We start from the raw sequence: 69225 nt of genomic DNA on the forward strand, positions 1-69225 counted from the left end.
AGGTTCTAAGGGCTCAGGGGACCTCCTGGGCCCTCAGGCTCCTTATCTGAGAATAAGGGCCCTGAGGGAACTACCTGCCCCTCCTCACATCCCCGGGCTCTAACCATCTGCTGTGTGCCCCTGACCACGCCCCACCCCACTCCACCAGGCCTGATGCCAAGGGCTATAAACCACTGACCTAGCAGAAGCTTGGTTCCCAGAGAACTTGTCCCTACCTGGGACACGGTCCTTGCTACGGCCCCTGGTGGGAGCTCAGAGGGCATGGCTGCTACCCCAACGGTCCGTCACCCAGTAGTTCTGTCTCTCTCTGGCAGGAAGCAATGAGGCTGCCCAAGAACACACCTGAGGAAAAGGACAGGTGAGCCTGGAGGGCTAGCCGCACTGGGGGCCTCTGTGTCTGGGGAGTTGGCAGCCAGGAACCTGGGTACCTGGGTGCTGTGACGGGGCGTGGTCGGCCTGGGCGTGCTGGGTACCTGGGCGCTGTGACGGGGCGTGGTCGGCCTGGGCGTGCTGGGTACCTGGGCGCTGTGACGGGGCGTGGTCGGCCTGGGCGTGCTGGGTACCTGGGTGCTGTGATGGGGTGTGGTCGGCCTGGGCATGCTGGGTACCTGGGCGCCGTGATGGGGCGAGGTCAGCCTGGGTGTGCTAGGTGTTTGGGAGTGACTTTCCGTTCCCCGCTTCTGCGCCTGCTCAGCCCTGTTGGGGTGCAGTGTGACTACTGCCTGCCCGTGTGTGCCCCTGTGCCCAGGCTCTCCTCTTGCTCCTTCCAGGCGCACGGCAGCCCTGCAGGAGGGGCTGAGGCGGGCAGTCTCTGTGCCGCTGACGCTGGCGGAGACGGTGGCCTCGTTATGGCCGGCGCTGCAGGAACTGGCCCGGTGTGGGAACCTGGCCTGCCGGTCAGACCTCCAGGTAGGGGGGTGCCTGGGGGACCCTAGGTCTGCTGCAGAGCAGGAAGCAGCTGTTGGGGCTCAGTGGCTGGAGAGCACGGTGCTTTGCTGGCTGAGCCAGACGGGGAGATCTCACTTCATGGGCAGTTCCTGGGGCTTTGGCCTCTTCCAGCAGGGCCGGGGTATCCACTGCCTTCTAAGATCTCACCCACGGTCGCACCACAGACAGGCAGAGACCCAAATGTGTCTGCAGAGCCCATCCTGACCACTGTATACACTGCTCCACCTCCCCCAGGGGCCGCTGTACCACCCACCCTCTTGTTCTAGAAAACACCTACGTCAGGCCAGGCACAACGGCTCACGCCTGTGGTCCCAGCACTTTGGGAGGCTGAGGCGGGAGGATCACTTGAGTAGAGGAGGTTGAGACCAGCCTGGGCAGCATAGTGGGGTATGTGTGTACAATAGACAAGTATGAGCCGGGCGCGGTGGTGCCTGTGGTCGCAGTTACTTGGAAGGCTGAGGCAGGAGAATTGCTTGAGCACAGGAGGTCGAGGCTGCAGTGAGCTGTGATCACACCACTGCACTCCAGCCTCGGTGACAGAGCAAGACCCTGTGTCAACAACAACAAACAAAACTCAAGAAAGCACGCAAGGCAGCTCCTGGAAGTAGACGCATCACACTGACGGGCCACAGCCGGGCAGAGGCTCCCGGACAAGGAACATCTATCTCATGGGCTCGGCACTTTCTGCAGCTGCCCTAAGACCTCATGGTCTTCGGGGTCTTTACAGGAAAGACACCAGTTTCCAGCGTCTGGTCCCAGAGAAGTGTCCCCTCAATCCCTGGGAAGTGGCCCAGGGCAGTTAGCCTGAAGCTGTCTCCGGGGGCCCTCCAGGGGATGACTTTGCCTCTAGAACTGTGGTCCCGGCTCCTAGAGTGGCGGACAGCCTCCAGCACGGCTGCTCCCGGGCCTCCTGCGGGGCTGAGCCCTGCTTGGATAAGAGGAAGTTTCGTTTTCTAAGCTCAGTGGTGGAAGAAACCAGGAGCTGAGCTTGTCGCCCCGGAGGCGGCTCCCGCTGTGGGGTGAGAGTGGGGGCTGTGCTGGGCTCCTTGTGGTGAGGAGGAGCCCCTCAGGCAGAGACAGTCTGAGAAGTTTGCTCAGCCTTGATCCATGGAGGGGCTCCCTGGGGTCCTTGCAGGTGGCGGCCAAAGCCCTGGAGACGGGTGTGTTTGGCGCGTATTTCAACGTGCTCATCAACCTGAGGGACATCACAGACGAGGCATTTAAGGACCAGGTGAGCAGGAGGCAGGTGTGGTGCCCGGACCCCACGTGGGGCCTGGATTCGCAACCTCAGGGTGATTGTGACTGTCCATGGGCAGCGGGGGTGGGAGCCTGCTGCCTAGCAAGCCAGGCTGAGACTGGAACTCCTGGGCCCTCTTCCCCCGTGTGTCTGTCAGATCCACCATCGCATCTCCAGCCTCCTGCAGGAAGCCAAGACCCAGGCTGCACTGGTGCTGGACTGCCTGGAGACCCGGCAGGAGTGATGGTGCCGGAGGCCTCTCCGGGCTCTGTGGTCCCTCCTCGCCCATCCCCAGAGGGCAGAGCTGTGACCTGGGTCGGGACGCAGTTTGTTCATGTGGGGCCCGGAGGATAGGTGGGTGGGCAGGGGGGCATCTCCCGGGAATGGAGGTGCTGGTAGGAACAGGAGACCCCTTAGTCCCATGTGACCTCCAGTAAAGTCTTAGCACCAAACCTGTGTTGTGTGTGTGCGGTTTTGGGTGCAGGGCTGAGAGCTGAGCTGCGGGTCTTGGGGCAGGAGCAGGACACATGGTCAGTGGGCCACGGGAGCTGGGGTTGGAGGGGATGGGGCTGCAGTGTGAGGAGACAGACCTCAGCACCAGGGTCCCCAGAAGCCCAGTGCAGCCCACAGTGGGCAGGGTCACAGGTATTTGGAGCACCTGGGGTTCAGTGCAGGTCCCTGGGCCGCGAGGCCCCTTATCTGAGGGAAAGGGGCCCTGGTTGTGCATGGGACAGAAACCCTGGGGACGGCAGGACTTTCGACGCTGGAAGGAGAGCCTCGCTTCCCAGGTGCAGCTGCCAGCGGGTCCGGACAGTCCCACGGAGCACGGTACTGGCCCCGTCCTCAGTTCCTGTTCACCCTTCAACCGGCAGCTCCCTGGGGGACTTTTCCTCCCTGCCTCAGCTCCCTGCTGGGCCAGCCTCCTGCCTCCAGAGAAGTTATTCGTTAAAAAATAATTTAAAAAATCACTATACCCTCAAATTACTTCCAGATGGACTATTACATGTGATAGACAAAGTATGAATGTATTCGTTAGACAGCAATGCAGGATATTAAAAAGATTACTATGTCCTTGAGTGAGGCAGAAAACTCAAATGCCTTATTGGAGAGATTTCCCATTCTGAAAATAGAACACAATTGTTCCTGGAAAAAGATGTCACCCAAGACAAACGACAAGAATCCTACAGGGAGAAAAACACCCAAGGTGTGTGTGGGCACAGGGTCACCATCACGCAGCATGAAAAGTTCCTACACATCCGGCAGGCAGGGGGCGCCAGGGAGGGGACACTGGTGAGACAGTGGTGTTGGGCTGGTGAGGGGACATTTGTGAGGGGATATTGGTGTTGGGCTGGTGAGGGGACATTGGTGAGGGGACATTTGTGAGGGGATATTAGTGTTGGGCTGCTGAGGGGACATTGGTGAGGGGACATTGGTGAGGGGACATTTGTGAGGGGATATTGGTGTTGGGCTGGTGAGGGGACATTGGTGAGGGGACATTTGTGAGGGGATATTGGTGTTGGGCTGGTGAAGGGACATTGGTGAGGGGACATTGGTAAGGAGACATTTGTGAGGGGATATTAGTGTTGGGCTGGTGAGGGGACATAGGTGGGACATTGGTGAGACAGTGGTGGGCTGGTGAGGGGACAGTTGTGAGGGGATATTGGTGTTGGGCTGGTGAAGGGACATTGGTGAGGGGACATTGGTAAGGAGACATTTGTGAGGGGATATTAGTGTTGGGCTGGTGAGGGGACATAGGTGGGACATTGGTGAGACAGTGGTGGGCTGGTGAGGGGACAGTTGTGAGGGGATATTGGTGTTGGGCTGGTGAAGGGACATTGGTGAGGGGACATTGGTGTTGGGATGTGAGGGGGCATTGGTGAGGGGATGTTGGTGAGGGGACATTGGTGAGGGGACATTTGTGTGGGGGCATTGGTGAGGGGACATTTGTGTGGGGGCATTGGTGAGGGGACATTGGTGAGGGGGCATTTGTGTGGGGACATTGGTGTTGGGTTGGTGAGGAGACATTTGTGATGGACGCTGGTGGGGGATGCTGGTATGGTATAATTGGTGAAGGGCCAGTGGTGAGGGGCAGTTGCTGGGTGGAGCCTGTGGGTAGCTGGAAGTCCTTTCTAGTGGGACTGATGTTCCTGCCCTGCAGGGTCCAAGGCTGCATACACAGGAGCTGGCACCAAGGAGGGGAACATCCTCTCCCTGCAGAGGCCCTGGGTGGCTCCTGTGGGCAGAGCTTGTGCACCTGCAGAGGCCTCTGCCTCCCTCCGCCTGAGGGACCTGCAATGTTCACCCGGAGCACAGAGATCTGAGGACTGACACTCAGGGCACAGGGGCTTAGCGAAACAGGCAGGCCTCAACTGCGTCTGTTGCAGGCATTTGAATAGATTTTTGTGGGATGGGAAGAGGAGAGGAAGAGAAAATAACTGATGTCCTGTCCTGGAGCTGTAGGCTGTGTGGTCAGATGACGGAGAGGTGGAGTATGAAGAAAAGAGTGAGTCTTCTCAAAGAACAACAAAGTTTTGGGTTATCTGGAGTGAACTGCATTCCCCCAGTTTCACATGTTGACTCCTAACCCTAACCCTAATCCTAAACTCTAACCCTAACCCTAACCCTAACCCTAACCCTAATCCTAAACTCTAACCCTAACCCTAACCCTAACCCCAGACCTCTGGATGTGACCTTGTTTGGAAATGGGGTCCTTGCAGATTCAGTGAGCTCAGGTGAGCTCATCCCAGAGCAGGCTGAGCCTGGTCCAGTGTGACTCAGGTGAGCTTGTCCTAGAATATGCTGAGCCTGGTCCAGTGTGACTCGGGTGAGCTCATCCTAGAATAGGCTGAGCCTGGTCCAGTGTGACTCGGGTGAGCTCATCCTAGAATAGGCTGAGCCTGGTCCAGTGTGACTCGGGTGAGCTCATCCTAGAATAGGCTGAGCCCTGGTCCAGTGTGACTCGGGTGAGCTCATCCTAGAATAGGCTGAGCCCTGGTCCAGTGTGACTCGGGTGAGCTCATCCTAGAATAGGCTGAGCCCTGGTCCAGTGTGATTCGGGTGAGCTCATCCTAGAATAGGCTGAGCCTGGTCCAGTGTGACTCAAGTGAGATCATACTAGAATGGGCTGAGCCTTGGTCCAGTGTGACTCGGGTGAGTTCATCTTGGAACAGGCTGTGCCGTGGTCCAGTGTGACTCAGGTGAGCTCATCCTAGAATAGGCTGAGCCCTGGTCCAGTGTGACTCAAGTGAGCTCATATTAGAATGGGTTGAGCCTTGGTCCAGTGTGACTTGGGTGAGCTCATTTTAGAGCAGGCTGAGCCCTGGTCCAGTGTGACTCAAGTGAGCTCATACTAGAATAGGCTGAGCCTTGGTCCAGTGTGACTTGGTGAGCTCATTTTAGAGTAGGCTGAGCCCTGGTCCAGTGTGACTTGGGTGAGCTCATCTTAGAACAGGCTGAGCCCTGGTCCAGTGTTACTGGGGTGAGCTTATCTTAGAACAGGCTGAGCCCCAGTCCACTGTGACTCAAGTGAGGTCATCTTAGAGCAGGCTGAGCCCTGGTCCAGTGTGACTCGGGTGAGCTCCTCTTAGAACAGGCTGAGCCCTGGTCCAGTGTGACTTGGGTGAGCTCCTCTTAGAACAGGCTGAGCCCTGGTCCAGTGTGACTCAGGTGAGCTTATCCTAGAATAGGCTGAGCCTGGTCCAGTGTGACTTGGGTGAGCTCATCTTGGAACAGGCTGTGCCCTGGTCCAGTGTGACTCGGGTGAGCTCATCCTAGAATAGGCTGAGCCCTGGTCCAGTGTGACTCGGGTGAGCTCATCCTAGAATAGGCTGAGCCCTGGTCCAGTGTGACTCGGGTGAGCTCATCCTAGAATAGGCTGAGCCCTGGTCCAGTGTGACTCGGGTGAGCTCATCCTAGAATAGGCTGAGCCCTGGTCCAGTGTGACTCGGGTGAGCTCATCCTAGAATAGGCTGAGCCCTGGTCCAGTGTGACTCGGGTGAGCTCATCCTAGAATAGGCTGAGCCCTGGTCCAGTGTGACTCGGGTGAGCTCATCCTAGAATAGGCTGAACCCTGGTCCAGTGTGACTCGGGTGAGCTCATCCTAGAATAGGCTGAGCCCTGGTCCAGTGTGACTCGGGTGAGCTCATCCTAGAATAGGCTGAGCCCTGGTCCAGTGTGACTCGGGTGAGCTCATCCTAGAATAGGCTGAGCCCTGGTCCAGTGTGATTCTGGTGAGCTCATCCTAGAATAGGCTGAGCCTGGTCCAGTGTGACTCAAGTGAGCTCATACTAGAATGGGCTGAGCCTTGGTCCAGTGTGACTCGGGTGAGTTCATCTTGGAACAGGCTGTGCCGTGGTCCAGTGTGACTCAGGTGAGCTCATCCTAGAATAGGCTGAGCCCTGGTCCAGTGTGACTCAAGTGAGCTCATATTAGAATGGGCTGAGCCTTGGTCCAGTGTGACTTGGGTGAGCTCATTTTAGAGCAGGCTGAGCCCTGGTCCAGTGTGACTCAAGTGAGCTCATACTAGAATGGGCTGAGCCTTGGTCCAGTGTGACTTGGGTGAGCTCATTTTAGAGTAGGCTGAGCCCTGGTCCAGTGTTACTGGGGTGAGCTCATCTTAGAACAGGCTGAGCCCCAGTCCACTGTGACTCAAGTGAGGTCATCTTAGAGCAGGCTGAGCCCTGGTCCAGTGTGACTCGGGTGAGCTCCTCTTAGAACAGGCTGAGCCCTGGTCCAGTGTGACTTGGGTGAGCTCCTCTTAGAACAGGCTGAGCCCTGGTCCAGTGTGACTCAGGTGAGCTTATCCTAGAATAGGCTGAGCCTGGTCCAGTGTGACTTGGGTGAGCTCATCTTGGAACAGGCTGTGCCCTGGTCCAGTGTGACTCAGGTGAGCTCATCCTAGAATAGGCTGAGCCCTGGTCCAGTGTGACTCAAGTGAGCTCATTTTAGAGTAGGCTGAGCCCTGGTCCAGTGTGACTTGGGTGAGCTCATCTTAGAACAGGCTGAGCCCTGGTCCAGTGTTACTGGGGTGAGCTTATCTTAGAACAGGCTGAGCCCCAGTCCACTGTGACTCAAGTGAGGTCATCTTAGAGCAGGCTGAGCCCTGGTCCAGTGTGACTCGGGTGAGCTCATCCTAGAATAGGCTGAGCCCTGGTCCAGTGTGACTCGGGTGAGCTCATCCTAGAATAGGCTGAGCCCTGGTCCAGTGTGACTCGGGTGAGCTCCTCTTAGAACAGGCTGAGCCCTGGTCCAGTGTGACTTGGGTGAGCTCCTCTTAGAACAGGCTGAGCCCTGGTCCAGTGTGACTCAGGTGAGCTTATCCTAGAATAGGCTGAGCCTGGTCCAGTGTGACTTGGGTGAGCTCATCTTGGAACAAGCTGTGCCCTGGTCCAGTGTGACTCAGGTGAGCTCATCCTAGAATAGGCTGAGCCCTGGTCCAGTGTGACTCAAGTGAGCTCATTTTAGAGTAGGCTGAGCCCTGGTCCAGTGTGACTTGGGTGAGCTCATCTTAGAGCAGGCTGAGCCCTGGTCCAGTGTGACTCGGGTGAGCTCATCTTAGAATAGGCTGAGCCTGCTCCAGTGTGACTCAGGTGAACTCATCTTAGAGTAGGCTGAGCCCTAGTCCAGTGGGACTCAGGTGAGCTCACCTTAGAGCAGACTGAGCCCTGGTGCAGTGTGACTTGGGTGAGGTCATTCTAGAGCAGGCTGAGCCCTAGTCCAGTGTGGTGACTTGTGCCCTTATCTAGGAGCTCAGGAACCCTGGGATGCTGGGGAGAGACTGGGGCAGACCCTTCTCTAGGCCTCCAGAGGGAGCTTGGCCTGGCTGACACCTCCAGAGCTGTGGCTGATAATGGTAGTTGTTCAAGCTGTGTCTGTGGTGCCCCGTGATGGCCGCCAAGCCCACTCCTGCCAGGCCAGCACCTGCCCATGGAGCCTGTGGTTCACCGTGGGGCTCCCAAGCTAAGCCTGAAGGACCCTGGGGGTCTGAACAGCAAAAACTCACCGAGATTGCCCCAATGAACAAAACAAGCTCAGAACCTGCTGTCTCTCCCCATCTAGTGTCAATCATGCATCCGCCCACAGAAGACCCTCACAGCCATCGTGACACTTCTTAGAGCACTTTGGACCTGGCTGGGGCTGGAGGGAAAGTTTGCTGATCAAGCCCGTGGGGTCTGCACAGGTGGGGTCAGCCAGTGCCTGCAGGTGATGTCCTAGGAGGGCAGGGCTGGGCCAAGGGGAGCCATTGATCCTGGTGGGCAAGTGACAGCTGCAGTGTTTTCCTCCTGACCACAAGACAGCTTTGGGGTCTCTCCTGAGCACAGATGCTGGCAAGCGGGCACGCAGTGGGTTCAAAGCCTTTATTGGGTCAGGGCTTGCTCCCGAGCTCAGGGGCCAGGCAGATCAGGAGCCTGGGAGGGCTGCAGGGGGAGGGAGGCCAGGCAGCCTGCCTGGGGCCTGGGGACACCTGGGGCTGGGTGGGGTCTGGGGCTACGGGGATCCCGTGGGAGGAGCTGGAGGGGTGCGGGCCCGGGGAGTCCTCCGAGTGAGCAGCGGTGCTGGCTGTGCGGGACCCGGGCCCGCTTAGCACCATGGACGGGGTGGGCTCACGACCCTCGACTGCGGGGCCGGGTCGCGGTGCTAGCAGATCCAGCGGATGAAGCGGTCAAAGAAGCCGGGTTGCGCCAGGCTGTCGTAGTCCTTCTCGCGGAACACGGCGGCGCGGTCGCCCAAGCTGAGCGTGGTGAGCACATCCATGTCCACGTCGCCGCCCACGGCCACCACGGTGGGCACCACGTTCTGCTTGCGCATGGAGTGTGCGGACTCGTGCAGGCTGTCGTTGCCCGTGACGCCGTCGGTGAGGAACACGAAGGACAGCTCCGCGTTCCTCCGGGCCCCACCACGCGCATTGCGCACGATGGCGTTGATGGCGTGCACCACGCCTGCGCCCACGTGCGAGAAGGAGTTCAGGTATTGTGCGGCCTCCAGCGCCTCGTGGATGGCTGTGAGGTTGTGGCTCAGCGGGAAGGCCACCTGCTGCTCGCCAGGGCCGCCGAACTGCAGCAGCGCCACGCGCGCGTTGAGGGGGTCGTCGTCCCGCCGGGCCAGCGTCAGCCGCCGTGCCACCTGCTCCACGAAGCGCCGGGCCTTGTGGAAGTTCTGCTCACCCAGCCGCTCGGAGCCGTCCAGCAGGAAGACGATGTCCACGGGCCGCTGCGTGCACTGTGCCACGGACAGCTCTGCGGGGAGACGCGGGTGGGGGCTGGGCGGAGGGGAGGCTGGCAGGGCCGGGCAGGCGCCAGCCCCGCACCTGCGCCCCTCCACTCGCACCCCACCTGCTGACCCCACAGACCGCTGGGCTCTGCGCGGGCATTTCTGCAGGGCAGCCCTGGGTGTGGGCCCTCAGCCCAAGCCCCTTTGAATTGGTACTGGCGGGAGCCACTGTCTCTTCTGGTGCTCCCAAGCCTGAGACCCTGAGGCAGGCCCCAGGCCCTGTCTGCCTGCTGAGTGCCATCCCCACCCGGGCTGCCCTCCTGGTGGCGGCCTGTATCTGCATCTTTTTGTGGCTCAAGAATTTGCTGCCCACAAAAAGGCCACTATCTGTGTGGTGTGGGAGGGACTTCAGGAGGACCCCCGCCCTGACACCCCCAGCCTGAGCCCTCGCTGGCTGGGTCCTAGAGCTGCTCAGAACCCCTAGAGCTGGCCGGGCCACGTCCCTCCCAGAAAGACCAGGAGCCCCTGACCTTTCTGATTGGCCATGGTGGGGGGCAGTGGATACAGGGGCAGCCAGACCTTCTGCGGCCGCCCAGGTGGGCTCTGCCCTGACTCCTGTTACCAAGAGGGGCCCCCACCTGCCTGGGTGGTCACCAGCCCTGGGCATCCTGGACAGCTTGGGGGCCTAGCCATAGCCCAGGCCACCCACCACACGTGGGTGTCACGTGGGGTCAGGGACCACAGGATGGGACACGGACAGTCCACATGCTTGGACCCGGCCCTGCGGCCTCGCCAGGACCTCAGCTCCTGTGACGGGGGAGGGGAGGGACACAGCCAGTTTCCCCAAGGGTGTCTGCTCCTTGGCCCAACCCCTGGATGTTGTTACAGCTGGTACATGAACCCCCAGGAATCCCTCAGGAGCAGGGTCCTGACCCCAGGAATGCACACGGACACTGACCCGAAACTCAGCTGCCGGGGGCCCTGGAGGTGCAAAGGTCCAGCCCCGCAGGCAGTGGGCAAAGCCCTGAACACAGCAGTGTGACCTCATACTGCACTGCAGCCGTTATAGAATGCTTGAGACACGGACCTCGTCTGAGCACACACGAGCTGGCAGACGGGGTTCCCTCAGTGAGCTTATGAGTGATGCAGCTTATTCAGTGAAAGGAAGGGCAGCCTCCACATTTAAGGCCACACCCAGGAACCGGCTTAAATGTCCAGAAACTTCTCAGGTACCACTGGGCTTCCCAAACCCCCTCCAAACTAATATTGTCACTGCTGTCAGCACACACACGGAGACAGACATGCAGGGGGAAGCTGGTGTTGGGGGTCTCTCCATGTATCAGTGTCTGTGGGGCCTGGAGGAGACGGGGAAGCCGTGGGGGCTGGCCAGGCACAGGGAGGCTGAGGCTGTCAGGATGTCTGTGGACTCTGCTCTCCTTCTGTGGGGGATCCTTCATCCCCACAGTGGGAAGCCCAGCCTGGCCTGCCCTGTGCAGCGAGTGTGGGGACGAGAACCTGGCCCCATGAGAAATGGTCACAGCCCTGCCCAGCAGGAGCCCAGCCTGGATGAAGCCTCAGAACGTCGGGGTCTGAGCTCGCTGTGGGGGCTGTGCCCTATGGATGGTGACCCCTGCTGCTCCCCAACATTGTGGCCCCCGGGGTTCTCTGCTCAGTCCTCCGAGGACAGCAGAGGTCGTGCCTGGTGGATGCTCCCCCGACTGCTTCTGGGGACCCAGAGGATGGGCTGGAAGGGTGCAGACACCCCGGGACCGGAGCTGCTGGCAGGCAGCTGTGTCCATTTGCCCCAATGGGCATGACACTGGCCCAGATAGGTCATGGTGCCAGGACCGCCAGGTTCCCCCAGGACTATCTGCTGCCCAACCCAAAGCCTTCACCCACCATAAGGTGGGCCATGAGCGCCCACGAGTCACGGTGCACGGGATTAGTGCCCACACCCAGCAAGGCTTAGCAGCCTTGGGGCCTGTTTCTGAGGCTCCACTGGAACCTGGTAGGTCTCCAGCGGGTGGGCTGCACCCTCCCTCAGCCACATCCCAGATGCACAGCAGCCCAGCTGGGCCACTAAGTAAGGGCCTCCAAAGACTTCCACGCCCCAGCACGGGAGCCTGCGAGGGTGACCTGAAGTGGCAAAGAAGGACTCTGCAGACGGGACTGAGTTAAGGGTCTTGTGAGGAGGTCATTCTGGACTTGGGGTGGGCCTTAAGTTCAATGACTGGTGTCCCTATAAATAGAGCGGCTACAGTAAGACGGAGGAGAGAGCAGAAGATGCAGCCACAGCAAGGGACATGGCAGCCACCAGGGTGGGAAGAGGCCGGAAGCTGCCCTGGAGCCCCTGGAGGGACTGTGGCCCTGCTGACCCCGATCCCAGACCTCTGGCCTCCACTGAGCGCCAGCCTGCAGGGGCAGCCCTGGGAAGTGAGCGTGGCAGGGAGGGGCTGGCCCAGCTGGGCGGGCGCCCCGGTTTCAGCAGAGGGCCAACGCGGTCTCAGGGTCGCCCACGATGTCCCTGTGAACCAGCTTAAAGGTGTCAATGAACAGCTCCATCCAGTCCTGCCGCTCTACCCCGGTGGCGAACTTGGCCCGCTCGGCGGTGTAGACCAGCACGGCCACCAGCTGGGAGTAGGCGGCCGGGTCCTGTGTGAGCTCCGTGGCGTTTAGCAACTGTTGGATCAGGGGGATGGTCCTGGGGAAGGTGGCGTCCGGCCCCTCTTCCGTGCGGAGGAAGGTGACCGGGGACTCGCCGCCAGGCCACGGTGCATCTGCAAGGGAGCGTCCAGAGAAGACTTTAAGGCCTGTGGCGGGCGTGGGCCTAAAGCTCCTCCTCGGGCGGCCGCTTGGCGAGGCCAGAGTGAAGAGAGGCACTTGGCCCGGCAAGTTGGTGGAGATGCAAGTGGAGTGGTGTGTGGCTCGGCCTTGGCAGGAGGCATGGGGGCGGTGAGCATGGGGACGGGGAGCTGGCAGGGAGCTAGGAGACCCACACGGCAGCACCTTTGGGGGACACCACGGACCCCGAGAAAACCTTTCAGCACAAAACAGCTCCGTCCAAACCTGCGTCAGAGACGTGCCAAACGCCAGCAGGGCTTCCAGTGCCGCCGGCCCCGCTGCCAGGGAGACCCCAGCCACCCTTCAAGAGCCTGCCTAGGAAAGCTTGCGGTGGCAAACTCTTCCTCAGCCTCTCTAGGATGTGTCCTCTACACCCAGAACTGTCTTCCCCTGAGCAGACCTGGCCTCTGCCTTTTCTTTCCACCGAGTGGAGCTCAGGTTACGCTGCGGCCCCCATGCAGCTCTTATCGCTGAGTGGGCTCTGCCCTGGCTGCCTTCAGCTGCGTCTGGTTTGTTTCTCCGGCACCCTCTGGTCCCCATGCAACTGAGACCTGTGCAGGCCCAGGGTGGCTGGGCTTGAGGGTGGACAGGGCTGTCTGGAGAAGGCCAGGGCCAGGCCACAGCCAGTGGCGTCCACCCAGTGCCCAGGAGAGCCGAGGAGGATGCCTGGCCGTGCAGGCTGGTGAAAGCTGATTTAACACTGTCCCTGCTGTATCTCCTGGAGCCACAAGGTCGAGTTCACTTTGAAATTGCAAACAGCTTGAAAGGAGGATGAGCTCTGAGTGTGGTGGACGGGGTGTCAGGGAGCCGAGGGGAGGGGAGGGGTTCTGGGGGGCTGCTCCCAGTCACTGTCAGGTCCTGGAGGCCTCAGAGGAGGCCAGAGCTTCAAGGGCCCCCGTGTCCTCCCTGGCTGCCTTCCCTGTGGTGCTCTGGTGGCCTGAGTGACCCCCTCCCAGGAGGGAGAACTGGCTCACCCCACGTCACCATCTTGGCCCTACGAGGCCCACATCATCCTGAGGCCAGAACCAGAGACATGGTAAGAAAGGAAAAGTACAGGCCAATACCCCTGATGAGCACAAACCCTCAGGCAGGCATCAGCAAATCAGGGCCCACACGCATAAACAGAGCCACACACCATGGCCAGGTGGGTTCATCCCAGGCGTGCAAGGCTGGCTCAGCATCGGAAATTCAATGAGGCTCAACGGGCTCACTCCCAATCACAATGGCAGGCTAAAGAGGAAAGGTCACGTGACATCCACAGACGCAGAGAAAGGCCCTGACAAGACGCAGCGCCCACTCACGATAGAACCCGGGGTGGAGGGGAGGCTGCAGCGCCCACTCACACTGGACCCCAGAGTGGAGGGGAAGCCACAGTGCCCACTCACGAGAACCCGGAGTGGAGGCCGCAGCACCCACTCACGAGAGAACCCGGGGTGGAGGGGAGGCCGCAGCGCCCACTCACGAGAGAACCCGGGGTGGAGGGGAGGCTGCAGCGCCCACTCACGAGAGAACCGGGGGTGGAGGCCGCAGCACCCACTCACGCTGGACCCCGGAGTGGACGGGAGGCCGCAGCGCCCACTCACGAGAGAACCCGGAGCGGAGGGGAGTCCGCAGCGCCCACTCACGTGAGAACCTGGGGTGGAGGGGAGGCCGCAGTGCCCACTCACGAGAGAACCCGGGGTGGAGGGGAGGCCGCAGCGCCCACTCACGCTGGACCCCGGGGTGGAGGGGAGGGGAAGGCCTCCATCTGGTAGAGAGCAAAGCGCCCACAGTGAACATTGCCGTGTCGCCCATCATGGGGTCCTGAGACTTCCTTGCCCCATCAGGGACGAGGGGCTGGGTGGAGGGGCCAAGGTCTGGTTCCTGCCCTCAGGGTCCAGCTGCCCCTGGTGCTGGTGCAGGCCCTGGCAGACCCTGAGAGAGGACGCCTACGCCTCGGCGGCAGAGGCACAGCCCACTGTATTGTGGGACCAGAGGCTGCCCACCTGCTGAAGGGCAGCCAGATCCAGATGCAAACTCCAGGTTCTGTCGGAGCACGTGTGGGGTCCACAGCTCCTCCCTGGGGCAGCCTCAGGGCCTGTGAATGTGGCCCAGCGCACCCACCGGAAGTTCCCCATGGAAAGCCTGAACGCACACCCTGACCCGAGTGCTGAGGAAGTGCTGACTTCGCACTGCAGACCCTGAGCTTTCGTCCCCGTGGTCCTCCAGGTCGGACCCTCCCACCCGTCTCCACGGCGTCCCCACCTTGATGCTTCTGGAGGGGACGGTTCACGGAGGGGGACTCCTGTGGGCCCAGTTACGGTGCAGCAGTCACTGTGGGGGTAGCACCATGTCCAGCAGAGCCTGGATGGCACCCCCAGCCCTGGGCACTGGCAGAACCTCTGCCTTGGGCACCCCCAGCTCCAGCTTCACATCCACGTGGGCCACATCCAGGACACGGGTTCCCCCACTCCCAGAGATGAAAGCCACGGCCGCAGCTCCGAGGCAGGCCAGGGTCGGAGCAAGACCTGCTGGCGCTGGTGGGTGTCAGTGCCTCTGCCCTGGGATGGTTTCACTCACTGAATCCAGGGCTTCCTCCGAGTGGCACAGGCATGGCCAGCCCATGGGAGTTGGGCGGCAGCTGAGGGAGACTGCAAGGTCTCCTCATGGAGACCTTGGTGGGTGATGGGCCTTCAAGACCAGTGGCCACACGCTAAGCACAGAGCCAGGCCAGCAGCAACCGCCCCATGGCCTGACGATGCGGTTCCTGTATTTCCGGGAGCCTGCCCTCCCCGAGCCCCTCCTTTCCTGCACTGCCGTCCTGCTGTCCCGGGGGCATCTCACTAAGGAGCAGCCTCTGTGGCTTCGCTGCCCGCTGGGTCCCTGCACGGCCCCTCCCCCAGCCCGGCCCTCGAGGAGGAAGGACATTGGGGCTGCTCTGCTAGTCTGGGGTGGGGGGCTCGGGGTGCCCTGCATTACCTGTTTGGCAGGGAAGGTCTGGGCACACGATCTGAGGGTCTGAAAGAGAGGAGAGAGGCCGGGCCAGGGTCAGTCCCTAGCGCGCCCTCAGTGGCCGTCCACTGATCTGCCCAGACAGGCTCAGGGTGCAGCTGGCCTCTGCCATGCAGCCCCGAGAGGAACTGACTCCTTCCCATCCAAGCCCAGTGTCCTGGGCTGCACATTTGTCCCTCGGGTGAGTGGTGTCCCTGGGGCCGGCGCTAGACAGCGGCTGGGGCCTGCTGCTCCTCGGCCGACTGCCCCACGCCTGCACGCTCACCCGGGCAGAGGACGTCCTCCATGTCGTCAATGAACTTCTCAGCCACCAGGTCGGAGAACAGCGTCATGTTGCGCACCTGCTGTGGCTTGTCGCAGGCTATGGAGTACAGGTTCTCGCTCTCGTGCTTCTCGTGGAACATGTCCCCAATGCCGATGGCCGTCACTGTGACGTCGCGGTCACACAGCGCCCGCAGGTTGAGGTCGTCATCCCGAGGGTCGTGGCGCCCGTCCGTGATGACCACCGCAAACACGCGTGTTTTCTGGCGCCGGCTCTCCTTGATGAGGCGGTCGTAGGCAAACTTGAGGGCCGAGGGTGTCCAGGTGCCGCCCGCGATCCACTCGAGGTTCTTGACGGCCTCCTTAAAGCTCGACAGGGAGTCGATGCGTTCGTCGTCCAGCTGGATGGCCTCGAAGGTGCCCTCGTGGCTGTACTGCACCACGCCCACGCGCGTCCCTGTGAGCCGCACGCGAGGCCGTCGCCGGAGGCCCGGAGGCTGGGGCGTCCCCGGCCGTGCAGAGCCCTCGTCGGAGGGACGTGTCTGGACTTCTCCCGTCCCATCGCCTCCCACGCCCCGCCCGGCCCCTCTGCCGTGCCTGCGCCCGCCCCTGCCGCGCTGACCTGTCTCGGACTTGGGGTCCTTCGCGATGGCGCCCAGCCTGTTGACCACGTTGATGACAAAGTTCTTCTCCAGCGTGAAGTTGGTGTACCCGATGCTCTCGGAGCTGTCGATGACGAAGACGACGTCCAGGGCGCCACAGCGCTTCTCGCAGTCTGGGGATGGCAGGGGCAGCAGGGGCACCGGGGAGGGAGGCCTCAGACCCCAGGGCCGGGCGCACATGCGGGACCCGGCGGTGACCCGGCCCTGCCCGCCCTCCACCCGGCGCGTGGCCCCGACCCCACCGTGGGCAGTGCTCACCGCAGCACCCGCAGGTCTCCCTCACGTAGGTCATGACGTCACACTCCTGCAATGCACGCGTCAGGCAGGGCAGGGCCGGCCCCCCCGCCCCAGAGGAGCTTCCACAGCAAGGTCCTGGCCCGGGGGCCCCGGGACATTCCAGCCCACGTGGGGAGGCTGGTCGGGTCCTGTCCCTGCCAACCTCGCTGCCGCCCTCCTCCCCCCACCAACCTTGCCCTGTGACCTCCCCGAACCAAGCTTGCCCTCTGACCTTGCCCTCTGACCTCCTCCACTGACCTTGCCCTGCTGACCTCCCCCCGCCCCGCTGCTCTTGGTTTCTAGTTTTGGCAGGAGAAGGACACTGGTTCTGCCCCATGTGACACCTACCGTCAGGCCGGGGTCTCCAGGGGGTCCAGGCTCACCCTGGGGAGGGAAGGATGAGGCTGAGACGCCGGGGCCAAGGCTGAGCGGCCAAATCACTCCCAGGCCACTGTCCACTGAAATGTGGGTCCACCATGGGTGGAACCATGAGGCTTGGGTGCGCGTTGGCAAGGCAGGCCAGGGGCTGAGGTCTGGAGGGCACGGGGACTGGCCAGCCACCTACCTCGGGTCCTGGGACTCCTCTTGGCCCCCGAGGGCCTGGCTCACCAGGGGGACCAGGATCCGCCTGAGAAGGAACAAGGACAGGTAGGCTTCAGTGGCCACAAGGACAGTCTCTGTACCCAGCAGGGCCCTGTGCTGTCCCCAACCACGGGTCCTGCCTTGGGGGGGCCTGACAGGTGCAAGGAGGAAGATGAGGCTGTGCCCCCACCTTCCCTGTGCTGGCACCAGAGCTGGGAAGGCCGTGAGTGGCCACCGTCAGAGCCTGGCCCATCAGAGGAGTAGGGGCCTGGCAGAGCTGAGTGTCCCAGAAATGGCAGCTAAAACAGCTCATTCCAATCCATGGCTATTCCACCCCATTATCAGGTACCCACCAATTCCACGCCCACCCAATCACCCATCCATCCATCCGTTCACCCACCCACTAACCCATCCATCCATCCTCTATCCACACACCCACCCATCCATTTATCTACCCACCCACTAACCTATCCATCCATCCTCTGTCCAGCCACCCATCTATCCATCCACTCATCTATCCACCCACCCACTCACCCATCCATCCATCCATCCATCCATCCTCCCTCTATCCACCCACTCATCTATCCACCCACCCACCCACTCACCCACACATCTACTCATTCACCCACCTATCCATCCATCCACCCACCCACCCATTCATCCACTCATCCATCCACCCACCCACCCACCCACCCATCCATCCTCCCATCCTCCCATCCATCCATTTGCCTACCCCCATCCGCTTGCCCATCCATCCATTCTCTATCCACTCACTCATCTATCCACCCATCCATCCATCCATCATTATCCATCCCTCGTCTTATGCTCACTCAGTTCCAGATCAACCTGCAGTCCTGGTTAAACCCTTGGCCAGCCTGGGGAGTTGGAGGCACAGAGCACCTGCTGGGGGATATCTGTGGGGAGGACCCTGGGGAGGGGATGCTGGGAGCGGATGCTGTGTGTGGGACATTGGGGAGGGGACCCTTGGGGAATGCTGTGTGTGGGAACTCTGAGGGGAATGCTATGTGGAGGGACCTTTGGGGAGAGGGGACCCTGGTGGGGACGCTGTGTGGGGGGTGCTGTGTGGGGGATGCTGTGGGGGGGGGTCGCTGGGGAGGGGACCCTGGTGGGGGATGCTGTGTGGGGGATGCTGTGGGGGGGGTCGCTGGGGAGGGGACCCTGGTGGGTGATGCTGTGTGGGAGGATGCTGTGTGAGGGGTGCTGGGGAGTGGACTCCGGGGGATGCTGGAAGTGAGGGTGGGTGGAAGGAGGAGGACCCTGAGCCAGCCGTCCCCTTCAGGAAGGTGGGGGTGGTGCTCATGGCTGGGGCCAAGTTGCCTGGCATCCTCCTGTACTCTCAGATGCACACGATCAGCCTCAGGGCCCCTCCCTGCCTCTGCCCAGCTGCTGCGGGCTTCGGGACGGTGATACTCACAGGCTCTCCTTTCTCTCCTTTCCTCCCAGGTTCTCCTTTCAAGCCAAAGTCGCCTCGGCCGCCCTGTGACAGGGGACACGTGTTAGCCTGGGACAGATGATTTATCTCTACCAGGGATACCAGTGAGATTTTTACATGGAAAAATCGATCTGGCATTTTGGGATCATTTAAATGGGAGTATCTATGTGGTTTTTTGGCAAAGCCTGAACTTTGGTTGGAAAGGGACCAGCCAGTGGCCGGTGGCTCCCTCAGAGCTCAGCATAGGTGTCATGGCTGGGCCTTGGGGAGCCAGGACCATCCCAAGACAGGGATGGTCCTGTCAGTGACGGTGGGTGCTGTGTTCCCAGCAATAGTGGGTGGGCATGCAGACCCCCACCCCGGGTGGGCACAGGTGGCCGGGACCCACATGTACCTCGGGGCCGCGTGGGCCGGGCTCGCCTTTGTCTCCCTGTGAAGCAAACAGAAGTCAGGGTGACTCAGCCTCAGACCCAGTGCTCCTTCCTCCCTCTGGGCAGCTTTCTGCAGCCGTTTCCCTCCTTTGCTTATGCACACTCTGGGTGAGGCCACCGTGCTGCGTTCTGAGCCACACTCTTCTCCTGATGCTGCGCTGGACCTGTCCTTCGCTGAGTCACCCAGAGCCTTCTCACCCCTAGGAGGGACCTCACACTTTCTTCTGCACCGAGGAGGCCTTGAGGGAACTACTAGGAACCTTCAGGGCCCTTGGGACAATGTCCACCCCCTCCTGGGAGCTGCCATCCCAGGCTGTGACTCACAGGTGCTCCTCGGGGTCCTGGGTAGCTGAATCCAGGCCTGCCGGGGTCTCCCTGGAGGAGGACGTTGAGTCGGTCAGCATGGTCATAGGATGGGGTGGGGCCGGGGGGCTGTGCTCAACAGGGCCCAAGGTGCACACTGGGGTAGAAGTGGGCTGGGGGTGCTGTCCAGGGCTGGCTGTGAGCAGGGGCCTGGCAGAGCCAACCTCGCCTTGTGCATCTCCAGTTGGGGCTGGATGTGCCTAGAGACCCAGGAGCTGCCGCCTGCCCACACATGCGGAGGACCCTGCTCAGGCCACATGGCTGCCCTCAGGCCCTGCCTCAGGAAGGATGCGCCAGCCACACCCAAGGGTCACCGATGAAGAGGAGAGCCGGGGGGCTTCCTGGACCCTGGAGGCATCCCCTCTCTCCAGAGCGGAGAACAGGAGGCAGAGGCCCGGCCTGAGGCACGTCTGCTGGCAACAGGGGCCCCAGGCCGGCCCCCTGTCCTGCTCCTCAGGCAGCTGCCCTGAACCCCCAACACATCCTGCTGGAGGAGGAGCACGTACCTTGGGGCCTGGCTGTCCTGAGTCTCCACGGGGTCCTGCATCACCGGGGTCTCCCCGAGATCCCTGAGGGCAGGAGAGAAATTCAGAAGTCACCACAGGCAGGGACTGGCCATGCCCAGGGGTCACCTGACATGCTCCGTCCAGCCCTGAGCATCAGGACGTATGGCCCCAGCTCCTCCTGCTGCCTGTGGGGGCCGTGGACCCCTGTCTTGAGGGTCCCAGCTCCTCCTCTCCCCGTGGCCCATCCAGGCCCTCAGGCCCACCGCTTTGCCCCTGACTCCCCCACCTGGGTCCTTCAGGGCAGAATGAGGGGCTGGGGCTGAGAGTGGGTATGAGGTACTTGGGGTCTAGGGGAGCAGGTCCTGGCTTCTGAGGCCAGGCCCTGCTGCCTGGGTTTCCTATGGGGACAGTGGCTGGCTCCAGCCTGTCCCCACACGGACAGGGAAACCCGAGTGGTGCCACAAAGAGGTCATGGACGTGGGGTCAGAGGGCGCCGGGGTCCCACCTCTAGCCGTGGGGTCAGAGGGCACAGGGGTCCCACCTCTAGCCATGGGGTCAGAGGGCACAGGGGTCCCACCTCTAGCCGTGGGGTCAGAGGGCACCGGGGTTCCACCTCTAGCCATGGGGTCAGAGGGCACCGGGGTCCCACCTCTAGCCGTGGGGTCAGAGGGCACCGGGGTCCCACCTCTAGCTGTGGGGCTTCAGGTTCCCACACTGACCTGGTTTCCGGGCTCCCCAAGAGCCCCCTGGGGGCCTCTGGGTCCAGGCAAGCCTCGGTCTCCCTGGAAGAAAGGGGAGGAGTTTGGGGTCCTCTTGACTGACAGCGGCACCCTGGAGACCCCGATATCAATCCTGTGGACACTACAGGGCTTCGGGGGTAAGAGATGGGTCTGGCCCGGGCCCCTGTGACCCTCCTGGAGGTTGTGGCTCCACTTGACCTTCAGCCCTGACCACACTGCGTGGAGTAGGCCAGGTTCTGGGTGCAGTCCCCGCCTAAGCACCCCTACCTTGGGGTGCAGCACCCACCTGGGTTCCCAGCCTTGGGGTGCAGTCCTGGACCACCTTACCTTGGGGTGCAGCCACCCTGGGCCCCCCTACCTTGGGCTTGGGGTTCAGCCCCCATCTCCCACGACCTTGGGGTGCAGCACCCCTCCTCCATTACCTTGGGGTGCAGCCCCCTCCACCACACCTTGGGGTGCAGCCTCCCTGGGCCTCCCTACATTGAGGTGCAGCCCCCCTCACCCCCCTACCTTGGGGTACACCTCCCCTGCCCCCCTACCTTGGCTCCTTTGTTGCCAACCTCTCCAGCCAGGCCGCGGGGCCCCTCAGGGCCAGGGTCCCCCTGTGGGAAGGGAAGGGAGGCCCCATGAGTCTCAGCTGAGGCCTCCAGCCTGGGTCCCACGTGAGAGGCGGGTGTGGCCGGGGTTGGGGAAGGGGCCTGAGAGGAAGACCCGTCTGTCCAGGGGGACACGGACCAGTCAACTGTTTCACCCACAGCCCTTCCCGGTGCCTGTAGCTGCTGCTCTGAGCATGGGGTCTCTTGGTCCCCCTGAGGCCACCCACACGTGGGTAAGACCTTGTCCACCGCCCGGGAGGAAGCCCCTTCACCTGATGTCGAGGGGAGCTGGTGGCCGGGGTTTTGCCACACAGCCCTTCAGCATCACCCCTGAGGTCACGGGCCTGTGCCTCAGTGGGCCGGGGGTGTGAGCGGTGCCTGCACAGCCGTGTGGGGTGTGCCTGGGCGGGTAGTGGAGCTCCCTCAGCAGGGAATGGGGTGTGGGGCCCTCCGGGCTGCGTTCCCAGACTCTACAGGAGTGTCCCCTGGAGGGTGAGGCCCTGGAGTTCTATCGTTCTCTGGGAGGAACGGGGTTGGGGCCCTCATCAGGAGGTCCATGGGCACCATGGCGAGACCCTGTGGCACCTCCACACAAGGACTCACCTTCTCCCCCTTGGGGCCGTCGCTGCCTGGGCTGCCCTTGGTGCCGGGGTCTCCCCTGCGCCCCTGCAGAGAACAGGCGTGTGGGTGAGGGAGGGGGCTGAGCACAAGCCCAGAGGCCCGGGAGGGTGGGAGCTGTGCCGGGGCCGATGCTGCTTCTCTGCAGGAAGGCTCTGCTTCCCAACGGCCTCAGCCTGCGCCGGTGGCTCTGCTACCAGCCATCATCCCTATGTTGACCTGCCTGGGCCTCCCCTCTAAGTTCAGCCCTGGGGGTACCCGTGGGGTGGTCTGGGTCCACTTCTCAGGAAAGATGGCGGCCTGGCTGTGCCTTGCCAGCAGGGGGTCCTGCCTACAGCCCAGGTGCCCTTCCCCCATGGTCCTCCTCAAGCTGCAAGGAGGATGCTCAGAGCGGGGTCCTGAGGCGGGGGTGCGAGGGACTCACCGGCTCGCCTTTGGGTCCACGGGGCCCAGGCCCACCCTTGGCTCCCTTCACACCAGGACTTCCTGGGGCTCCATTGTTGCCTTGATACCCCTGAGGAAGGAGGAGACAGCACAGTCACCCAGAAGCAGGGGCCACAGCAGGGCCTGACCCTGGGCCCTCAGGCACTGTCACGCCTGTCCGTGTGTGGTGTGGAACCCCTACTGTCTTCCAGCGGAATCCACTTGCCAGGCACGTGGGGCCCTGCAGGGTCCCCTGGAGCTGGTCCAGCCTCGTGAGGAGGACACAGGTCAGAGCGGTTGGTGGCTCAGGGCACATGGCCTGTCCTTCCTGTCCCTCCCCATGTCCCCAGAGCCCAATGGGGAACCATGGTGACAGCAGAGACGGTGGCCAGTGTGACCGTCCATCCGGGCCATGGGCGTGAGTGTGGCCAGCTCAGCTGCAGGTGAAGAGGCAGAGGGGCTCACCTTGCTTCCCTTCGCCCCGATGTCTCCCGGGGGCCCTCTGCGTCCTGGGCGGCCAGGGTCCCCCTGGAAGGGTTTGCAGAATCAGCCTCACGTCTTTTGGCAGGGGAAGGGGGTGCAGGATGCCCAGCGGTGGGGCAGGACCCACAGTCGGGCTTGGGTCTGCACCTCCCTGATGTCCGCAGGGCACCTCGGATGCCAGATGCTGGCTGGGGGCTGCCGGAACCTCCGTGCCAGCCGAGGGCAGAGTGTGTGTCACGGGCAGGACGCCCGTGCATCTGCACAGGGGACTCAGCCAGACTTGGGCTCGGGCTGAGGGGAGGTGGATCGGAGGTGGGAAGCCCTGGGTCCAAGTGCCAGGCTCCCAGAGAAAAGCCCTTGGGGATCCTGGGGCCGCCAGGGATGGGGCGATACTGCAGGCAGCCCAGGAGGGCAGAGCCCCTGTGGCAGGAACATTCCCATGGGGAGCTCCAGGAGGTGTGGGTGGGGCTCCCACCTGGGAGGAGGTGGGTTTGTTGCTGAGGCTTAGGTGGGCAGTGGTAGAGCCGCCCCAAGCCGGATGTGCAGCCCTGGGTTAGACGCAAGCTGATGAAGCAGTGGGCAGGGTACCCCCCATTGCGTCCCACGGCTGTTGAGTCCTCACTGACCAGTGTTTCAGGAAAGGCCCTCTGCTCAGCTTCTCAGCTGGGGCTGCCTCCAGGAGGCCCCTCTCGGTGGGGGGCAGGGGAACCCCTGGAAGCTGGTGACCCCACTTGCCCTGGCCGGCCTGCATCTTGACAAGGTCACGTACCTTGCCACCTTGGTCTCCTCGCTCCCCCGGACTCCCTGCTTCCCCTGGGTAACCATCGGGGCCCTGAGAGAGGAGTGAGAGGTGGAGCTCAGCACACGGTGGGTGAGGTTCTCCCCATGAGCCAGGGCCCAAGTACCCCATTGTCCCAGCCTGGGAGGCACCTCCCACCCTCGCTGTGAGGCCCCAGGCTCAGTGACGGAGAGGCCAGGCCCAGATCTGCTGCTCAGGGAAATGGAGCTGTCCAGTGACACTGAAGCTTAAGACGCATCAGGTCTCCAGGCCACGGGGATCCGCCAGGAGCTCCCAGGGGGAATTCCTTATATAACTCAGACCCAGCAGAACGCTGGGCTGGGGGTGCTGGGCTGCCGGGAGAACCCAAGCTCCCGTTGTAGCAGCAACCACTCTCCCGCCCAGTCAGGCACCCATACCCCCTGAGCCGAGGCTGAAGGAGGGGTGCAAACAGCCCTTACCCGGTTTCCGGGGTCTCCCTTGCAACCAGGAGGTCCGATGCGCCCCAGCTTGCCCTGAAGGAGAAGGGGGCAGGAGGAGTCTCAGGCCAGGGTTCTGGGGTCTGTGTGTGCCAATGACCAAGGCACAGCCCGCCCGGTTCTGCCCCTGAGCTGCAGCGTTCTCTTCCCAGCACACGGGCGCACACATGAGGCCATGGCTGTTGTGCAGCTGTCTCCAGGGAGGCAGAGTGGCCGGTGTGCGGGAACAAGCCATCCCTGGCTGCTCCTCAGCCCAGGCTGCCTCCCAGAGGCCCTGAGGGCAGAGCTCCCTGGGCACAGAGGACATTCCCACGGGGAGCCATGGAAGGAGTGGGTGGTGCTCTCCTGTGGCTCAGCCTGGGAGGAGGTGGGCTTGTTGCTGGCCTCTGTGGGCAGCTGTGGAGCTGCCCCAAGCCAGGATGTGCAGCCCTGAATTAGATGCAGGCTGGTGAAGCCCTGGGTGGGGCAGCAGGATGTGGCGGGACCTGGAGTGCGTGTATGTGCATGTGCATGGGCGTGTGTGTGCATGTGTGTGTATGTGTGTGCATGTGCATATGTGTCCATGTGTGCGTGTGTGCATGTGCATGTACATGTGTGTATATGTGTGCATGTGTGTGCATGTGTATATGTGCACACGTGTTTCCGTGTGCGTGTGTGTGCATGTGTGTGCGTGTGTGCATGTGTGTGCGTATCTGTGTATGCATGTATGCACACGTGTAAGCTGACAGGTCAGGCTGGATCTGGGGGCTCTGTAGAGGCTCGGATGCCTCCGTGAGACCAGTCCAGCTGTGAGCCCGAGCTCCCTCTACCTTCTGTCCATCGGTCCCATTCTTGCCAGCCAGGCCAGGGGCCCCCTGGAGAGAGAAGGAAGAGGGGACTCCATTAGCCCCGGTCCTTCTGCCCTAAGCAGCAGAAAGGAGGGGCTCTGCATACCCAACCAGCCTACCTTGCGACCTTCGGCTCCAAATTCACCCTGTGTAGGAGGAAAGCCGGGGCAGTGAGCTCGGTGCCTCAAAGCATCATGGGTACTGCTGTCTCTGGGGGGCCAAAGCCCTTAGGCCAAACTCGAGGCCACAGGACCCCCCAGGAACCCCCGAAGCCACCACTGAGAAAAGCCCAGGCCGGTGCCCCAGGAGCAATGACAGGCTGCGGCAGACGCTGCCAGGTGGGTCTGGGCCAAGGCTGGAGCAGGTCTGAGGTCTGTCAGGGTGAGAGCCTCACCTTCTCTCCTTTGAAGCCAGGAACGCCCTGGGGGCAGGAGGAGAGAGGGGATTAGTGAGGAGTTCCGCAGAGACGCAGGCAGGGAAGGGCCGGCCCTGCAGGCTGAGGGGAGTGCTTGGTGGGCCGCTGGCATCTGGTGTTCTCGACAAAGAGTCTGTGGAGGAGGCTGAGCCCAGGGTGGGGCCGGAGGCTGGGTTTTGGGACGGCCGTCAAGTTATCGAGGTGCTTCTGTTCCTTGGTAACTGGGGGAGGGTGGTAGAGGCTGAGGCCGAGGCTGGGCTTGGGGGAGCCTGCCTGGCAGTGCTGGGGCCGCAGGGTGGAGCCAGGCCCCTGGCCGAGGTCACTCACCTTGGGTCCTGGGAATCCAATGGGGCCTTCGATGCCTGGGTCTCCCTGTGAGGGACAAAGCAGCAGTGTGAGCCCAGCCCTGGGGCACCAGGCTGCAGGCGGGGCGGGCGTGGGGCAGGGACACTCACCTGTCTTCCCTTCTGGCCAGGCTCTCCCGGCTCACCCATGTTGCCCTTGGCACCCTAAAAGCAGGCAACAGAGAAAGGAGTAAATTGAGGCAGGGTAGGGTGGGCGGTAGGCAGCTGGGGACCCTGCCACAGCTCCTCTGAGAGGTGACATAGCCCAGGCTACTGATTCCCCCGCCCAGGTGGAGATGTCTTGGTGTCGGCTGCTTCCCAAGGGGCCAGGCTCTGTCAGACCAGGGTTTGCTTTGACCCATTTCTCCCAGCTCTGAGGGAAGCTTCCCACAAAGCCACCTGCAAAATGGAGCCAGAACAGCTGCCTGGGGGTGGGGGTGCCTGGCCCGTGGGGGTCCCTTCTGTACCCAGTGGCCGTGACCATGGCCAACACTGGGCTCTGATTTCTCCAGCGATGCCCAGGTCACTGTCACTACAAAGATTAATTTATCTAAGTAGCTTTAGAAAGATCAGGACTTCAGAAAACCACATAAAGGCTACACTCCCTTGGAATTAAAATTTTAATCTATGACAGAATTTTATTAAATAAATAAATTTATTGATATGCTCCCAATTTAAGTGCAAAGAGGAGCAGAGGAAAGGGGAGGAATTAAGAGGTCAAAGGGAAGAAAAGGGAGGAAACTCAGGGCAGGGAATGAGGTGGGCAGAAGCTTCTGGAACATTGCAGCTGTGCCCTGTCCTGGGCTCTGCTTGGCACCTTGCAATCCCCTCAAACTCTAACCACATTGGCCCCTGTGGCAGCTTCCAGTGGCCTCCCAACAAAACAGGTCACTGCACTGCTGTGTGCAGCCAAGGCTGCCCCAAGTGGCAAATTCATTCCCAGCTGTGGTGGGGTAGGCACTGCCACCAGGACTGGAGAAGCCAAGGAAGGAGATGGCAGGATTTGACCTGCAGCCTGGAGATGTCTCATCCTGGAGAAAGTACATCCAGTTACCTACTGGTCTAGACAGCTGTCATCCAAATCTAGAAAAACACGAAGCTACTTAGCAATACCATCCTCTATGATGGTCAATTCCTTATTTCACCTCCTTAAAAGCTGCTTTCTCCTCCTATGCCTTTCTTTATAATTTTTGACAGATGTGAATTATTGGAGTTTCACATACTCAGTGAGTTTTGGAAGGATTTTATTTTATGCACCTCTGTTAGGAAAATGCAGGAAACGTTCAAACCAGAAAATGCAGACGTTCAAACCAGGCTCCCTAAAACCACTTATCTAATAAGCCACAAAAGAGGTTCCTTCATGTTAAGGAGCAATCATATTATTAACTGTAATGCATCTCACATTTACTTACTTGAAAATGCTTGCTTACAAAAGTAGTTTAATGGCATATCTTAATAATTTTTTTAAAGTTTCTGCTTTTCTCAACATACTATTTAAAAGGAATTAGACAAATATAGAATTTTAGTTTCTCCAGGGTCAGAAGTGTTGAGACCATCTGAGGCACAGCTGGCCTTAAATGTGGATTTTTTTTTCTTTCTTTTTGAGATGGAGTCTCGCTCTGTTGCCCAGGCTGGAGTGCAGTGGCATAATCTCGGCTCACTGCAAGCTCCGCCTCCCGGGTTCAAGCGATTCTCCTGCCTCAGCCTCCCGAGTAGCTGGGACGACAGGCGCATGCCATCAAGCCCGGCTAATTTTTGTATTTTTAGTAGAGACAGGGTTTCACCATGTTAACTAGGATAGTCTCGATCTCCTGACCTTGTGATCTGCCCGCTTCGGCCTCCCAAAGTGCTGGGATTACAGGCGTGAGCCACTGCGCCTGGCCAAATGTGATTTCAAAACAAATCAGGGGCTTCCCAGTAGTTCAGACCCTGCAGGCAATCCAGGCTTCTTACCTTCTGTCCACGGTAGCCCTTGGGGCCGGGGGGCCCAGGGATTTCCAGGCAGCTCACCCTGTAGCACTGAAACGAGCAAGCAGAGACAGAAGGTTGCACGGGTGGGACATTCCCCAGGTGGCAGAGCAGGGGCTCAGAACGTGTAGCCCACGACCCTCAGCTGGGGCCAAGGAGACGCTGAAACGCCCTGAGAACCCGGGCGGGGTGAGGGAGCAGACATGGGGTACTGTGAGGCTCTGCCCCCACCAGGGACAAGCCAAAGAGTTTGGTTCTGTCAAGTGCTCTAGGTAAGTTTTGAAAAACCAAGGCTGGTTTAAACCATGACAGAAAATAGAAGGGAAAAAGGCCGGGTGCAGCTCATGCCTGGAATACCAATATTTAGGTAGGCCGAGGCGGGAGGACTGCTTGAGGCCAGGACTTAGAGACCAGGCTGGGCAACATAGCGAGATACTATCTGTATGAAAAAATATGAAAGCAATCCTCCCACCTCAGCCTCCCAAGTAGCTGGAACTACATGCTCACACCAGGTATGGTGGCAGGTGCCTGTAGTCCAAGCTACTCGGGCAGCTGAGGTGGGAGGATAGCTTGAGCCTCAGAGTTCAAGGCTGTAGTGAGCCGTGATCGTACCACTGCACTCCAGCCTGGGTGACAGAGAAAGACCCTGTCTCTAAAAAAACCAAATATAAATACATAAATTTTACAAAAGGATGGAAGAGCAAGGGGCATCGGTGAGGGAGGCACCATTTGTACACAGCCATGAAACCACAGTGAGCAGTGATTCTGAGGCAGGGCACGTTTTTGCAGGAACCTCACAGGGGAGACCGCAGACGCCTGCTCCCCTTCCTGAGAGCTGCAGCTGGGACGCACGGGGAGGTAGGGATGTCATGGACCCCGATGACGCCAGTTCCTTCTCCCCCCGACCTACTGGGCTGGGCTCGGGCCTGGAGTCCAGGGTGGATGGATCCCACCTGCCCAGAGGCCAGACCCTGACCTCTCCTTGCAACACGTGCTCTGTGGGTGCCCTAATGCTGACCCCCCGGTATCTAAACAGCCTGGCTTTGGGCTTTGTCCAGACTCCAAGGCCTCAGGTCCAACATGGAGCAGGTGGTTCCCTCTCCTCTCATCTGTTCCAGCCTGGAGGTGCCAGGAGTCGGCAGCTTGGTGCCGTCATCTCTGCTGGGTCAGCTGCCCGCCAGCACTGGCAGGAAGGGAAGCGCCACTCACCTCTCCGTAGGCTTCGTGTTTCTGCAGAAAAGACAGACGCCTGGTTAGCTGTGCGCCTGGAGACCTGGGGCGGCTGCACCTCGAGTCTGGGTGGGGATCGAGGGACACCTGAGTGGCCCAGGCCCTGCCCGGAGCTTCCTCCCTCGGCCTCGGCACTCACGGAGGGGTAAAGTGAGGCCCGGAGTGGGTGGACGGTGCTCCCGCCCGCGGCTCACCATGACCTTGATGATGCGGTTGATGGTGTCCTGGTCGATCTCGGTGGAGTCGGGCAGCATGGTGGCGTAGTCGTTGCGGTAGAGCTCGTGCGGCGTGCTGGCGATGTCCCGCAGGCCCTGCTCCTTCAGGTTCCGGTTGGGGGCCACGGCGAAGAGCCGGATGCCCTCCTCGCGGGCCCGCTCGGCCTGCAGCTTGATGCCCCCGCAGGGGCTGCCGGTGACGTGGCCGTCGGTGATGACCACGGCGAAGTGGACGGTGCCCTTGGTGCCGTGCTGCCGGATCTGCTCCGTCATGTTGGCCAGCGCGCAGTCGGTGAAGGTGCCGCGGCGGAAGGAGCTGATGCCCTGCAGGCTCTTGATGAAGGAGGCCCGGTCGCTGCCCGGTGGGCTGAACACCTCCACCTGGTCGGAGAAGTGCAGGCCCCCGTAGCGCCAGCTCAGTGCCACCTGGTCCAGGTAGAACTCGTTCTGCAGCTGGCTGATGAACTGCGGCACGAACTGCTTCATGTGGAAAAGCAGGATGTCGGTGGGGGACTGCATGGTGACGCTCTCCGAGGTGTCCAGCACGAAGTACACATGGATGGGGCAGTCCGTCTTCTCTGTGGGACACGGGACTGTCGTGAGCCAGCCTCAGGAGGGACTGCTGGTCCAGCCCCGTTTACTGGCCCCATGCCTGTGGTTTGACCTCACTGCCCCTTGAATGCTCAGAGTCCCCACTCCCTGACCCCTGGCACCTGGGCACTGGTCCCGACTGCCCCTTGAATGCTCAGAGTCCCCACTCCCTGACCCCTGGCACCTGGGCACTGGTCCCAACTGCCCCCCGAATGCCCAGAGTCCCCGGCCTCCTGACCCTTGGCATCTAGGCACTGGTCCCGACTGCCCCCTGAATGCCCAGAGCCCCCGGCCCCCAGCCCCTGGCACCTGGTCCCAACTGCCCCCCAAATGCCCAGAGGCCTGGCCTCCAAACCCTGGCACCTGGTGACCCTTGGCATCTGGGCACTGGTCCTGACTGTCCCCCAAATGCCCAGAGCCCCCAGCCTCCTGACCCCTGGCACCTGGGCACTGGTCCCACCTGCCCCCTGAATGCCCAGAGCCCCCGGCCCCCGAACCCTGGTACCTGGGCAGTTGTTGTTTCTCTCCGTAGTATCTGGCGAGATGACCTCCTGCTGCTGGGCCTGGGTGGCCCCCAGGATTCCCCAGAGCAGGAGCACGGAGCAGGGGCCCTGGAGCATCTTGGCAGCACCTGTGGCCCTGAAGTCCTGCAACAGGGGGTGGGGGTAGCTCAGACACCCCCAGTGCCTCTCCCCTGGCACCCTCCCCCATGGCAGGTGCACACACAGCAGGTCAGCGGGATTGGGGGCACTGCCCTCAGTCTTCAAGGAAGTAGGGTCTGCACCCAGCACACACCGTCAGCAGCATCTGAACTGGGGGGGCTTGTGCCCTCTTGCCCCGCCCTGGGTGGGGTAAACAGATGTTTAGTGGGTGCCTCTGGGCTCAGGTTTGGGTGGGATTTGGATGTTTGAGGCCGTTCCCTGCCCTCCAGGGCTGGACAGAGTGGGCAGCTAGGCGGGTTGGCATGGAAGGGAATGGAGCACCACTGTCTGGAGCCCCTGACTGCCTGGGGGCTGCCCTGGAAGTAGCGCAGAGGGGAGGGCGGGAGAAAGATCCCAGCTTCCCCAGACAGGCTCCCCTGCAGAGCTAGGCACTCTCTCCAGCCTGGCTCCATTCCCTTTAAACTTTGATAAGGACGGAGGGAGGACTCTGTCAAGTGTGGGGACACGGCTGTCATTAGCCTGGCTTTCCTTTCTGTTGGGTGCCAGGATCCTGGAGCAAATGGATCCAGCCCTTGACCATCTGTCCTCCCTGATGCCCTGTGGCTTGCCCTGAGCTCCAGCTCCAGGAGGCCATCAGGACGGGCCTCACTGTGCCACTGGCTCCGCAGAGTGGGGCTGGCAGCAGCCGGGCAGCCAGGCGGAAGGGGCACTGGGTCTGGTTCAGAGCATGCAGTTCCAGGGTAATGCAGGGATGGGACTGCCGCCCTCCCCTCGCTGCAGACGGGAGGCGAGTCCTAGCACCAGAACCAGGGGAGGCGCTGCCAGGAGAGGGCCCTGAAGGGTTGCTGTGATTCTGCGGCATCTGGAGTGGAGGAGGTGACCCAGGCCAGACCCGCTCAGCCTGGGGCCCAGGGAGGAATGAAGTCCCTTCCCAAAGACGCCAGCTCAGGCCGTGGGTGAGTTTCACACCTTCAAGGACAAACACTTCTATGCTATTTAACTTGTTTTAGAACATAAAAGGATAAACTTTTTCCCAATTCATTTTTAAATGTGGCATAACCTGTGACCAAAGCTTGATAAAAAAAAAAAATCCCTAAAAGTACCTACAGATAAATATCACTATAAATATTACGGATGGCAGTGGCAGGCCACCTGATGTAGCTGCTGCCGTCACACCGGCTGCTCAGGGAGGGCCCAAGGCAGAGGCAGACAGGCCCCCAACCCCGCAGACTGCCTCCCTGAGGGCTGCTGCCATGGGCTGGGCTGGGTGAAGGGGAGCTCATGGCGGTGTTGCCACGACCGGGATGCTGGCTCAGGTCTGGCAAGGACCTGGAGACCCCACCCCAGGTGGCGAGAGGACGTGGCCAGGTGCCATGCTCCACGGAGCCAGCAGGAGCTGGGGATAAGTGGGATCCCTGCCCCTTGCAGGTGGGCGAGGTGGGAGTTCTCCAGGTACAACTGCAGCTGCCCAACTCGTGGCTATGGATCTAGGCCTCCTGCTCCACGGAGCAGGCAAGAGCCCGCCCCCACTCCTGGTGCAGGTGCAGCTGCCCAAACTGGGGCTGCTGACCCAGGCATCCCTACACTCTTAGGGAGCCAGGGAAGGCCCCTCTTGCCCTTGTAGGCTTGGAGGTGCCTGTTCCCGCTGCCCAGCCTCTTCCCGCTCCCAGCACCCACTCCAATCTCAAAGCAGAGTTGGGGCTGAGCCTGGGCACTGTCACAGCCTGGCTGGGTGTGTGCCTGCTTGTGGCAGTGCTGACATGCCAGCCCCTTGCTGCCTTGGCCCCCTCCAGACTGTGGGCACTGAGAGGTGCAGGAGGGGAAGCTTGGGGGTGCTGAGGGTGGCTGGGCACACATGCGCCTTAGTACCAGAAGCCTGGGCACCATGGATGGCTGCAGGAGGCAGATAGGCCCCTGGGCAGATGGGGGTGGGTCCCCAGTTAAGCCCCACCTTCAGGCTGGGACAGGCCTGAAGCCTGGGGGCCAGGCTACCTGTCCTATGAACCAGAGGGGAACTCAAGGTGCTTTTTTCTGGGCCCACACATGGCTGCCCATGGACCAGTCAGCATGCACTTTCCCCTCTGGGCCCATAAAAGCCCCAGGCTCCATCAGAGCAGGGCACAACATGGCACGACCAGCTGCAGAGAAGAGCTGCCCTCTCTGCTGAGAGCTTCAGGGCCTGAAGGGACATCAGCACGACCAGCTGCAGAGAGGAGCCACCCACTCCAGGGCCTTCTCTCTGTTGAAGGCTGAACACCAGTTGAGATGCCCTGTCTGCAGAGAGGAGACACCCTCTCCAGGGCCTCCTGTCTGCTAAGAGCTGCAGAGACAATGGGACAACCTTCCTGCAGACAGGAGCACCCACTCCAGGGCCTTCTCTCTGCCGAGAGCTGAACACTCAACAAGACAACCTGCCTACAGAGCGGGGCTGCCCCCTGCGGGTCTCCTGTGAGATCTAACACTCAATAAAGCTTCTCTGTCTTGCTCACCCTCCACTTGTCTACGTACCTCATTCTTCCTGGACACAGGACAAGAACTTGGGCAAAGGCGCCACTGGCCACAGAGGTTTCAGGCCAGAAAAGTGACACTCTAAAAATCCCATAAAATTATCACAAAAATTCTAGCCAGTATTAAAAATTAAAATCCAATAGCATATTAAGGACCACTATACCAAAACTATAATATGAAGTTAAAGTACAGTGATGTCACAAACACTAGGGAATATGTTAATATAAGTCACATTAACATAAAAAGAGAAAAATATGCAATTGCTTCAATAGATCCCTGAAACATCAATTTCTAATTGAGAAACAACAACAGCCAGACAAGGTAAAACCTAGTAAGAAATTTAGGAGTAGGATCTACATTATAAAGGATATACATTTGAAATCAAGAGCTCACATCATAGTTTACACAAAAAGCTAAAATAGTGGTTCTTATCTTTGTGGTCATGGACCTTTTTAAGAGTCTAGACAATTTCACCTTACACAAACGCATAGATACTCATATACAGAAATTACATCCAGGAATTCAGGGATTCCATTCACAGATCTAACCCTGGGTTAAAAACTCCTGCATTAGAAGAATGCTTACTAGAGTACAAAAAAAACGGGGTGGGGGCAAACAGTGCTGACCTTACGCTACTATTCAGTGTTGTGTTGGAAGCCGATGCAATAAGACAGTGAAAATAAACAAAGTATAAATGTTGGAAAAGAAGAGACAAAACTGTCCTTATTAAAGATAGGATGGTCTACTCAGAAAATCAACTGAACAAAGTTTTTTAAAAAAGAGATAAAGATATACATATATATATATATATAAAGACATCTATCTATTTATAGAAAGAAAGAAAGCACGGGAGATTAGGGAGAGAGAATTTAGTGAACCCTTAGAAAAATATATCATCGATGAAAAAAATCAAACCCTGTAAAAGGTTTTAAGAGATTTATTCTAAGCCAAATATGAGTGGCCATGACCCATGACACAGCCCTCAGGAGGTCCTGAGAACATGTGCCCAAGCTGGCTGGGGTGTAGCTTGGTTTTATTCATTTTAGGGAGGCATGAGACATCAATCAAATTCATTTAAGAAATACAATGGCTTAATCCAGAAAGGCAGGAAAATTCAAAGTGGGGAGGGATGGCTTCCAGGCTATAGGTAAATTTAGACATTTTCTGGTTGACAATTGGTTGAGTTTGTCTAAAGACCTGGGATCATAGAAAGGAAATGCTCAGGTTAAGATAAAAGACTGTGGAGACCACGGTTCTTCTGAAGTCTCATAGTGTTGCCCTTAGAGACAATCAATGACAAGTGTTTCCTATTCAGACCTTTAAAACCTGCTAGACTCTCAGTTAATCTCTTCGGGATTGGGAGGGCCTGGAAGAAAAAGATCTAGCCATGTTAATAGAGATTCTTTACACAGATGCAAATTTTCCCCAATAAAGGACAGCTTTGCAGGGCCATTTCAAAATGTGGCAAAGAAATATGCTTTGGGGTAAAATATTTTTATTTTCTTCTTTGTCGTGTAGTGTCATGCCAGAGTCAGATTGGAAAGTAAGTCACGGCATATAGGGTTAGATAAAACCCATCTGATGAGAATTTATGGTTTGTAGGGCATGACTCCCCAAACCCCTTAGATAGGAATATAGGCAAGATTAAAAAAAAAAAAAAATCAGAGCTTAGTCTTCAATATACAAAAAGTTATTGATTTTCTTCTATCAGTGATGAACAGTTAGAAAATGTTGCAGAAAAATGCTATTTACACTAGCAAGAAAAACAACATAAACCCAAGGAATTAACTGAATAAAAACGTGCAGGACTTATGAAAAAAACTCAAAAAAATTTTTGAGAAATATATTGGAAAGACAAACCTTGTTTTTGGATGAGAAATCATCCCCCTATCTTAAACTGATTTAAAAATATCAGTTATTTCGGCCGGGTGCAGTGGCTCACGCCTGTAATCCCAGCACTTTGGGAGGCCAAGGTGGATAGATCATGAGGTCAGGAGATCGAGACCATCCTGGCTAACACGGTGAAACCCCGTCTCTACTAAAAATACAAAAAATTAGCCGGACGTGGTGGCGGGCGCCTGTAGTCCCAGCTACTCGGGAGGCTGAGGCAGGAGAATGGCGTGAACATGGGAGGCGGAGCTTGCAGTGAGCCGAGATCGCGCCACCGCACTCCAACCCAGGCCACAGAGTGAGACTTCGTCTCAAAAAAAAAAAAAAAAAAAAAAAAAAAAAAAAAAAAAAAATCAGTTATTTCTAACTGAATCTACAATAGAATGTAATTTTAATTAAAATTTCCAAGAAAAATTTATGCATTTTTGTAGATAGGGGTTTGCAAAATGAATCCAAGTTTCACTTGGTAGAAAAAGCAAGAGTAGTTGAGCAAAATAAAAAATAGAGTGATGAGAAAACTTGTGCTATCAAATGAAACAATAAAATTACAGTTTTGGTTTTGGTGCTGGAACAGGCCAACAGTCCACACAATAATGGCTATAACAACATAAGAGAACTTACGCTATGACATGGTGGCCTTTCAGAGTGGTGGAAGGAGGCTGGGATGAGGGCCGACCCTGTAACTAGAAATAAAGGTACTACCTCACATGGTGCTCCCAAATAAATTCCAGGAAAAGTAAGCATCTGAGTGCAAAACATGAACCAGAAAGTCTTTGAAGAAAACAGAATGTATAAAATGTCAATGAAAAATCTATAATTATTCTGTACCAGATACTGTCCTATATCCCTTCATTTAACATTCACGATTGGACCTATGCCCTTGGACATAGGTACTATTACCATCCCCACTCCAATAGATGAGGAAACCAAGGCCTAGTGTAGGTAACTTGCCCAGGGGGGCACTGAGCTAATAGCTGAGGTCTGAAGCCTGGCAGTGTGGGCTCAAGTCTGCCCTCTTGATACTGAGCTCCCAGATACGACCATCATTACAACAAAATCAACATGAGCAGACTGGAGGCAGACTGAGAGCCAGCAACAATCTTCCCAATGTAAGATATAAATATTTTGATGGACTGTTATTAGGTGCATAAATATTTATAATTATTATATCTTGCTGTAATGAGCCTTTTATTAATATATGATGTCCTTCTTTCCCTCTTGTAACCTTTTCTGATTTAAAGTCTATCTTGTCTGGTATTAGTACAGCCACTCTCGTTCTCTTTGGGTTACTATTTGTAGGGCATGTCATTGCCCATCCTTTCACTGTCAATCTATTTACGTTTTTGGATCTAAAGTGCATCTCTTATAGAGAGCACATAGTTGGATTTGGCTTTCTAAATCCATTCTGCCAATCTCTGTCTTTTAACAGAGAGAGTTTGGAGAGTTTAATCCATTTACATCTAAAGTAATTACTGATAAAGAGGGACTTCTTTCATTTTGCATCTGTTTTCTGCATACCTTACGGATTTTTTGTCCTTAATTTCCAGTATTACTGTCCTCTTTTGTGTTCAATTAATTTTTTGGTGGTGAAACATTTAAATCCCTTTCTCATTCCCTTTTGTATTTATTCTTTAGTTATTTTCTTTGTCGTTACCATGGGGATTGCATTTAACATCCTAAAATTATAACAGTCTAAATTGAATTTATACCAGTTTAGCTTCAATGGTACAAACAAAACTCTGCTCCTTGAGTGGTTCTGGCCCCAACCCTTTTAGTTATCGATGTCACAAAATTACACCTTTATATATTATGTGTCCAAAAGCATAATGTTATTTTTAAATCATTAGTCTCTTAAATTATGTAGAAAACAAAAAGTAGCATTACACACCATTGTTACACCAATACTAGCTTTTATAATTGTCCATATATTTACCTTTACTGAGATATTTGTTTGTTTGTTTATTTATTTATTTATTTTGAGATAAGGTCTTGCTCTGTTGCCCAGGCTGGAGTGCAGTGGTGTGGTGATAGCTCACTACAGCTTCAACCTCCCAGGCCCAAGCGATTCTCCCACCTCAGCCTCCCAAGCAGTTGGGACCACAGGTATGTACCACCATGCTTGGTCAATTTTAAAAATCATTTTTATTATATAGAGATAGGGTCTCCCTATACCGCTCAGGCTGGCCTTGAACTCCTGGGCTCAAGTTATCCTCCTGCCTTGGCCTCCCAAAGTGATAGGATTACAGGTATGAGCCACTATGCCTGGCTGAGATCTTTATTTCCTCATACAACTTTGAGTTACTGTCTATCATCCTTTTATTTCAACCTGCAGGACTCCCTTTTGCATTTCCTACAGGGCAGGTCTAGTGGTAATGAACACTCTCAGCTTTTGTTGATCTAACAATGTCTTAATTTCTCCCTTACTTTTAAAGGACAGTTTTGCGGGATGTGGGCTTCTTGGTAGACAGTTTTTATTCTTTTAGCACTTTGGATATATTGGCCCACTGCCTTGTGGCCTTCAAAATTTCTGATCAGAAATCTGCTAATAGTTTTATTGAGGATTCCTTACATGTGATGAATCATTCTCTCTTCTGTTTTCAAAATCTTTGTCTTTGGGTTTTGACAATTTGATTAGAATGTTTCAGTGTGGGTCTCTTTGAGTTCATCCTGCTTGGAGTTTTTTGGGCTTCTTGGATGGTTATGTTCATGTCATTCATCTTATTTTGGAAGTTTTCAGCCATTATTTCTTCAAATAGTCTCTCTGCTCCCTTTGCTCTCTCTTCTTCTGGGGCTCCTTACAATGTTTATGTTGGTTTGCTTGATGGTATCCCACAGGCCCCTTAGGCTCTGTTTACCTTTCTTCAGTCTTTTTATTTCTGCTCCTCAGACTCAATAATTTCCACCGTCATATCTTCAAGTTCCCTGATACTTTATTCTGCCTGCTGAACTCTGCCTTTGCATTTCTCTAGTGAATTTTAAATTTCAGTTATTATACTTTTCAGCTCCAGAATTTTTTTGGTTTCTTTTTAAATTTTCTAGCTTTTTACTGATATTTTCATTTGTTCCTACATTGTTTTTTGACTTTCTCCACATTTTCCCTTAGTTATTTGAGTATCTTTAAGATAGTTCTTTCAAAGCCTTTGTCTAGTAGATTACCACCAAGTCTTTTTCAGTGACCGTTTCTGTTGGTTTATTTTTTTTCCTTTGAAATAGGAAAGCTTCTTTGTATGCCTTGTGAGATCAGAATCTCTTTCTTCCTCAGAGTTTGCCAGTTTTTCTTGTTTTTATAATTTTGATTGTTGCTGTCTCTGTGCTAAGGATCAGCATAAAGTACAACCTTAAAGTCACTTTAGGTCTTTTCTGAGCCTGTGACTTCCCCTGAGCATGTGCAATGACTCTTTAATTTTCTCTACATATATGGTTGCTTTTGAATGTGCTAGTCTTCAATGTCTACCTCTGAAAACAGTAAAAAGAGAAAAATGAAGGGAGAAAAGGGTGCCAGTCCTTTAAATCTCATGGAAGTCACTTCAGCCAGAGGGAGAAGGGCTTGCAATGATGGGGGTAGTTGCAACAACAATGTCTGTGTCAATAGATTTTGAAAGATCTACATTATACAGGATATCTTTTCAGACCACAAAGGAGTAAAGTTAAAAATCAGCAACAAGGACATTTAAAAAATCACAAAATTAAACAATACCCTGTTAAATAACCAAGGATCAGAGAAGAAATCACAAGGGAAATTATAAAATACTTAGAAATGAGTGAACATGAAAACACAAATTTAAAAACTTGTTGGACAGTGAAAGCAGTGCTAAGGAGGAAACTCAGGGCTATACATACTTACATTAAAAAAGAAAGCTCTCAACCAGGAACTTAACCTTACAGTGTAAGGAACTAGAAAAAGAACAAATGAGACTCCAAGCTAGCAGAAAGAGGGAAACAATAAAGATCAGAGCAAAGATAAACAAAATGGAGAACAGACATATGACAGAGAAAATCAATGACAATAAAAGTTGGTTCTTTGAAAAGATCAACAGAATTGACCAGCCTTAAGCTAGATTCTAGACTAAGAAAAAAAGAAGAAACTCAAATTACTAAAATTATAAGTCAAAGTGGCAACATTGCTACCAATTCTACAGAAATAAAAATGACTATAAGAGTGTACTATAAGCAACTATATGTCAACAATTTGAATAACACAGATGGAATGGAAAAATTTCCAGACAGACAAAACCTATCAAGACAAAATCAAATCATGAAGAAACAGAAAATCTGAATAGACATAACTAGTAAGGAGATTGAATCAATACTCAAAAATCTGCTGACAAAGAACCTCTGGACATGATGGCTGCACTGGTGAATTCTACCAAACACATAAAGAACTAACACCAAACCCTCTCAAAATTTTCAAACAACTGGAAGAGAAGGTAACACTAACTCATTCTTGTGAGGCCAGCATTACTCTGATACCAATACCAGACAAAGATATTACAAGAGAAGAAAACTACAATCCAGTCTTCCTTATGAACATTGATGCAAAAATCCTAAACAAAATACTATTAAGAGTAAACTAAATTCAGTATAATTTGATGCAATTAAATGGAATTTAATGAATTGACCAAGTAGGATTTATTTCTGGAATGCAAGGATAGTTCAACATACAAAAAATATCAATCAATGTAATACACATTAACAGAATGAAGGAGAAAAAAAAAACTCTCACATGATCATTGCAGTTGATGCAGAGAAAGCATATGACAAAATTCAATACGCTTTCATGATAAAAACACTTAACAAATTAGAAATACAAGGAAACTACCTTAACACAATTAAAGCCATATTATATGAAAAAGCCACAGTGAACATCATACTCAATGGTGAAAGACTGAAAGCTTTTCCTCTAAGGTCAGAAATAAAGGAAGGATGCCTGCTTTCACTACTTCTATTTAACACTGTACTGGAAGTTCTAGCCAGAGCAATTGGGGAAGAAAAAGAAATAAAAGGCATTCAAATTGGAAAGAAATAAGTAAATTATCTCTGATCACTGATGGTATGATCTTACATGTAGAAAACTCTAAAATTTTCACAAAAATTGTTATAACTAATAAACAAATTCAGCAAAATGGCAGGATACATAGTCAACACATAAAAATCAGTTGTATTTCTATTCACTAACAATGAACAACCCAAAGGAAATTAAGAAAACAATTCTAGGCCAGGCGCAGTGGCTCACGCCTGTAATCCCAGCACTTTGGGAGGCCGAGACGGGTGGATCGCGAGGTCAGGAGATCGAGACCATCCTGGCTAACCCGGTGAAACCCCGTCTCTACTAAAAAATACAAAAAACTAGCCGGGCAAGGTGGCGGGCACCTGTAGTCCCAGCTACTCGGGAGGTTGAGGCAGGAGAATGGTGGGAACCCAGGAGGTGGAGCTTGCAGTGAGCCGAGATCGCACCACTGCACTCCAGCCTGGGCGACAGAGCGAGACTCCGTCTCAAAAAAAAAAAAAAAAAAAAAAAAAAAAAAATTCTATTTACTATAGTATCAAAAATAATACAATACTTAAAAATTGACTTAGGAGGTGAAAGACCTGTACAATGAAAACTACAAAACATTTCTGAAAGAAATTGAAGACATTAAAAAAAAAAAAAGACATTCATGGTCATAGATTGGAAGACTTACTATTATTAAGATGTCAATACCACCCAAGTTGATCTAGAGATTTAATGTAATACCTATAAAAATCCCAGTGATTTTTTTCAGAAATAGTGAATAAATCCTAAAATTTAGATGGAATCTCAAGGGACCATGAATAACCAAAAAAAAAAAAAAAAAAAAAAAAAAAAAAAGGCTGGAGGACTCACATATCCGAATTTCAAAACTTACTACAAAGCTGCAGTCATCAACAGTGCAGCTGCGGCACTGGCATAAAGACAGACATACAGATGAATGGAATAAAATAGAGAGTCCAGAAATAAACCCTTGCATATATGTCTTTCAACCAGGCTGCCAAGACCATTTGATAAAGACAGTCTTTTCAACAAACGGTCCTGAGACAAGTAGATATCCACATGCAAAAGAATGAAGTTAGACCCTTACCTAATACCATGTACAAAAATTAACTCAAAATGGATCCATGTCCCCAGATCTTTAGGTTTTAAGACCTAAAACTTTAAAACCCTTAGAAGAAAACACGAGGCAACACCTTGATGACACTGGACTGAGAGACAATTTCTTGGGTATGACAATAAGGGCATAGGCAACAAAAGAAAAAATAGATAAATAAGATTACACCAAAATTTAAAAACTTTTTTTGCATCAATCTAGTGAAAGGACACCATTAACAGAGTAAAAAGAACCCAGAGAATGAAAGAAAATATTTGTAAATTGTGTATCTAATAAGAGATTAATATCCAGAATATATAGAGAACTCCTAAAATTCAACAACAAAAAACAATCAACCTGATTCAAAAATGGGTCAAGGACTTAAACAGATATTTCTCCCAAGAGATACATAAATGGCCAAAAAGCACATGAAAAGATGCTCAACATCACTAATCATGAGGGAAATGCAAAGTCAAAACCACAATGAGATACCACCTCACACCCATTAGGATGGTTAACATTTAAAACAAACAAACCCAGAAAATGACACCTGTTGGTGCAGACGTGGAGAAACTGGACCCTTGTGCACTGCTGGCAGGAAAGCAAAATGGTGCAGCCGCTTTGGGAAACAGTGAGGCAATTCCTCAAAAAAATGAAAAAATCAGATGATCTACAATCCCACTTCTGGGAACATACTCAAAAGAAGTGAAAGTGGGATCTCAAAGAGGTATCTGTGTGGTATGTTCATGGCCACATCATTCACAGTAGCTCAAACATGGAAGCAATCCAAGTGTCCAGCAACACACGAATGGGTAAACAAAATGGGGGACATGCATGCAGTGGAATATTACTCAGCCTTACGAGGGAAAGAAATGCTGATCTATGTTACAGTATGGATGAATCTGGAGGATATTAAGCCACGTGAAATAAGCCAGTCACAAAAGGAGACATTTCATACAATTTCACTCATGAGTCACCTAAGTGGCCAAATTCCTGGAAACATAAAGTAGAATGGTGGCTGCCAGGGGATGAGGGAAGGGGTGACGGGAGTTGGGGCTCCTCGGGCTTCAGTCTGACAAGAGGAAAAGAGTTCCGGAGATGGACCTTGGTGATGGCTACACGATACTATGAACATACTTACTGTCGCTGAACTAGCTGCACACTTAAAAATGGTTAAGATGGGCCGGGCGCGGTGGCTCAAGCCTGTAATCCCAGCACTTTGGGAGGCCGAGGCGGGTGGATCACGAGGTCAGGAGATCGAGACTATCCTGGCTAACATGGTGAAACCCCATCTCTACTAAAAATACAAAAAACTAGCCGGGCGTGGTGGCGGGCGCCTGTAGTCTCAGCTACTTGGGAGGCTGAGGCGGGAGAATGGCATGAACCCGGGAGGCGGAGCTTGCAGTGAGCCGAGATCACGCCACTGCACTCCAGCCTGGGAGACACAGCGAGACTCCGTCTCAAAAAAAAAAAAAAAAAAAAAAAAAAAAAAAAAAAAAAATGGTTAAGATGATACATTTTATATTGTATACCACAATAAAAAATTGGGGAAAATAAAGCTTTTTCAAATCAATAAAAAAAAAAAAAAAAAGAGAAAACCCCCAAAACACCCCAAACAAACACACACATCCATGGCCTGGGCAACATAGTGAGACCCTATCTCTTAAAAGAAAATTAGCTGGGCACAGTGGTGCATGCCTGTAGTCCCAGTTACTTGGAGGCTGAGGTGGGAGGCTCACTTGAGCCAGGGATGTGCAGGTTACAGTGAGCCGTGATTGCACCACCACACTCCAGCCTGGGTGACAGAGTGAGACCCTATCTCAAAAAAAAAAAAAAAAAAAAAAAATCCCAAAAAACAAAAAACGAACATCCATTGGGAACACGGGGACATCACAAGCAGGCAATGCACATCACTACACACGGTCAGTGATCAAATAGCCCAAATAGCCTTGTACTGCACAAAAACCAAAGATATGCAGAACAAACCCCCAACAAGGCATCATTCCTCATCTATGAAAGGAGCAAAAAAAAAAAAAAAAAAAAAAAAAAGGCAGTGCCCCTATCCATTGTGGAGACAGGTTCCTCACCACTTCTGGGATGGGCATCTGACGTTTCTGACCTTCTGACCTCTGGACCCAGACACCGCCCTTCTAGAGCAGGCGCCCTGTGAGCTGGGAATTCCCACCGCCCCTGCCCATTACAGCTTCCACGGCAGGCCAGGATGGGCCTCTGGGCGGGGCTGGGTGTTTGGATCCTGGGTGGACCTGGGCAGCCCCGTCCCAGCGAGTGCTCCGCGGGCTGGGCAGGGCCCCTTCCATGAGCAGCGCCAGGACCCCTGCTTGTGGCAGGTGGGCCCCGAACCAGGTACCTGACTTTGCATAAATGTGAGATAGGCCACAGGAGGCAGCAACTCAACGTGCAGGGCCGTGTTTGAGAGAAAGCATCTCACTGGGCCTTTCTTTCTTTCTTTTTTTTTTTTTTTAGACAGTCTCGCTCCATCGCCCAGACTGGAGTGCAGGGGCATGATCTCAGCTCATTGCAACCTTCGCCTCCCGGGGTCAAGTGATTCTCTTGCCTCAGCCTCCCGAGTAGCTGGGATTACAGGTGCCTGCCACTACACGCGGCTAATTTATTTTATTTTATTTTATTTTTTATTTTTAATAGAGACGGAGTTTCACCCTGTTGGCCAGGCTGGTCTCGAACTCCCGACCTCAGGTGATCTGCCCGCCTCGGCCTCCCCAAGTGCTGAGATTACAGGCGTGAGCCACCGTGCGCGGCCTGGCCTTTCTTAAAATAATCACCAGAGTCGACGTGCAAGGGGCCCTCCAGGCCAGAGCTGTGTTATCGCAAGAACAAGGAGCTCCGCGGATCGCAGGCCCCTCCTTTCCGGGTACCGACCCCAAAGGGAAGGTCCCTTCTCCCGGGATGCCCGAGGCGCGGGCGCCGGGGTCCTGCCAGCACCGCCCGGATGGACACAGCTCGTCCGCACACCTGCGGCTCCACAGGCGGCCGATCCGTGCGGTTGCCAGCAGTGGAGACCCGGGCCCAGCGGTTCCTCCAGCGCCCCCCGCGGCGTCCCAGGGCGGGTGTGGGCGGCCGGGCAGGGGTTGGGGGTCGCTGGCAGCCCGGGTCCCGCCGCCCTGTGGAGCCGCCTCCGGCTGCAGCCTCTCCAGGGCCTGGCGGGGGCGCAGCGATGGGGCGTCGGGGCCACCCGCGTCCCCGCCCCGCCCTGTCCCGCCCTCGGGCAGCGAAGGCCCCTCCTCCCCCCGCCCGGCCGCCCCTTCCCTCCGGCCCGGGGAGAGGCCCTGCGCCCCCGGAGGTCCCAGCCAGCCGGGGCGTCTTCCCCGCGGGCCGGAGCTGGACCCGAACCGCTCGCAGATGCGGGGCCTGGCGGGCCGTGCGGTGCCGGGGTCGTCTCGGGAGCGGGGGTCCCAGCACCGAGCTCGGGCGCAGAGAGGGACCCCCCACCCCGCCCAGGCCGGCTCCGCCCCAGAGGAGGCCGCGGGGAGGTGGCCCCAAGTCGCGGGCCCGAGGGCTCGGACACTGAGACGCGGAGCCACACGGGCGGGCGCGGCCCCAGCCCCGCGGGGAGGAGCCCCGAACCCCCGAACCCCCGCGCCGTCCCTGGGGCTGGAGTTCCCATTCCCGGGGGCCCGAGGGACGAAGCCGCCGCCGCCGCCTTCCCAGGACCCGGGGTCACCCCCGCGGGCCGAGCGGCTTCCAGGGTGCGGGTCCGGGAGGCGCTCACCTGGTCCCGAGGACGCTCCGGTCCCGACGGCCGGAGGCGCGGGCGCCGAGTAAGCAGGAGGGAGGAGACTGCGGCCGGAGCCGCCCCCTTTATACCCCGCCCGCCCGCCCGCCCGCCCGGACCCGCCACCAGGAAGCGCTGCGGCCCCGCGGATGGGAGGAGGGGGCGGGGGGGGGAACGGGAAGGGGATGGGAGGGAAGCGGGGACCCTCGAGGGCGGGAGGCGGGAGGAGGAGGTGGCGAGGATGGGGACCCCCCCTGCAGCCCGGGCCGAGTTCCCCCCCGATCCCCTGCCCGCCGCTGCTCGGACTTCACATCCCGGGCCGGCCGCCCGTCGCCCCCGCCCATTTCCCAGGGTCGACCTGGCCGGGGCTGTGTCCGCCTCCGGGGCCCTAGGTGTTGGGGACCGCGCCCCGCACTCAGGGCCGACGGGGGCCCTGGGACTCGCCCCTCGGTAGGAGCCTTCCTGGGGGGTGCAGGGTTCCCCCCATCAGACCCTCCTGTACCCGGTGTTACGTGTCCCACTTACTCTGGCCTCCTGCGAGAGGAGAGGCCCCGGGTCAGGAGCTCCTGGAGAAACTGCTGCTCCTGGGGCCTGAGGGTGGGGAGCCGGGATGGCAGGGACAGCAGAGCCTGGGCATGCGGCGAGCCACCCCTGCCACCCCTTTACCGCTGGAAACCACAGGTGGGCTTGGTGCTGGGCCCTGGGACCACCGTGAGGTCCCTACCTGAGCCCAGCCTGGGACAGAGTGACAGGGGTCCCCATTCCCCACCCTAGTCACAGCCCTCCAGCCAGGGCCAGGGTTCCTCCTTGAGGTGACACGCAGGCGGGGTTGGGGAGAGTTCCCCGGGCTCTGGGAGAGGTCCCTGGGATCCAGGACAGGGCCCTCTTCAGAGCTGTCCTGGAAGGGGGTGGAGCAGCTGGGGGCAAGTCCCCTCTTCGGATGAGCAGGTTTGCAGATGGCTGCTTTAGCCCCTTCTCCGGAGGAGAGGGTCCCTGAGCTGCCTGGTGGCCCTTGCCCCAGGAGGCGGCCCCCTGTGTGGGCATCCTTCGGTCTTCAGGGCCTTCTCTCTCTGCCCCCTGAGGCCAGGCCCTCTCTCTGCATCTTCACCCCCTCTCCTGGTGGATGGTAGGGTGGCCAGGGCAGGGGTCTGTGGCGGTGTCTTGTGTTCCCAGTGTGCCCAGGTGGTGGAACTTCCTAGTGTAAGGAAGGGAAAGCCGCCATGGCAGCTGTCCACCGGGATGCCCGGGAACTTGTCCCCAAATGCCCCTGCCTGCTGTCCACAGGGCCTGCAAGGTCCACCCTGGCCCCAGCCTGGGAGCCAATGGCCTCCCGTCTGTCCTGGTTTCTGGACTCTGGCTGGACCACCTCACAGCTCATGCCAGCTGTGCCTGCCCCTCCTTTTACGGCCAACCTCTCCATAGCAGCGTCAGCCACTTCTGTCCTCTGCCACCTCCCGCGGGCCCTTGAGTGGGTGGTGGTGCCTGGAGCCAGGGGTGTTAAAGGAGAGGTGGTGTGAGTGTGCAAGTGACTATGTGTCCTGTGTGAATGTGTGTGGTGTGTGCATCTGTGAGTGTGTGGTGTATGTTTGCATCTGAGGCTAAGTGGGAGCATGTGGTGTGGTGTGGTGTGTCTGTAACTGAGTGGGTGTGAGTGGGTGGTGTGTGCATCTGTGAGTATGTGGTGTGTGTCCTCCTCTTAGACTGAGTGTGAGTGTGTGATGTGTGCATCTGTGTGTGGTGTGTGTCTGTGTCTGAGACTGAGTGTGAGTGTGTGGTGTGTGCATCTGTGTGTGGTGTGTGTCTGTGTCTGAGGCTGAGTGTGAGTGTGTGTGTCTGAGACTGTGTGTGGTGTGTGCATCTGTGTGTGGTGTGTGTCTGTGTCTGAGACTGTGAGTGTGTGGTATGTGCATCTGTGTGGTGTGTGTCTGCATCTGAGGCTGAGTGTGAGTGTGTGTGTCTGAGACTGAGTGTGAGTGTGTGGTGTGTGCATCTGTGTGTGGTGTGTGTCTGTGTCTGAGACTGAGTGTGAGTGTGTGGTGTGTGCATCTGTGTGTGGTGTGTGTCTGTGTCTGACACTGAGTGTGAGTGTGTGGTGTGTGCATCTGTGTGTGGTGTGTGTCTGCATCTGAGGCTGGGTGTGAGTGTGAGTGTGTGTGTCTAAGTGTGCCTGAGTGTGAGTGTGTGTGTCTAAGTGTGCCTGACTGTGGCAGCCACATGGTGGCCGTGAGTTCAGGCCTCCTGCCTGCTGCACCTGAGCTCAGCTGACTGGGGACCGTGTGCCACTCCCCTGGGTCCACGCTGAGCTCTCACCTGGGCAACTCCTCCTGCTTCCAAGCCAGCAGCTCCCGGGGGGAAGCCAGGCCCCTCCTCACAAGACCAGAATCCTTTAGGGGTTACCTTGGCTCCGATGTTCCCCTCACTCTGGCCAGCACTGTCTAGGGGCACGTGCTGGCCGAGGCTCCCTGTGTCTCTTTCACAGGGGTCTCACCTGTGGTCTGAGGCTTCCATCCTCTTTGGCCACCTCCTCAGCATCCTTCACAGACAACACACTGATAAATCTCCAGTCACATCAGAACTTCCGTGGCACCTGTCTCTTGGAAGACCCTAATTAACACAAGTGGTCCAGGAGGGGCCTGAGACTCAGCCGGTGCGGTGGCTGTTCCCTGGCCAACACCTAGGACGCCATTCTGGTTGATGTGGGACATGGGTAGTCTTTGGGACAAAGTTAGGGCCCCAGTTGTTAAAGATTTCACCAAGAGTGACCTGGGAAGTTTTCCTGGTGGAAGGGAAGGCCTTGTGGGTGTGGCAGTTTCCCCCTTTCAATGCATGGGGGACGGTGGGGTTGGATGCTCCACAGAGGGATGAACAGAGATTGCGATGTTACCCACGGTTGCCCATCAGGCTTGGTGTGAGAACAGAGGGCCTCTCTGGTTGCTGAAAAGGAGTCCCATGTCCGGCAGAGGTAGAACTGGTGTGGCTGAGGAGCCGACAGTGACTGTGGGGAGCAGCTGGCTCTAGGCATGTTTTGATGCCTGGCCTATGTGAAGACCAGCCTATGATGCTGGTCTATGTGAAGGTCGGGACCCTGGTTGGGAAAACCTGGGACCCTGAAACATGGGCTGGACATCCAGCTGGAAGCCCTGAGGGCGTGGCCCTGCAGACCCCTGTCCCCTCAGAGCTTGCAGAGGGACCCCTCCTGCCATGGCCCTGCAGGCCCCTGTCCCCTCAGAGCTTGCAGAGGGACCCCTCCTGCCCTTGGAAGCCAGTACTTCCTCTGTGCTGGAAGATGCTCCAAGGGCCTCCCCCACCAAAGCAGCAGGTGTCCTCACTGGGGGCTGCCCCACCTTGTCTCTTGGCTGCCAGCAGTGACTAGGGAGAAAGTCCAGGGTAACCTGGATGGGGACCTGCTGGGCCTGGTCAGGGAGAAGAGAAGTTGCATGTCCAGGAGCTGCACGAGGCAGCCAGGACGTGCCTGCAGGAGCCAGGGAGCAGCCCCAGTATTAGATTTCCAGGGTGCTTTATCCAGGGGGACAGAAGAACTATTGAGGTGGAGGCACTTGCTTGGCACATAGGATTAATTACCTGGCAAGGTCTGCAGGTCGTGGGTCAAAGATGATTCTGGGATGGCTCCCAGAAGCCTGGAGAAGGCGATGGGTTGTGTTGAGCCAAGCTGCCCTGGCAGATGGCAGAGGAAGGAAGAAAGAGGCCGAGGGCAGGGACTCCAGTGAAACATCGTGGTTCCCTACTCCCTTCCTGGACTTGAGCTAATTTCCTGTCTGGAACCATTGATTGCGGAGGTGGCCAGGTCACCAGAAGGAAGGACCAGGCAATACCTTGACAAGGATGTTCTGTAGAATCCCGCTGTCACTCAGGTGGCTGCACGCTGGGAAAATCCAGAGATTTTGAGGACAAATGGACACGGGATGTGAGTGGACCCTGATACTGGAGGCCCAGAGTGCCACTGTGGCCTCCCTCTTAGAGAAGGGGCTGACGGGGCCAGGTAATAAAAGGAATCCTGCTAAAGTGTTGGTCACAGTGAGACCCCTGGACCAGAAGACCATCCAGTGGCCGCTTCCCTGCCCCCTCAGTACATAATTATAATTGATGTACTTGGTGGCTGGAGTAGCCATATATTGGATCCCAGGCCTGTGTGGTAACAGACATCACAGTGCGGAAGCCCACAGAAAAGTCTTTGACACCGTCCCCTTTCCATGGCCAAGAGAGTAAATCACAAGCCACGTTGCATCCTGGGAGGATGGCACCACCATTAAAGGCCTCATGGAGGTGAGGGTTGTGGACTGTCATCTCTGTTTAATTCTCTGGCCTGGTCATTGCAAAGACTGATGGATCCTAGAAAGTGACTGTAGACCACTTAGCCTCAACCCGGTAGTAGCTCCAATTGCATCTGCTGTGTCAGACGTATCATTGTAGCAGATTAATGAGGCCAGTGATTGGCCATTGCAGTCTTTGCTATTCCAATTAGAAAAGAGGAGCAGAAAGAGTTTACATTTACACGGGAGGAACAGCAATTCTCATTCCCGGTTTAGTGGCAGGGCCATTCTAACTCTGTCCTCTGTCCTAATATTGCCTGAAAAGATTTGGGCACCCGAGCAGTCCACCGGACACCACACTGATCCATTACAGTGACATTATGGGCAGGAGGAGGACGAGGAGGGTCATGTGCTAAATGAGACACGTTTGCATTTATGGGTGGGAGGTGACCTCTGAGGATTCAGGGACCTAACTTCATGGAAGTTTTTAGGGCACCAGTGATCAGGTTCATACCAGGACATCCTCTAAAGTAAAAGAGAAATTGCTACATCTTGCATCCCCTACTTCAAAGGAGGAAGCACAGGGCCTGGCATGCCTTTTTGGGTTCTGAAGGCAACATATTTAAAGGAGGGAGCACTGCTCTGACCCATAGCTCAGCTGACGTGGAAGGTGCCAGCTTCGAGGTGGCCAGGAGCAGAAAATGACTGTCCGAGCAGCCCTGCCACCTGGGCCACGAGACCCGGCAGCCCCCGTGGTGTTGGGGGTGTCAGGGTGGGAGCAGGCAAGTGTGGGGCCACGGCAAGCTGCAGTGGGAGGGCCAGAGCCCCTGGGTGTGGGTGGAGGCCATGCCACCTGTAGAGGAAGCTGCTCACCTTTAGAGAAATGCTTCCTGTGGCCCAAGCGGGTGGAGCAGCCCAGCCGGGCATCTCTGTGCACACCAGGACCTGGCTTCAGGATCAGGGGAGGCTGGGCACTTGCTTTGGGGCCTTGCCGGGACCTGACAATTTCCATCCTATTCTTCCCATGAAGGGGCCCCGGTGATGGCTGCCATGTTGGGTTTCTGTTTGTCTCTGCAGGTGGCAATGACAGTAGTAGTCCCCTGGCAGCCGCACACGCCTCTCCAAGAACCCCAGCGTGCCACCTGCCAGAGCCTGCAGCTCCCACATCCCTCTCATGCCTCCAGCACAGCCCTGCCACCACTTGCAGAGGAAGCTGAGGCCAGAGCGCTGAAATAACCTGCCCAAGACTGCGCAGCTTGCTGGCAGAGGAGCAGAGCCTGCGGCACGGCCTCTGTGTTACACTGCGTGCCCCAAGGATGAGGACTGGCCTGGTGTCCTCTGCAGGGCAATGCCTGGCACAGAGCAGGCCCTGACTGGGGCTGCTGAGTCACTAAGTCCCTGCATGGGGCCCCAACTGATGCAGGCTCTGTGAGGTCCCAGGATTCTGTGGAGAGTCACAGGGGACCTAGGACCCTCAGAACTGTCCTCTGAATTCAAGCAGTAGTGACTCCTGTGCTTGGCAGGGAGGATGATCTGTGGGGTCTGTGGGCTTTGACACTACTGCAGCAAAGCCCAGAGGCCTTACTTTTTCATGAACCAGCACAGGCTCTCCTGAGAGCCCTGGAGGGAAGGCTGTGGCCTTACTGCCTCCTGGTGTGAGGAGGCTTCCCTCTCATCTGTCCCACTAGGCTGGGGCTGACATTCTAGCCTTGCCAGTGGGCTCTTGTCTGCTTCCCCTCATCACGCCCTTCTCCGCATGCTCATTTTCAGACTGAAGTTGGGTGATTGCTCCTTTTGTAAGAGTGCTGGGGTGCAGCAGGCTGTGGAGGGGCACTGAGGCAGCCCGGCCTCAACCAGGGTTCCCAGGACCTGAGGCCCCAGTCCGGACCCCAGCAGGCTGCAGGCTGCCCTGTGGACACCACACCTCAGCAACACAAAGGGCCCTACTGAGGTTGGCAGCCAGTGTGCAGGGCACCTCCAGGCCTGGCTCCTAATGAGGAAGCCAATGCCAAGGTCACATGACCGTGAGTTTTTGGGTCCGGTTTATGGAGAGATGGTGGGAGAGGAGCAGCATGGGTGGGTGGTTGTTCACGCTTAGGGGAATAACTGGGAGCTACAGTAACACACATGCATTGCCATTAGAGAAGGGACTTTCTCTATCTGGGCTGTGGGTGCTCGCAGGCCTGGCCTGGAGGAGGAGGAAGCTGTGCTGTTCCTTTTCTGCCCACGTGTTCTCAGGCCGAGGCGGCCTTAAGCGGCTCCATGTGGAAAAGCTCTCCGTGGCTTTCTCACACTCTGGACACCATGTGGACCACTCAGGGCAGCGTGGGCGTTACTCTCAGGCTTGCAGCCTTTCACGGACATTTGAGAAGATGCTTCTGTAGTCAGACTTTCCTCTGCTTACTCATGGGGCTGACAGACAGAACTAATGTTCTCCCCGGCCGCAGCTGATCTCGACTCAGAAAAAAATGAAAAATGGCAAAACCTGCCTCTAATGGGCAATTGCACATGAGTCAGTTTGTGTCACGGGTGTGTGTTCAGAGCTGGCGGTAGATCCTCTGGCTTTTATTTTTTAAGCCAGAGTCACTGCATTATTCTCAATAATCTCACCAGGCTTTTGGGCTGCCAAGCACTTGTATTTTTGTCTTTTAGATTCACAATAACACAGGAGTGCTGGAGAATGCGGCATGGACCACAGTGTACAGTTACAGTGGAAACCAGGACCAGAGGCAGTGTGCTCGAGGCTCAGATGGGGTGGGGACACCAGGTGGTAGGAAGGTCGGGGGACAAAGGCTGTGGATGAGAACCTCATCGATCCTGCACCCAGGAGGAGCCAGGGGAGGCTGCCCCGTTCCACAGAGAGGAGACGGAGGCTCCCAGAGGAGGACAGGTAGCAGGAAGAAAACCATGGGTCTTTTCTCTCCCAGTCGGGGGTGGTGTGTTTCCCCTCCACCACCTGGGAGGTTGTCTAAACTACATGGGATTTGATTACAAATATTTCAAAATATTTATGCCTGAATAAAACCCTCTTCTTAACCAGCTGTGCGGTGCTAACTGAAGGGGCCACGTGAATGTCATGCAACTCAGTTCCCTGCTGGCGCAGGAAGGCCACACTGACACACTTCAGTGGCTGGCACAACCTGTTTGTGACATGAGAATGTCAGGTAAGCACAGCACAGGGCTTCTCACTGCGGGTCCAACCCAGAGTGTAGTGCCACAACTCCCCAAAGTCTGAACAAAACTCTATTTTCCTGGGAAGAGGGCCCAGAAATTTAATTGGAAAAAGGTACATGTAACTCCAAAGGTAATGCGTAGTTTCAAAGAACTGGAACACAACAAAACACACAAAATCCACATTAAGGAAAGTTCAGTTTTTCTCTGATGACTTAGGGAGTCCAGATTTGACACTGCCACCAGTAATCCCATGATCATCTCCACCACCATCACTACTACCACCATCATCACCACCATCACTACTACCACCATCATCACCACCATCACCACCACCACCACCATCACCATCACCCCATCACCATTATCACCACCACCACCATCACCATCACCACCACCACCACCACCACCATCACCACCACCATCACCATCACCATCACCACCACCATGTTTGCCGTAATCTGTTTGTTAGCAGTCAGTCACTAGGTCCGGTCTGCACTCAGGCAGAGGGGATTATACAAGGTCAGGAATACCAGGAAGCAGGATTGCTGGAGGCTATTTTAGAGACTGCCTAGTATGGGTCTGTTAGCAATACATTTCCTCAGTTTTAATTTGTCTCAACAGCCTTTTATTTAACCTTCAGTTTTGAAAGGTATTTCCCTAGGTAAGAATTCCAACTTAGTTATTTTCTTTTGATACTCTGAAGATGACATTCCATTATCTTCTGGCTTTCAAATTTGTGGAAAAAATCTGTCTTTCTATTGTTTCTTTAAAGAAAGTGTGCTTTTTCTAGTTCTAGATCCTTGAGGAATCGCCATACTGTTTTCCATAATGGTTGAACTAGTTTACAATCCCACCAACAGTGTAAAAATGTTCCTGTTTCTCCACATCCTCTCCAGCACCTGTTGTTTCCTGACTTTTTTTTTTTTTTTTTTTTGAGACGGAGTCTCGCTCTGTTGCAAGCTCCGCCTCCTGGGTTCACGCCATTCTCCTGCCTCAGCCTCCCGAGTAGCTGGGACTACAGGCGCCCGCCACCTCACCCAGCTAGTTTTTTGTAGTTTTAGTAGAGACGGGGTTTCACTGTGTTCACCAGGATGGTCTCGATCTCCTGACCTCGTGATCCACCCGTCTCGGCCTCCCAAAGTGCTGGGATTACAGGCTTGAGCCACCGCGCCCGGCCGTTTCCTGACTTTTTAATGGATTGCATTGGGAGTTATACCTGATGTAAATGACGAGTTGATGGGTGCTGACAAGTTGATGGGTGCAGCACACCAACATGGCACAAGTATACATATGTAACAAACCTACACGTTATGCACATGTACCCTAGAACTTAAAGTATAATAATAAAAAAAAATAAAAAAATAAAAAAAAATAAAAAGAAAATGTGCTTTTTCCCCCTGGTTTCTTTCAAGGTTTTCTTATTGTCTTTGGTTTACAGCAGTTTTATGATGTACCTAGAAATGATGTCCTTTATGTGTAGATTTTATTTTTTGCATCTGTGGTAAGATATCTTTGATCAGTTTTAGAAAAATTCTTGGCTATTTTCTCTTCAGATATTGCCTCTGTCCCTTTCTGTCTTTATTTTCCTCCTGGGCCTTAAATTTCACACATGTTAGAGCCTTTCATCATCTTCCATGCATCTCTTATATGCTTTTCTATATTTCCTGTCTGTCTTTGTCCTTCAGTCTGCCCATTTCCTTTTGACCTATTTTCAAATTAACTTATTCTCTCTTCTGCTATGTCTAATCTGCTATTAATCCTACCCATTGAGCTTTTAATATTAGTTATTACATTTTTTACTTTTAGAATTTCTGTTTTATCTTCATTGTCAATTACTTTTTTAATGCAATTGTCTGTCTCATCTTTTAATGTCTCGTGAATCATACTTATTTTAAAGTTCATGTCTGATAATTCCCAAATCAAGGCCACCCATGGATCTGTTTCTCTTATTTGTTTTTTCCCCCATACAGGCATATGGTCCTGTCTCTTGTCTTGCTGGGTCATTTTTGATTAAATTCTGGACATTGTGTATGAAATATTGTAGACACTCTGTTTAATGTTATCTTACTTTTTATAGGATTTAATGTCATTTTGGTGGACAGATGGTGTAGGGACAGTTCACCTTTTACCAATCACAGTTGGATGTAATTCAAATCTAAGTTTATGTCTTTGTGAATACGATATATCACCAGTTTTTCCCTAATCCTAGAGCCTAACTTTCCAAGGGACCCAGCTGAGAGTCTAAGGTATTTGCCAAGAGTCCTGTTTCTTCGAGGGCTCTGAATTCTAGGTGTTTTCTCCCTAGCACTGAGAAACTGGCAAAGACTATGCTTAGTTTGTTTTTCTTTCCAAAATAGGTTTATTCAGGTATATTTTACATAACATAAAATTTACCCTATTCAAGTGTGAGTATGCAATTCAATAATTTTTGGTAAATTTACCAAATGGTATCATCATCATCATAAATCAGTTTTAGAAAGTTTTCATCACCCCAATAAGACTTCTCATGCTCATTTATGGTTAACACCCTTTCATACCCTCCACCCCAGGAAACCACTAATCTGTTTTCTGTCTATAGAGTGGCCTTTTCTGGATGTTTCATGTAAATGGAATCATACAGTATGTGGTCTCTTGCTTTCATTTAGCATAATGTTTTTGAGGTTCATTTATGATAGAGCATGTGTCAGTAGTTCATTCTTACCAAGGTACAGTATTTTTTCTGGAATAAATGCTTTTCAGGTTGTTGCAATCCTTTGGTTAATCTGCAGAGCTCTGAAAAAGAAGATTTTGATAAAATTTCTAGTAATTTAATTGTTTTTAAGGAAAACTGGATTTGTGGAGGTTCTCACACCACCATTCCAGAAGTCCTGGCCTTATAATTAATTTTTGTTCATTGATCATGTGCCTTGTCAAATTCACTTATCGGTTCTTGCAGCTTTTAAAATAGATTCTGTAGAATTTTCTAAGCACAAAATAATATCCTCTGTGAATAAAGACAATATTACCTCATAATGTGGTCTGACTCTGTGTCTCCACCCAAATCTCATCTTGAATTGTAATCTGAACTGTAATCCCCACATGTTTGGGGAGGGATCTTGTGGGGGGTGATTAGATCATGGGGGTGGTTCCCCCATGCTGTTCTTGTGATAGTGAATGAGTTCTCATGAGATCTGATGGTTTTATAAGGGGCTTTCCCCTTCTTCACTCTGCACTTCTCTCTCCCTGCCACCATGTGAAGAAGGACATGTTGGCTTCCCCTTCTGCCACGATTGTAAGTTTCCTGAGGCCTCCCCAACCATGTTAAACTGTGAGTCAATTAAGCCTCTTTCCTTTATAAGTTACCCAGTCTTGGGCCGTTCTTTATAGCAGCATGAGAACAGACCAATACACCTCTTCTTTCCAATATGTACACCTTTATTTCTTTTTCTTGCCTTTATCCACTAATTAAACCTCCAGTACAGTGTCAAATAGCAGTGGTGAGAATGGATGTTCTTAACATAGTCCTGAATTTAGAGAGAAAGTCTACTGTCTTTCACATGAATATGGTATTAACTATAGGGTAGTTTTGGTGGTTGTTGGTGATGATGCTCTTTATTATGTTGAGAAAGTTAACTTCTTTTTTTTTTAGTTTTTATTTTAGGGAAAGTTAACTTCAATTCCTAGTTTTCTTAGAGTACTTTCACAAACAGGTATTGCATTTTGTCAAATATACTGTCTGCATTTATTGAGGTGATCAAATTTTTCGTCACCTCTATTCTGCTATTAGAGTAAATTATATTGTTTGATTAAAAAAATCTTAAGCCAAAATTGCATAAGCCCAGTTAGCTATGGTATAGTATCCTTTGTATAAATTTGCAGGTTCAATTTGCTAATGCTTTGTTAAGGAATTTTGTGTTTATGTTCATTTGAGATGTTGGTCTGTGTTTTTCTTTTCTGTTTTCTTTTCTGGTTTGGGTATCAGGATGATTTTGGCCTCATCAAATAAATTTTGAAATGTTCCCTTCCCTTCTATATTCTGAAAGAGTTTATTCAGAATTGGTGTTACTTCTTTCTTAAATGTTTGATAGAATTCTCCAGTGAAGCCCTCTTACACAATTTTCTTAATAACTACAAGAATATTTTTGAGTTAATTTAGATAATTTATATATTTCAAGGAATCTGTTTATTTTATATAAGTTGTCTAAATTTTTTGGCATAAAGTTGGTCATCATATTTCTTTATTGTCCTTTTAATGTCTGTCAGATTTGTAGTGATGTCTCCTATTTCAATTCTCATATTAATAATTTGTGACTTCTCTCTTTCAAAAAATCAGTATAGGTAGAGTTGTATCAAATTTATTGATCTTTTCAGAATCAGCTTTTTGTTGTGTTGATTTTCTCTATTGTTTGCCTGTTTTCTATTTCAGTGTTGTATGGCTGGGCCTGTCATTTTGTTTGGGATGATGACAAAGTTTGAAGGCCACCATTCAGCCCAGGCCAGCCTGTCTGAGGAGAGCAGTGCCGCTGACTGGTCCATGATGACAGTGGTCGGGATGGTGGGGCAAAAGCACCCACGTGACCAGTCACAGGGGCAGGGTCCTGGAGTCACACCATGCCCTGGCTGTGTCACTGCTCCTCCTCTGAGACGGGGCAGGGCCCTGGATTCACACTGTGCCCTGGCTGTGTCACTGCTCCTCCTCTGTGAGAGTGGCAGGGCCCTGGATTCACTCTGTGCCCTGGCTGTGTCACTGCTCCTCCTCTGAGACAGGGGAAGGGCCCTGGAGTCACACTGTGCCCTGGCTGTGTTACTGCTCCTCCTCTGTGAGAGTGGCAGGGCCCTGGATTCACACTGTGCCCTGGCTGTGTCACTGCTCCTCCTCTGAGACAGGGGCAGGGCCCTGGAGTCACACTGTGCCCTGGCTGTGTCACTCCTCCTCCTCTGAGACAGGGGAAGGGCCCTGGAGTCACACTGTGCCCTTGCTGTGTCACTGCTCCTCCTTGGTCACAGGGGACTCTTCACTGCACCTGGGTCAGGCGAGCTGCCCATGAGGAACTTCCCAAGGTCCCAGGGTTGGGACAGTGGCAGCCGCAGGCAGGTTTCCCTGGCTCACTGTGGAGGCTGGCATGATGGTGTGAAAACCACATGCAGCCAAACACGGAGGCACCTAAATAAGTGTCCTCGATGGACACAAGAGGAGAGAAACCCTGTGATTGGTTTAAGAGAGGCTGGAAGGCCGGGCGCGGTGGCTCAAGCCTGTAATCTCAGCACTTTGGGAGGCTGAGACGAGCGGATCACAAGGTCAGGAGATCAAGACCATCCTGGCTAACATGGTGAAACCCTGTCTCTACTAAAAAATACAAAAAACTAGCCGGGCAAGGTGGCGGGTGCCTGTAGTCCCAGCTACTCGGGAGGCTGAGGCAGGAGAATGGTGTAAACCCGGGAGGCGGAGCTTGCAGTGAGCTGAGATCTGGCCACTGCACTCCAACCTGGGCGACAGAGCAAGACTCCGTCTCAAAAAAAAAAAAAGAGAGGCTGGAAATACATTTTAACAAAACCCAATATCTACCTCTAATGAGCCTTATTCTCACATTATTCGAATTGTACATTCACCCTGATGTCAGCATCAGCTTGATGGCAAAACCTGGGCTGCGTTCCGGAATGTTCCTCCTTTTCCGGCTCCCGCCCCACCCAGGGACCTGTCCTTCAGGGTGGCCTGGGCTCCCCTCTGGACCTGGCCTCGGGTGCAGCCTCTGGGTTTGACCATTCGCGGTTCTCACGGAGACCCCAGACCCTCCCCGGCACCACTGCACTCACTGCCCGGGTCAGCTCTCGTCTGGCTGGCAGCCCCTCCCACAGCCCGCAGGACGGCAGGAGGGTTCCGACGGGAACCCGGGAGCAGAGGGGTCTGCTGTGCTCACAGGAAGCCACCACAGTGCAGTGTCAGAGGGCGCTGACAGCAGCCACAGGGCTGGGTGTGGGGCGGTCACACTTCCTGGGACCATTTTCCAGTTTTAGAGGGGAGGGGACATCACAGAGTTCACGACAGGGCCCTGGGTCCCCCCCAGAGCTGCACTAGCGGGGCTGGGACCACAGCTAGCCTGGGGGGCGGTTCAGACCCAGAGACTGGACATCCAGCCTCAAAGTCGTGCTCTTGCTGCTTGCGTCTCTGCTGCCCCGTACCTTGGCGGGGGTGGGGAGCAGCCCCCCAGCTCCACAGGCACCAGAGCGGCTCACAGCCCGTGCTGACGAGTGACGTGGATGACACATCCCCGGAAATTAGGAATGCCGCCTGGAAGGGACCCTAGGAGCCATCTGCGGTGGGGCGCCCATTCCACATCCTCAGGGTACAGGCCCTGCTCTCCCCAGCTTCTCCCCTGCAGGCCCAGGACATGGGCCTCGTCTGCGCCTCCCTCCCACTCCTGCCTGCTCCGCTCCCTGAGATTGGGAGGAGTGGGGAGTGGTGGGGCTGTGTGCCCTGCTGAGTTTCTTTGGGGGCACTGGTCCTCCTGGCTCCTGGGCAGCCCCCTCCCCCGGTCTCAGGCACTCATGCTGCCCTCCGGGCCCCTCCCACTCTGTGGGCTGAAGTCCTGGAAGACTCAGCGACATCGGCCGCGGAGAAGCCTCCCTTCCCTTTGATGGAGCCGCTTTCGGGCAGGAAGAAAATTTTAAATTGTCTGACAAATCAAGCCCTAAACAGAACCAGCTGCCTTGAGGATTAACAGCCTTGAGACCCAGAACAAATGTGCAGCCTGGGGAGCTCTGCAGCCCCGTGTGGAGGGCACGGCGCTGTGGGCGGCAGCCGGGGGGTGGCTGCAAGCAGGAAGCCGCTTCAGGAGGGCCTGATTCCAGGGCCCACGGTAGTTGTGGGGGTGGGATTTTCTGGGGCTGGTTTAACCGAAATGCCACAGGGGCCTCTCGATTTCTCTGCACAGTCGGGACTCCCTGGAGGCTGCTGCCGGCCCTCCCCCAGGGTCTGAGACCTGGCCTTGGAGGGTCCTGTGGAGACTTTACCGGGCAAACCTCCTCTCCATGAGCAGATGCCGTCGAGGGTGAGACCAGCAACATGAGGTCCCCTCCCCGCTCAACCCACCCAGTTACCCAACTCACTTATTAGATCCCTGCAAGTGCAGATGTGTGGCAGGCAGGGAGGGCTGCTGGGTGTGGCCCAGGGTCTCCTAATAAGAAGACCTGGATGGTGATGATGGCCTTCCTGGAGGAGGGGGTCATTTCTTGGCGTTGCCAGGTCCTGAGTCCTCCTGAGCTTCTCTCCTCTGCAGTTGGTGTGGGCAGTCCCAGGCTTGGCACCCCAGGGACACAGAGGCCCAGAGTGAGAGGACCCTCCAGCCCACTTGGCTTCTCTGGCAAGGCGCAGCCCATGGGGTAGGTCAGGCCTGGGAGGGTCGCCGGGGAGCAAGGGTCAGATGGGAAGAGAGGGCCAGTGGCTGCTGGTGGACCCTGATCAAGTGGGTGGGTCCCTGCCGGGAGGGGGCACAGCACCCCCAGGCCTGCTCACTCTGGGACTGACCACAGCCTCCCCCTGGGGCCACACCACGATGACTGAGCAGCGAGTGTCATCGGCCAAGCCGTGACTGAGGCAGGGTGAACAGCTGCCTTGGGTGGGTGGGTCGGGCTGTTGACCCTGAAAGCCGTCCTGACGGGAGCCCTGAGGTCGCATCTGCAGGACCCCTGCCCCCACCTGGCCTGGCCTCGGGGCTGCTGCTCCCCCGTCCTAGTACTGCCCACGACAGACACACACGGCAGCCTCAGGGACTGCAAAGCCACATGTGTTTGAGGGGCGGCCTCTGGACTCTGGGCTCTGGGGCCCTGCACAGTGGACGGGGTCTGTGGAGGGGTCAGGGGAGCTGGCCATTCACCCTCTCTTTGCTGTCCAGGCTCCTGTTGCCCCCTACTTCCAGGCTGCCTCGGCCAACGGCGCTCAGCTGCTCAGAGCCTGGGAGAGACGGGCGTGAAGGCCCCCATTCATCCTCTGCCCGACCTGAAGCAAGTCACTTGCTCCCTGGGTGCCTCAGTTTCCCCACCCATGAGATGGGCATGCATGTCTTGCAGGTTCCTCTGTGGGGTGTGAAGGTTCTCACTGTTCTGTGTTGGGGGCTGCTGAGAACAAGCAAATGGCCTGCTCCCTGGGAGCCGCCGGCACCTGCTTCTCAGCCCTGGAATCCTTAGCCCTCCCGTGGCTGCACCTGCTCTTCGCGTCCTGGAGGGCTGGGCAGAGTCCACGCGGCATCTGCTGCAGGGCCCCTGGGCTGCTCCCCTCTCCTCCTCCGCTGTGAAACAGGGGTGCTGTTGGGAAGTTTCCACGGCTGTCGGGTGCGTCCGTGGATGCCACAGCTGGTTCGGGCCTCCCTGCTATCTGGGGGAGTCAGCTGCCCTGGCCCAGGCCACCTGCCAGGGGGAGCCCTGGGAGGCCCCAGCTGCAGAGACCCTGAGGCTCCCCCGTCTCTGCTCTGGGCCCATCCCTCAGTCCCTAGGGTTGGGGACCGGGGGGGTCTTCAGTGGGGCGTGGGGGAGGCTTCACCATCTGTCCCTGCCTCACTGCTGGGAGGATGCAGGGCTGTGCCCACCCCCCACGCCAGCTAAACGACCTCGGCCGTTCCTGTAAATGACACACTTTCCAGAGCCCGGGCCGTGGAGTCATATTCGTCACTCGGAGAAAATGTTCCGAAGGTGGCTGGGTCCGGGTGAATGTGTAAAGGCACATTTATCAGGAAGGAATTTGGGCTGTTGGCGAGTGACTGGTAACGGTCAGACGTCCGTGTTTTCTGCAGAGCAGGCCTCTGTGTCTGAGCTCGGGAGGTCCTGGTGCACGGAGGAGAGCCGTGTGCCGGGCGGCTTCGAGTACCCTCTTCATCCTGTTGTCCCTGAGGCCTCTGGGGCTACGCGGCGTCTGCATTGGCTCACTTGGCCTCAGAAGCCCCATTTAACATCCTCTCCTCGGTGGTGGGCAGGAGACTGGGTGGCCCAGGCCTGTACCCTAGCATCACTCCTGCTCTGTGACACCCCGTTTGCAGAGTAGTTGGGGTGCTCATCAGTTGACCTTAGGTGGGAGGTCACTGGGTGGACCTGGCCTCATGATAGGAGGCCTGTGGCACCTCGGTGGGGCCAGAAGGGAAGTCATAGGGTTGGAAGCACCTGGGGACTCCTGTGAGGAGCTGGGGGGCTGTTGCCGAGGGTGAGGGCTGAGCCTGGCCACAGTCCCTGGAAGACATAGTCCCAAAGCTGCCGGGAACCAGGAACGGGTCGGCTGTCAGCTGAGTGAGCTTGGAGACGGCCATCCCCCCAGGCCTGGGACCAGGCCGCAGTGGCTGCGTGAGACTGGCTGAGCCCCAGACTCCTGGCCCGCAGGCTGGGCTGCAGTGGGAGCTGATGAGGCCACACATATGCTGCTTTAATCTGCATGTACAGCCCAGGTGCTCGGGGGCCTCCTGCCAGTGCCCCTCGTCGTCTCCTGTGCCTCGGCAGCTGCTCCACCCTGGGCCCTGCAGGTGTAGCTGCTGTTTATGACCCACGGGACTGCACCTGGGACCTCACCTAGTCTAGGCTGGTGTCCTCCTGACACTCACTGAATATGCTTCTCCATCCCTGTGAGACGCTCACAGCGACTTCCTGGTCATCTGCTGGGAGGCCGGTGGCCACGTGGACAGAACTTCACACTGGACCTGCTTCCGGGGAGGAGGAGGGGACGTGAGGAGGAGAGTGGGGGGCGCCACGCTGACAGGACAAGTCTGGGAGCAGCGCATCACGCCATCGGGGGCTCGCCCATGTGGCCCACCCCTTGGCACCCCCCAGGGAACCCCCACAGCACCCCCGGGGCACCCACCAGGCACCTCCATGCCACCCCCACAGCACCTCTGTGGCACACCCCCTCGAGCCCGCAGAGCAGGGGCTGCACCTCCCTGGGAGTGAGGGAGTTGTGCGGCTGCGGCTGCCTCTGCAGACGTCTGCTCTGTTGCACTTTCCCAAAGCAGAGTCCCCAGCAAGGGTCTCCGGACCGAGTGTTGGGAGCCCTGAGTGGTCACTGCAGTGCACTGTGAACCTGTGTCCTGGGTGGCTGCAAGGGACTGGTGAGAGCACACTGTGTGTGCATGTGTATGTGTGTACGTGCGTGTGTGTGTGTGCACGTGTGTGTATGTGTGCATGTGTATGTATGTGTGTGCACGTGTGTATACGTGTGTTTTTGTGTGTGCACTTGTGTGCGTCTGTGTGTCCACGTGCATGTATGAGTACACATGTATGTGTATGTGTGTGCACGTGTGGGTATGTATATCCACACACGTGTGTGTGTGTGCATGTGTATGTGTGTCTACACGTGTGTGCGTGTGTAGCCTGCTGCTGTTGGCTACGTGCGTGGGAACAGAACCTTCCAGGGCTGGATGAGCTCAGCAGTGTGGCCGACATGTCAGTGGGACACCGCGGGGCTCACAGGAAGCTAGCCCCTTGTTACAACTCCGAAGAGGGCCTGCGTGAGCTGGGGCAGTGCTGGCTTCCTCTGAGTCACAGGCATCTGTTTCCAATTATGAGCCCGGCCGCCAGCGACAGCATGTGCGGGGGTGAGTGTCTGAGCAGCGAGCACATCGCTTTGTGGATTCCTCAGACCCCCAGTCCATGCTGGACCAGGAGGGAGCCAGGAGCAGGGAGGCCGGTGACCTGGCTGGGATCCCAAAGTCTGATAGCAGCTTTGGGGCTTTGACTCCACATCTGGGACCAAGTGGCCTGAATCCTTGGGTTTAGTTGATGAGTTGCAGCTCAGTGGGCCTGGGGTCCCTGCTGCAAGCCCAGGGTATTTGTGAAGGATTCTTGGGGCTACTGAGACCTGGTGAAATGGTTTCTCTTCTCCAATCCAAAGTGACAAAGTAGACACATTTTATCCATTTCTCTTCGTGAAGAGAGAATTTTATTACGTAACATCTGACTTACAGTCAATGCTCCAGGAACCAGGACATCCTGTGTCCTGTAGCTCTGTGGGATTAGGTGGCCCTAATCTAATGGCTGGTGTCCCTGTAAGAAGAGGCGATGATACAGACACAGAGAAACACACACAGAAGCTGAGAGTATTTTTTTTTAATTTTAAGTTCTGGGGTACGGTGCAGGATGTGCAGGCTTGTTACACAGGTGCATGTGTGCCATGGTGGTTTGCTGCATCTTTCAACCCGTCACCTAGGTATGAAGCTCAGCACACATTAGCGCTTTTCCTAATGCTCTCCCTCCCCCAACTCCACACCCTGACAGGCCCCAGTGCGTGTTGTTCCCCTCCCTGTGTCCATGTGGTCTCATTGTTCAGCTCCCACTTACACGTGAGAATATGCAGTGTTTGGTTTTCTGTTCCTGCGTTGGTTTGCTGAGGATAACAGCTTCCAGCTCTGTCCATGTCCCTGCAAAGGACGTGATCTCATTCCTTTTTATGGCTGCATAGTATTCCATGGTGTATATATACCACATTTTCTTTATCCACTCTATGTTGGATGGGCATTTGGGTTGATTCCATGTCTTTGCTATTGTGAACAATGCTGCAATGAACATACGCATGCATGTATCTTTATAATAGAATGATTTATACTCCTTTGGGCATATACCCCGTAATGGGATTGCTGGGTCAAATGGTACTTCTGGTTCTAGATCTTTGAGGAATCGCCACACTGTCTTCCACAATGGTTGAACTAATTTACATTCTCACCAACAGTGTAAAAGCTTTCCTATTTCTCCACAGCCTCGCCAGCATCTGTTGTTTCTTGACTTATTAATAATCTCCATTCTGACTGGTGTGAGATGGTATCTCATCGTGGTTTTGATTTGCATTTCTCCAATGACCAGTGATGTTGAGCTTTTTTTCGTATGTTTGTTGTCTTCTTTTGAGAAGTGTCTGTTCTTGTCCTTTGCCTGCATTTTGATGGACTTGTTTGCTTTTTACTTGTAATTTGTTTAAGTTCCTCGTAGATTCTGGATATTAGACCCTTGCCAGATGGATAGATGGCAAAAATGTTCTCCATTCTGTAGGTTGACTGTTTCTTTTCCTGTGCAGAAGCTCTTTAGTTTAGTTAGATCCCATTTAATCAATTTTTGCTTTTGTTGCAATTGGTTTTGGTGACTGCATCATGAAATCTTTGCCTGTGCCTATGTCCTGAATGGTATTGCCTAGATTTTCTTCTAGGGTTTTTGTAGTTTTGCGTTTTACATTTAAGTCTTTAATTTATCTTGAGTTAATTTTTGTATAAGGTGTAAGGAAGGGGCCCAGTATCAATTTTCTGCATATGGCTAGCCGGTTTTCCTGGTATCATTTATTAAATAGGAAATCCTTTCCCCATTGCTGCTTTTGTCAGGTTTGTCAAAGATCAGATGGTTGTAGATGTGTAGTCTTATTTCTAAGTTCTCAATTCTGTTCCATTGGTCTGTGTGTCTGTTTTTTTTTTAACATTATCATGCTGTTTTTGTTACCATAGCCTTGTAGCATAGTTTGAAGTCCAATAGTGTGATGCCTCCAGCTTTGTTCTTTTTGTTTAAATTGTCTTGGTTATATGAACTCTTTTTTGGTTCCATATGAATTGTAGAATAGTTTCATCTAATTCTGTGAAGAATGTCAATGGTAGTTTAATGGGAATAACATTGAATCTGTACATTACTTGCCATTTTCACGATATTGATTCTTCCTATCCATGAGCGTGGAATGTTTTTCCATTTGTTTGTGTCCTCTTTGATTTCCTTGAGCAGTGGTTTGTAGTTCCCCTTGAAGAGGTCCTTCGCTTCCCGTGTGAGCTGTATTCCTAGGTATTTTATTCTCTTTGTAGCAATTGTGAGTGGGAGTTCACTCATGATTTGGCTCTCTGCTTGTCTGTTGTTAGTATATAGGAATGCTTGTGATTTCTGCGTATTGATGTATCCTGAGACTTTGCTAAAGTTGCTTATCAGCTTAAGAAACTTTTGGACTGAGATGGGGTTTTCTAGATATAGGATCGTGTCATCTGTGAGCAAAGACAATTTGACTTCCTCTTTTCCTACTTGAATACCTTTATTTCTTTCTCTTCCTGCCCTGCACCTCTGAGCTCTGTGGGGTTGAAGGTCTTGTCCTCAGAGTCCCCTTAGACCCAGTGTTCTATCTGCCGGCACTTTGGACTCCTTATGTCCCAAGACTAACGGGTAAGAAGGAAGTCACTGTCTTGGCAGGAGGCATTGGCCAGGGGCACGCGTGTGAAACCCAGGTGTCTCGCCTGGTGCCCTGTGCCGCCTTGTACTGGCCGCAGGAGGTCTTGAGCCACACCCCAGGTGAGTCATTGAGACTTGCCCGGGTGACAGCTGCTGCGGGTGGGGGGATTCGGAATGGAGGGAGGGACGGGCATCAGTTGTGGCCCTGAGACCCCTGGCAGGGAGGAGAGGCCGGTGAGAGCCTCGGAGTGGCTCTGGTCAATGCCTAGGGGAGCGAGGAGACAGCCGGGAGTGCGGTGCGCAGGGAGTGGAATGATGGGCAGCTCCTGGCTCCTCCACCTTGGTGGGCCTGGCCGTGCTCCCAGCTCCGTTCCTGGGGCACACAGGACCCCATGCAGTGCTGACCTGGGCTCGAGAACCCCGTCGGCCTGTCCGAGCTCCCCCACCCGAGCTGGAGTCCCAGGCCCCACTCCCATCGAACTCTCTGCTTCCCCGGCTCCTGCCCCTTCCTCCCCAGACGCCTCCACATCCAGGCCCGTCCAGCCTCTGCCTCTGGTAAGGGCCTGAGCTGGCACCTCTTGTCTTTTTCCTTCTGAGGGGCAGCATTTAAAAATGGATTCCAGTGATTTTCTTCACTCAGTGTTTTTGAGGGAGGTCTCTGCCCGAGTGCCTCGTTCTTAGGGTCATGCTGGAACTGAGAGGGGCCTGTCGGGGACTGAAGGACGTTCCCAGCGGAGCTCCTTCTCAGCCAGATGAAGGGAGAGACTGACCCCGAGTTTGTGTCGGGTTACGCTCTAGCCTGCAGTGAGGAGGCCTCATGGGTTACGATCCAGCATGCAGGGTGGGAGCTGAGAGCCTGCACAGGAACAGAGACTCTGTGGCTGGACATCCCGGAGCCCCCAGCTGTGGCCGTGGCCCCAGCGACCCACCTCCACAGAGACGGGCATCGGGGTCTATGGCCCAACAGTCCCAGGCCCGCCCTCCCTCTGGCCCTGTGTCCTGGGCCTGGGTCCCTTGCAGAAGGGGAGCCAGACAGCCCCCAGCTGCTCCTGCTTCTCACTTCCACAAAGGCCGGGCAGCTTCTGGGCGGCAGCTCAGCCTCTCCCCTGGCTCCCAGCACGCATTTTTAAAGAGGGTGGGGAATTTCCAGCCTAGATGTGCTTCTCAAGGGCTCCTGGATGGGGGAATTAGAAGTTGCTTTTCCAACCACGGCCAGCATCGGTGCAGCCACGTAGCTGGGAGCCACGGCTGCACTTGCAAAGCCTGATGGACACCTGGAGATTTTAATAATTGTTTCCTGTTTTTGTTTCCTTTGGGTATAAGAATAAGGACCTAAATACTAAATTGTGTTTGCCGAGAGGCCAAAGCGACAGATATTCTCCCCCTGCAGAACGCCGCAGACCCACCAGCCACACGCTGCGGCCTGCACTGTGCACCGGCTTGTCTCCGAATCGCCTTGTCGGAGAGCAGGGCTCCTGAGGTCTCTGGGCAACACCAGGCCTCCTTCCCCCAGCCCGCAGTGCAGTGCTTTGCTCTCAGTACGTGCTGAACAACTGTTTGGTGAATTAATGAAGGGCGGGGAACTTGGCTGATATGCTGTATGTGTTAGGAAAATTTGTGTTGTCACAGTATATATTTGGGATTCAAAACTGGGTGGAAACATGGAATTCTTTGTTTAGAACAAAAATAGAACAAGTCAGCAGGAACGGAACTGGAGAAGCGACCGCCCTTGGTCCCAGAGGCCTCTGGCCGCACAGGCACAGCCGTTCTCAGGGGCTGCAGGGCGGGAAGGTCAGGCGGAAGGCAGTGCGGGAATGGGGGTTCCCGGTTCTGGTTCTGCCACCCATCCGCTGTGTGGCCTTCTCTTTGCCCCTGGAGTCCTAATTTTGCAATGAGAAGGCTGGAATAAAGGCTTTCCAGCAACACAATCTGTGACTTCTAGAGACAGGGATCTTCAGCCTGGTTTTGTTTCATTTTCTGCCAGAGCGGTCTGGGGAGAAGCCTCTTCTGCGGGCGGAGGCAGCAGCCCCGGTTCCTTCTCCCGGGGGCCCTGGAAGAGGCGTTTCCCACCCACCTCCGTGGCAGGGCAGGGGTGTGTCCTGAGCGGGACAGGAGGGGTTAACAGAGAGTGAGCTTGGCGCCCGGACCTCTGGAGTCCGAGCCCTAGGTGTCTGCTGGAAAAATGTAGCAGGGAGCCAGGTGACACAGCTGTGAGTGTTTGTTTTTGGGGTTACCAGAGAAACGAGAGGGAACGTAAAAAAATAAAGTTTCCACAAAAATCCAAACTGACTTCCAAAGCATCTGAGTGCATGGAAGCGACACAGTCGGCCGCGCCCCAGTCCCAGCGCGCTCTGTTTTGCTGGCGGCCCCTCCGGCCCACGCCCAGTGTCCACAGGAAGGAGAGGAGCTGGCTTTTCCATGGGGAAAGGGGCCAGGAGTGGTGGCTCCGCATGGAGCAACGGCCAGGGCCAGTGACACATTGCTCGGGCTGTTCACTCTGAACCACCACCAGCCACAGGGAGACACCGCCGCATTCTAGGTGGTTATGAGTGGGAGGGAAGGTCCATCAGCACATTGAGCACCAGCAGTCGGGCGGAAAGGTGGAGGCTGTGAACTTAAGGAGAAGGCCCACAGCCAGATGCAACCTCCAGTTCATCCTGCAGCACCCACGTCGAGGGTGGAGGAGGTGCAGGCACTGCCAGCGTGCTCCCAAGCAGTGGGATGAGGCCGTCTCCCCTCAACCAGGCCCAGAGAAGGGGCGCCACACACAGGGCCAGGCAAGCGCGGCACAGGTGGGACCCTGTCCTGCTGCTGGCCGGTCACCGGGCAGTCCCTGGCTCTTGCCTCCCTATAAAACAGATGGATGCCCCTTCTGGGCCTCGGCATGTTTATTCCATCTCTCGAGCACCCCCCAGTGCCATCCTCCATGCCTCCCAGGGGAGCCGAGCACCCTCAGATGACAGGCGTCAGGCACCCACCATGGGAGACCGGAACAGGCCTCTCTCTCTCTCCTCTTCCTCCCTCTCTCCCTCCTTTCCTCTCTTCCTCCTTTCCTTCCTCCCTCCCCTCCCTTCCCTCCCTTCCTTTCCTTTCCCTTCCCTTTCCTTCCCTTCCCTTCCTTTGCCTTCCTCCCTCCCTCCTTCCCTCCCTCTCTCCTTCCCTACCTCCCTCCTTCCCTCCCTCCCTTTCTTCCTTCCTTCCTTCTTCCCTTACTTCTTCCCTCCCTCCCTCCTTCCTCCCTTCCTTACTCTCTTCCTCCTTTCCTGTGTTCCTCCCTTCCTTCCTTCCTCCCCTCCCTCCCTCCCTTCCTACTTTCTTCCCTCCCTCCCTCCCTCCTTTCTCCCTCCCTCCCTTCCTCTCTTCTTCCTTTCCTGTCTTCCGCCCTTCCTTCCTCCCTTCCTTCCTCCCTCCCTCCCTGCTTCCTCCTTCCCTCCCTTCCTCTCTTCCTCCTTTCCTGTCTTCCTCTCTTCCTTCCTCCCTTCTTTCCTCCCTCCCTCCCTTCTTTCCTCCCTCCCTCCCTGCTTCCTCCTTCCCTCCCTTCCTCTCTTCCTCTCTTCCTCCTTTCCTCTCTTCCTCCCTTCCTTCCTTCCTCCCTCCCCTCCCTCCCCTCCTCACTTCCTTCCTAATTGAGATAAAATTCAGGATCCATCATTTTAACCTTTTTAAAAGTGTACAGTTCAGCCACATTTAGTACTTTGACAGTGTTGTGCACCCCCATCTCGATCCAGTTCCAGAACATTTCATTTCCCCAAGAGGAAACCTGGTCCTCATGAAGCAGGTGGCCCCCTGCCCATTCCTCATTCCTCCAGCCCCTGGCACCCCCAGCCTACCTTCTGTCTCTATGGATCTGCCTATCCTGAACAGGTCGTATAGATGAATCCTACAACAGGAGCCTTTTGTGTCTGGATTCCTTCGCTCGGCAGAACTCGTCTCGGGTTCGTCCATGCCGTAGCATGCCTGCGTTAGGACTTCACGTTTTTCACGTCTGAATGATACTCCGTTGCGTGGACAGACTCCATTCATCCACTGGGGACGCGTGGATTGCTCCCACCTTTTAGCTATTGTAAAAACGCTGCTGTGGCCCCCGTTTCTCTTGAGACCTATGAAATCAGCATGAGTGGAGGGAGCAGAGGTGGTGGGCGTGACTACTGCACAGGCGCTGATCCTGGATGGGCTCCAGGCAGGGCTGGCAGTACCCTCAGCATCCACCGGAGTTTCCACAACCAGCGAGTGGAACCCACACCCCAGATGCTGTTGGGCTTTC

General features: G+C 55.3%; 2 protein-coding genes across 5 annotated transcripts in view; one reads left to right on the plus strand and one right to left on the minus strand.

Moving 5' to 3' along the window:
- Positions 1-3153, plus strand: part of FTCD (formimidoyltransferase cyclodeaminase) — a 16815-nt gene extending 13662 nt beyond the window's left edge. For both annotated transcript variants that reach the window (XM_050784339.1, XM_050784340.1), the window contains 4 exons: positions 315-358; positions 771-909; positions 2084-2179; positions 2343-3153. In XM_050784339.1, the coding sequence (XP_050640296.1) occupies positions 315-358; positions 771-909; positions 2084-2179; positions 2343-2429 (366 nt within the window). In that variant the 3' untranslated portion in view covers positions 2430-3153. The remainder of the gene's footprint in view (positions 1-314; positions 359-770; positions 910-2083; positions 2180-2342) is intronic.
- A 5374-nt stretch (positions 3154-8527) lies between these two features.
- Positions 8528-44464, minus strand: COL6A2 (collagen type VI alpha 2 chain). Of its 3 annotated transcripts, none has more exons than XM_050784330.1 (28): positions 44380-44464; positions 29973-30114; positions 28856-29454; positions 28641-28661; positions 27417-27482; positions 25575-25628; positions 25447-25491; positions 25099-25125; positions 24824-24850; positions 24687-24731; positions 23860-23913; positions 23390-23452; positions 22603-22665; positions 22139-22228; positions 21700-21762; positions 21040-21102; positions 20480-20542; positions 19761-19823; positions 19216-19266; positions 18855-18890; positions 18443-18505; positions 16991-17053; positions 16774-16809; positions 16408-16453; positions 16110-16262; positions 15492-15944; positions 15194-15232; positions 8528-9420 (listed from the first exon to the last, which is right to left on the minus strand). In XM_050784330.1, exons 2-28 carry the CDS (start codon positions 30085-30087, stop codon positions 8822-8824), a joined length of 3060 nt encoding a protein of 1019 aa, XP_050640287.1. In that variant the 5' UTR covers positions 30088-30114; positions 44380-44464; the 3' UTR covers positions 8528-8821. The 3 variants fall into 3 exon arrangements, with proteins under 3 accessions (XP_050640287.1, XP_050640289.1, XP_050640288.1); XM_050784332.1 differs by having other exon boundaries at positions 8528-9443; positions 44380-44451; XM_050784331.1 differs by lacking the exon at positions 8528-9420 and adding an exon at positions 11565-12171 and having other exon boundaries at positions 44380-44451.
- Between the last annotated feature and the right edge of the window lie 24761 nt (positions 44465-69225).

The sequence above is a fragment of the Macaca thibetana genome, chromosome 3, assembly GCF_024542745.1.
Source record: "Macaca thibetana thibetana isolate TM-01 chromosome 3, ASM2454274v1, whole genome shotgun sequence".
Lineage (NCBI taxonomy): Eukaryota > Metazoa > Chordata > Mammalia > Primates > Cercopithecidae > Macaca > Macaca thibetana.

Coding starts and splice junctions, on each gene's coding strand:
- COL6A2 (XM_050784330.1), bottom strand. CDS start 30,087: ATGCTCCAGGGCCCCTGCTCCGTGCTCCTGCTCTGGGGAATCCTGGGG. Junction 22,229..22,602: donor TCGGGGCGAAGGGAAGCAAG/GTGAGCCCCTCT, acceptor CTCCTTCCTCAG/GGGTATCAAGGCAACAATGG. Junction 18,506..18,854: donor CCGGCCCACGCGGCCCCGAG/GTACATGTGGGT, acceptor CCCCTGTCACAG/GGCGGCCGAGGCGACTTTGG.